The sequence below is a fragment of the Xyrauchen texanus genome, chromosome 28, assembly GCF_025860055.1.
Source record: "Xyrauchen texanus isolate HMW12.3.18 chromosome 28, RBS_HiC_50CHRs, whole genome shotgun sequence".
Classification (NCBI taxonomy): domain Eukaryota; kingdom Metazoa; phylum Chordata; class Actinopteri; order Cypriniformes; family Catostomidae; genus Xyrauchen; species Xyrauchen texanus.
In genome coordinates, this window is record NC_068303.1 from 25,500,335 (window position 1) to 25,561,282 (window position 60,948).

General features: G+C 38.7%; 1 protein-coding gene and 1 pseudogene across 1 annotated transcript; one reads left to right on the plus strand and one right to left on the minus strand.

The window, feature by feature from the left end:
- Positions 1-34,421: 34,421 nt before the first annotated feature.
- Positions 34,422-43,462, plus strand: LOC127622310 (brain and acute leukemia cytoplasmic protein-like; annotated as a pseudogene).
- Positions 43,463-43,610: 148 nt separating this feature from the next.
- On the minus strand, positions 43,611-60,590 carry LOC127622353 (nucleoside diphosphate kinase 6-like). The gene is made up of 5 exons (XM_052096436.1): positions 60,183-60,590; positions 48,539-48,638; positions 47,454-47,493; positions 45,120-45,280; positions 43,611-44,422 (listed from the first exon to the last, which is right to left on the minus strand). Exons 1-5 carry the CDS (start codon positions 60,258-60,260, stop codon positions 44,271-44,273), a joined length of 531 nt encoding a protein of 176 aa, XP_051952396.1. The 5' UTR covers positions 60,261-60,590; the 3' UTR covers positions 43,611-44,270.
- Between the last annotated feature and the right edge of the window lie 358 nt (positions 60,591-60,948).

The window sequence follows — 60,948 nt, forward strand, 5'->3', positions numbered from 1 at the left end:
CTGTTATGCCAATACTGATACCAATCCTGTCATATCTATCCTTGATCATTTAGATATACCACATTCTTTCCTTCTATTATACTCTCAATTATCATTCCATTATTATCCACCTTTGTCTCACCCCATAAAGTACTATTAGCATTAAAATCCCCACACCAAATTACCCTATCCCCATCTAGTCAGTCAATTCCTCGAAGTTCCTTTATGTCTAACCTACGACAAAGGATGTTACACACTACATAATTTCTGTTCTTGACCCAGACCTCAACTACCACATACACCATACTCAACCCTTTTCCTTTCACTCTATTTGGCATCCCATGTTTTATAAACATAATGCATCTGCCCCATTACCTTCTTCCCTATCACTCCTTACCCTTGAACATCCCTTCACCAAATCAAATCAAATCAAATCAAATCACTTTATTGTCACACTACCATGTACACAAGTGCAACAGTAGGTGAAATTCTTGTGTGCAGGTCCGAGCAACATAGCAGTCATGACAGTGACGAGACATACCAATTACAATAAACAACATACTTACACAAAACAATTTACAAATCAAATGTACACATACTTACACAACACAATAATTATATACAATGTACAGTAAACAATACACACAATATACAATACAATAAGTAGGAGTATATGAAATATATATATATATATATATATATATATATATATATATATATATATATATATGAAGTAGTATATTGAGGAGAATATGTTGACAGTCCAGTGTGAAATTATAGATGAATAAAGTGCAGTGCTAATTATTGATCGTGATAGATCAAGTGTTCAACAGTCTGACTGCTTGGGGAAAGAAGCTGTCATGTAGTCGGCTGGTGCGGTACTGATGCTGCGATACCGCCTGCCTGATGGTAGCAGTGAGAACAGCCCATGACTTCGGGTGGCTGGAGTCTCTGATGATCCTCCGAGCTTTTTTCACACACGCCTAGTGTATATGTCCTGGAGGGAGGAAGCTCACCTCCGATGATGTTTCTGGCAGTTCGCACCACCCTTTGCAGGGCTTTGCCGTTGTGGGCGGTGCTATTGCCGTACCAGGCAGTGATGCAGCCAGTCAGGATGCTCTCTACAGTGCTGGTGTAGAACCATGTGAGGATGTGTTGGTTCATTCCAAACTTCCTCAGCCGTCTCAGGAAGAAGAGGCGCTGGTGAGCCTTCTTCACAACGGCCTCAGTGTGGACGGACCATGTGAGTTCTTCAGTGATGTGGACACCGAGGAACTTGAAACTGCTGACTCTCTCTACCGGTGCTCCATTGATGGTGATGGGGCTGTGTTCTCCGTCTTTCCTCCTGAAATCCACCACAAGCTCCTTGGTTTTACTGATGTTGAGGGAGAGGTTGTGCTCCTGACACCAGCGTGTCAGAGTGTGCACCTCCTCTCTGTAGGCTCTTTCATCATTGTCAGTGATCAGACCTACCACCGTCGTATCGTCAGCAAACTTAATGATGGCATTGGAGTTATGTGTTGCCACACAGTCATGTGTGTACAGTGAATACAGGAGTGGGCTGAGAACACAGCCCTGTGGGGCTCCAGTGTTGAGGGTCAGTGATGAGGAGGTGTTGCTGCCCATTCTAACCACCTGACGTCTGCCTGACAGGAAATCCAGGATCCAGCTGCACAGCGAGCCGTTTAAGCCCAGAGCCCGGAGTTTCATATCAAGCTTGGAGGGCACTATGGTGTTGAATTCTGAGCTGTAGTCTACAAACAGCATTCTCACATATGTGTTCCTTTTTTCCAGATGGGAGAGAGCAGTGTGTAGTGTAGATGCAATGGCATCATCAGTGGAGCGGTTGTTGAGGTAGGCAAACTGCAATGGGTCCAAAGAGGGGGGCAGAACAGAGCAGATGTAATCTCTGATTAACCTCTCAAAGCATTTGCTGATGATGGGGATCAGAGCAACAGGACGCCAGTCATTTAAGCAAGTGATTGTGGCTTGCTTTGGTACAGGCACAATGGTTGATGTTTTGAAGCATGTGGGGACTACAGACAGGGAGAGGGACAGATTGAAAATGTCCGTTAAAATACCAGCCAGTTGATTCGCGCACGCTCTGATGACGCGGCCCGGAATGCCGTCTGGACCCGCGGCTTTACAGATGTTCACCCGTCGGAAGGATCGGGTTACATCCACAACAGAGACGGAGAGTGAACCAACCTCTGTAGCGTCAGCCTCGAACGCTCTCTCCGCGAGGGCGGTGGTGTTGTCCTCGAAACGAGCATAAAATGTATTACGTTCGTCCGGGAGAGATGCAGCGGTGTTCACAGGGGAGTCTTTATTCCGTTTGTAGTCCGTGATGGTATTAATTCCCTGCCACATACTTCTAGAGTCAGTGGTGTTGAACTGACCTTCAAGTTTGTGCCTGTACTGGCGTTTGGCTTCACTGATGGTGTTACGGAGGGCATAACTGGCTTGTTTACGCTCCTCCGTGTTAGAAGAATTAAAAGCGGAGGACCACGCATTGAGTGCCGTGCGAACCTCGCCGTTAACCCATGGTTTCTGGTTGGGGTATATCCGTATTGTTTTGGTCGGAACAACATCCTCTACGCACTTCCTGATGAAACACATTACGCTGTCAGCGTAAACCGCGATATCGTCATCAAAGGCGGACCGGAACATCTCCCAGTCCGCGTGATCAAAACAGTCTTGTAGCGCAGAGTCTGATTGGTCCGACCAGCACTGGATCGTTCTGAGGGTGGGTGCTTCCCGTTTCAGCTTCTGCTTGTAAGCGGGCAAAAGCAGAATGGAAGGATGGTCCGATTTGCCAAATGGGGGGCGGGGGAGGGATTTGTAGCCACAAAATCACACCTTGGTTTTAGCCACGATTCTTGAATACAAATTATATCAGGTTTAAATTCCAATGGATTTAGATTAAAATGTATTTAATGAAAGTTTAATAAATGTTCTTTTAATTCCTGTCCAAGCTCAAGCGGATGATCAACAGGTGCTACGGAGCATGATGCCCTAGGGGGTTTCTACTGACATGACCCCAGCCGCCGACCCCGCCATGCCTCACTTCACCCTCACCAAGATGGAACAAGAAGATGACCCAGCTGTGGTTGTGGAGTTATTTGAGTGTACAGCGGAAGCATCGGGATGGCCGGAGACCCAGGGGGCAGTCTGGCTGCTGCCGCTTCAGTCGGAAGAAGCTCAATTGGCAGCCCAACAACTCCCAGTTGCCAAACTCCTGGGATATCAGGACTTTAAACAAGCCATCTTGCAATGGGTCTGCCGGAGTCCTGATCATCTTCAACATTTACGCTCTATGACATTTAGTGAGCTCGGCTGCCCTTTTGCATTCACCCAACAGCTCCATGACATCTGCTGGAGGTGGCTGCTGGCAGAGGATTGTGATGTTGGAGAAATTCATCGGCCGCTTACCTACAGTAACATCTTACTGGGTCAAGTACCACCGCCTGGTGTTGTTGATAGAGGTGATCCAACTGGCTGAGAACCCTTTGGCAGCTGTAAAAAGGTTAAGGATGGGAAAGGAGTAGGTGGGAACTGGCTGAAAAGTCCAAATAATATTTAATTTAAACAAAAAGACACACAACACAAACACACATGGCAGCTGCATGTGGCTCTTTCTCGTCCGAAATGCTAAGTCCCGCTGCACTTATCCCTCTCCTCGTTTGGGGGCTGGGAGTGCCTAGTCACGGCCCAGCCCCACCCTCCTCCTCGTCACACTCCTCCCTCTTTTGCCTCAGGCCGGGGAACCCCACCTGCTGGCAGGCTTTTCCCAACTTCTCTAGGGCTGGGGAGGGGGGTGAAGGGAGGGTAAAACAAATAAAAAAGAGGAGAGGAAAAGGGAAAAGCAGAGTGACAGCGAGAGAGGAATAACCTGGTTCGCCCACGCCCAGATATGCTGTCACCTGGCCCTCAGCCACTCCCCAACCTCTGGCGGATGACAGCTCGCTTCTCCCCCGGTGGATGGTAGTAGGTCCTACGGCCCCGGCAGTCAGTCACGCTCCTCCCCCATTTTCTCTCTTTTCTTTTTATCTCTATTATTTTTTTTCTGGGGGAGCCGGCAGTTGGCTGGTAGTGGCGAGGACTCCGGGTCAGCACATCCCTCCTCCTTCCAGGGATCCAGCACCAATGTAACACAATTCCTCCTTTCAAATGGGGAAAGGAGGAGGCGGGAACTGGCTGAACAGTCAAAGTAATATTTAATAAAACAAAAAGTCACACAACACAAACACACACACGGAAGCAGCGTGTGGCTCACTCTCTCTTGAACTGCCATGTTCCACTGCACATATCCCTTTCCTCATCTGATTAGCCCAATTGGGGGCTCTCTCTATCTCTCTCCAGCCAGACATTGCACCCTCATACCCATATTTTTTTATTATTAAGGATTGGTTGTATGGAGGGACGCAGGATGGTCAGACAAAGGATGATACAACCCAGTTGTTATTACAGAAGAGCCGTCGGGATATGTTATTCCAGACGGTTCATCATAATCTGATCGCATGTCACTTAAGGCAAGAAAAAAACACAAAATGGCCCTCTAATGGCCCGTTTCTAATGGCCAGGCATTCACAGGAAAGTTTGCAGCTTGTGTGTGTCATGGCATGAATGTCAGCTGGTGAATCCACCAGCACCCCAAGAGTGCCATTGTGCCCCCATGTATTGATCGAGGTCCACTTTGAGAGAATTGGTATGGATCGCATCGGGCCATTAGAGCAAATGGCACGTAGGCATCACTTTGTGTCGGTACTGGTGGATTACACAACGTGATACCCAGAAAAAGTGTCTCTGTGCAACATCTCAGCATGTAGTGTTGTGGAGGCACTCTTCAGAATAATCTCCCGAGTGGGGATTCCGAAATAAATCCTCACTGATCAGGGCAAAATGTTTATGTCATGTACACTACGCAAACTGTATGAATTATAGGGGATTAAATTGATTCAGACCAACGTTTACCACCCCCAAAATGGTGGCTTGGTCGAACGTTTTAATGAGACACTAAAGGAAATTCGTGCATGAAAATACTTGAAATTGTGACTATAGCCCCTATTAAGTCAAGTCAAGTCAAATCAATTTGATTTGTATAGCGCCTTTCACAACACACATCGTTTCAAAGCAGCTTTACAGAAGATCAGGCATTAACAGACTGTAATGTCTATCATGTCGATGAATCATCATTGTGTAATTAGATAAAATACAATTGTTAATCATGTTTAAAAATAAGTAATTAAATAATAATTGTATTAATAACCCCAGTGAGAAAGCTGAAAGCGACTGTGGCAAGGAACACAAAACTCCATATGATGTTGTTTAATGGGAGAAAAATAACCTTGGGAGAAACCAGACTCATTGTGGGGGCCAGTTCCCCTCTGACTAACATCATGAATATAATGTAAATATTACTTGTGTATACTTAAAGTCATGGTTTAAAATTATTAAACTAAGTAAATGTTTAGGGTCAGTGTTTAAACATCAATTTTGTTTGAACTGTAAGATTAATGACCAATCTCTTTTAAGTCCTTGTTAATTGGCTGATGAAGGCTTTTGTTGGCAATTGTTAGTCTATGCATTCCATTTCAATATCATAGTCCATCAATAGACCGAGGGGATGCAGGCAGAGATCAGGGATGTGAAACGCAGTTTAACCTGGCTGGTAATTTCGGTGAGGTTCGGTGTGGTCCATCCTAAATCTACGGTTCAGACAATGGCATATGAAGTATCCCATATTATTCGCAGTTCGAGAGGTCCCACAAGCCTCCATGTGTTTTTTCCTATTTTAATTATTGTATGGGTGTCGACCGTGCAACATTCTCGATGTTCTATAGAAAAAATGGGAGGAGGGACTTTCAAACAGCAAAAATAAAATTCAATATGTTCTTAACCCAAGAGCAAAACTCAATGGGGCAATTAGCACATGAGAATTTGCTCCAGGCTCAATAACGTCAAAGTCAGCTGATTTGAAACACTTTTTGAAAGATGGTTTTCTCTCTGGCAAACAACAACAAGATTGTTTTCTCTCTGGCAAACAACCTACTTCATCTGTGCATTCTCTACTGGTCGGCTATTTCGTTATCCGGGAAAATACATCATGTGTGTGAATAAATTTGTTTTGTTTGTTCAATTAGAGACACCTGTCTCTAATTGAAGTGTGCGTTGGAAGAGTGGCATATAAATGGCCACGTCACCGCCAGAGGGGGAGAGAGAGAATGACACAAGTGACCAGTGACTAGCATGTCTTATTAAATGTTTATTGTGAAACTGAAGTTTATATTGAAGTTTATACTTACTGCGAAGCTGAAGTCTCAGAGAAATTTATGTTGACAAAGTTTGCATGACACTAATCTATTTGAACTGAGAAAAGCTCTGAGAAGAGTGCGTGCAGAGTGTTGAAGGGAGAGAAATAAAGAGCCTTACTTGACTGCATCATTGCTCTCCATCTCCTCCATCCATCTCCGAACTTGGAGTTTTACATATACATATCTTATGAGATATGGGTTGAAACAACATGAGTGTGAATAAACTATACCAGAATTCATATGTGGGTGAACTATCCCTTAAAATATGACCCACATTCTGTTTTAGGTGCTTGCTATTATATTTTCTGTAGAAGTTGCCTTACCTCTTACTACTTTGTTTGCATTACTCGTAATTTTTCCTTGTCCATTTATCAAATGTTGGTGCTGACAAACATTAGGAGACCATTACACCTTATGCCTAAATGCATGAACTGGCACACAAAACTACTCTCAATAGCACTGTTCAACATAAAGTATAGCAGGGTAATAGGAGCCATTTTTAGTATTTGTTTTTATAAAGCCTACATTTAGAAAAATTATTACTCTAATCACATACTGTAGGTTTTATAATTGAACAAACTCTTTCACACTACTTTGCATTAATGAAGGTAATTTTTTACTGGTGGCCTTTCCGTAATCAAGGCCATAGTGCTGACAAATGGCAAAATCTTGGTGGTTTCAGATAGCATGTTTGCGGTGATGGGCATGTAGCTGACTTCCTGTCAATTCCACAAAGAGACTACCTACACCCCAGTTTTTGGCGGACTACGTCTGCAGATTATTATATACAAGACAGGGGAAAACGCACATACATACCCTCTGTTCAGTGGCCTCAGTCTGAAGTTGGGCTGCACCATAAATCAAAACAAAATCAAAATCAGGATATGACCTTGTGTGAATATTAAACCGCATAGGGCTGCCATTTTATTAAATAAATATATAAATAGTCTGCTCATGTGGCTCGCTTCAAAGTTTCTGTGCACTGCTCTGTCCTGTCTGTATTGTTTTGGTGCATTATTACAGTGGTTTCATAGCACTTCTGTGCACCACAACTCCATCTTGTGCTCAGTGTAACAGATGTGCTTCGAGTTCAGTTCCATCTGCTTACCATGTTCTTATTTTTAAAGTGCTGCAGATTTGTAATAATTTCCTTTTTGCATTATTCTAAATATGCTTGGCTGCTATCAGTCAGAGTACAATTAAAACCCCATGGTACTGGGTATTTATGGACAGAGAAGGAGGATTATACAGCTACACAGATAATCTTGCAGTTGTCCGCCAAAATAAAATGTTTAGAAACGGTTTAGAACTCTTTGGTTTAACTGGACTGAATAGCTGTGCCCTGTAAAAGATAAGATTTTATTACAGAAATGTATTAATAATGTAAAACAAAAATAATGATGATAAAAATCATTATAATATTACATTAATTTAATATTCAAGTTGACTGGGTTCCAAAACATAATGATTGTAAGATATTTGGTATGCAACATTTAGAAGGGAACTTTAAAGTGCCCTTATTCTTACACCATTATATGTAAGGATATTTGGTATGCTAAAATTTAGGGTCTCGAAATATGTAAGCTATGAACTACATTAAATTGTCCTTATTGTACATTATTAGGTAATGAAATGTATAATGTGTAATGGAATTAGTCGCATTTGACAACCATTATAAATTAGATAAATGACAAATAACTAGATTATTTGTCTTAATAGATTCTCCACCATTAAAATTGTAATACACGTTGTATCCGCTCACAAATTCTACTGTAAGGAATTAGCTTTAATAAGTGAATTATGATTAATTCACTTATTGGAGTGATATTATTCTCATGGCTTTATGTGAATTAATTATGTGAATTAATTATGATTAATTCACTTATTGGAGTGATATTATTCTCATGGCTTATTGAAAATAATATGACATGTATTATTGACATGTCTTTTAGAAACAGGGATGAGATTATTTATCAAAATATACCACAGTCATCTTCGAATACAGACAAACTTTATCACTATTCTAAACATACTTCTAATCTAACACATATATACGTAAGACAGGTTGGTGAAAAGAGTGACAGAATGTGAAATAAATGATCAGTACAGTGAAAAGGATCTTTATGGAGTCTGTTGACAATGGCTTAAGAACCATTTATCCTTCTTTGAGTCTACCTCGATTTGCTATCAGATTACCCAAAGTATTTAACTAATACACCAGTACTTTTAGCGCAATATTGGAGATGTACATGCATGTCTTTGTGGTGTTTCCTTGCATTCTTTGTGTTGCTTGGTTCTTGGCACTTGGTCGAAAGTTCGTTCCATCTGAGCGTGCAGATAGAGAGAAAGCCGCTGGAATGCACCGTATATCCAACAGCAAACGCTTCTTGAAGAGGTGAATGGAACAGCAGTGGAATTAATTCACAACATACCTGTCTCACTCAAGTCACAGGCCATTCTGAGTGAGAGCAGGATGGCAATTGGCAATGACATCACTCAAATGTAAAACATGACATAATACAAAAAGGCATATTTTTCCAATACTCTAATAAGATAATATTAAATTAATTTTATATAATATATAAATCATATTGATATAAAAGAGATATACAATTTCAGTTGGCCTTTACATAAATTCACATATTAATATATCGTCACCTTCCTAAAATAATGTCCTAAGTCATTTTTTGTCAAATTGTTTTTTTTTTTTTTTGCCTAAATCATCTCATGATGCTGGCCACCTCTGGTAAAATTTCTGAAAAACCTGAAAAAATTACTTAGGACATTATTTTAGGAAGGTGACATATCTATATATATATATATATATATATATATATATATATATATATATATATATATATATATATGGTCATGTAGAACTTATAACATTACAGGCTGGATTAAACCAATTGATCACTATATTTGTTATAGTGCATTTTTTTGAGAATTTAAAAGATAGTCTAGGAGATAGTTACATGATTACATTTAACAACAGCAAGGGAAAATTAACTACTCATAAAACAATAAAAATTAATGTAAAATGTATTATACTCTTAATTATGAGAACAGCGGGTCAGGCATACTTTTAAATATCTCTTTGAAAGATGACTCTATTCATGAGTATCACGTTATTTTGTGCATGCATAATAAAATAATATGACATTCATTATTAAGATCATGACCATGATGCATCTAAAATGGGTTACGATATGAGGTTTGTTCAGCGGTCTACTGATTGCATTGAGGTGTCAAATATTGTTTGCTTCTACAAATGTGTTACTGTTGCCACCAAGTGGCATAAGATATTAATTTAATGTCATGGTGCCTACTTCATTATTTTAGCCCAAGTTAAGGTTACTTAAACCTGATTGGTCAAACACAGCATTCTGCAGTGAAAATTTTTTGTATGATTGTATAATGATTTTTGCATAATAATAACGTGAATAATTTTTTTTCCAAAGCCCACTAAAACAGCAGGGTCACTTTGCATAATAGAGGTGGTAGAGCAGATGTTTGGGGCCACATCAGGCCTTAAAGGAATAATTCACACAAAAAATGTAATTTCTCTTTATTTAGTCACCCTTATGCCGGATGTGTATGACTTTCTGTCATCAGCAGAACAGATTTTTAGAAGAATATTTATTTTGGTCCACACAATGCAAGTGGCCAAAATTTTGAAGCTCCAAAAATCACATTAGTCAGCATAAAAGTAGCCTAATCCATGTGACTCCAGTGGTTAAATCCATGTCTTCTGAAGATATAGGATAGGTTGGGTGATAAACAAATCATTATTTAAGTCAATTTTTGCTAGAATTTCTCCTCCCTGCTCAGTCATCTCCACTTTAACTTTCACTTTCTTCTTGTGTGTTTTTGGTGATTCACATTATCTGTGCATATTGCCACCTACTGGGCAGAGAAAAGAATTTCTAGCACAAATGGCCTTAAATATTGATCTGTTTCTCACCCACACCTATCATATCTCTCCTGAAGACATGGATCTAACCACTGGAGTCTTATGGATTACTTTTGTGCTGACTTTATGTGCTTTAAGGAGCGTCAACATTTTGGCATCCATTAACTACAGAGCTGAAATATTCTTCTGAAAATCTTCATTTGTGTTCTGAAGAAAGACAGTCATAGACATCTAGCATGGCATGAGGGTGAGCAAATGATGAGAGAATTTTCGTTTTTGAGTGAACTATTTCTTTAAGTAGCACATGGGGGGCCACATTGTCCTCCTTTTGAGATACAATGTTCCACATTGATTTAGTTCTTGAATCTTTTAAGTCCAGAAATAGTTGTGTTCTCATTCTAATGCATGATGCACAATTTTCTGAAGTTTGTGGAATGTTCTGCCTGAAGTATTGCTCTACAAAGATTGACACTTTTCTATCAGGTATTAGGAAAAAATATGATAAAAGCATAATTATAACTTATTTGTTCATCTCTGCTTTCATGGTCATTTATTATACAAATTAACACTCTCTCTACCTCAGGGGTTGGTATTATAAAAAATTTAAAATAAACTATATTATAAAAAATATTATTATTAAATGTATTAAATAACATTAATACTTTTAAGCTACTCAAGTTATTCAGCCAAAAGTATACCATAGTGAGTGGTTTTCTCATTTCCTTATTATTGTTGATTTATTAATAGACTTTATATGACATAGGCTACTAGACAGTAATTTCTACTGAAGTGAGTCGATACGTTTGTGTGAACAATTAACCGCTAATTAAAACTTTATTAACTAACTTTTTAAACATTTCAATTAGCTATTTGTTTTTCACACTAACTTATCGATTAACTTCAGAAGACATTACTTAATCGACTGGAGTCATGTGGATTAATTTGATGCTGATTAAATGCTTTTTGGACCATCAAAAATTGGTGTCCATTCAATTGTATTCGATGAAGCTAAAAACCTGGGATACTTTCCTAAAAATCTAATATCCTGTTCTGATGAAGAAAGAAGGTCATATTCATCTTGGATGTTCTGAGTAAATTATCAGCAAATTTTCATTTTTGGGTTATCTATTCCTTTAATGCATTCAAAATGTTGGATAACAAACAAATTTGTTTCTCTGTCCTTTCCTCTCTGTTCGAGCTAACCAGATTCGAAGCCTTCCACATTGAAACCTGCTCCCCAATTCCAACTCCACATCTTCTTGCTTAACACTCTTTTCCCTGGAGAAAGTGAAAACAACTTGTCCAAACCTGCCAATGTTTCTGTCTCAACAAATCTTCCACAGAAGTAGAAAGTCCAACAAGTACCAAAGAGTTTCAGCTAAGTTAGACCATGAAAGAAAATAATTAAAATTTTGGATGTTCTTCACAACGACATATGTAAAGTCAGCTTACTCAAACAGTGAGTGTATAAATAGCAGGATTTCCAAGCTGGGAATAAAAAACAAAAAATTACATTTGTCCTGGTTTATGACCAACATGGAAAGCAGTGCATTATTTATAAACATTCATTATCGTAAGAAACCCCTATAAGATTTTAGGGCCCTATAAAATTTAGGGGCAGTGGTGGCTCAGTGGTTGAGGCTCAGGGTTACTGACCAGAAGATTGGGGGTTCAAGCCCCAGCACCACTGTTGGGCCCTTGAGCAAGGCCCTTAACCCTATCTGCTCCAGGGGCGCCGTATCATGGCTGATCCTGCACTCTGACCCCAGCATAGCTGGGATATGTGAAAACTAATCAATTTCACTGTATATATGCAAAAAACTGTGTGTATAATGTGTGACCAAAATAAAAGATTCTATTCTAAGATTAATTGTTTTAAATGATGCTTTGCAAATTAGATGACAGCAGTGATACTGCTGAAGTGGAGAAGAGTCCAATCACCCAAGCCTCACTGAGTAACTTACAAAGGGTGCATTATTTGCCAGCAAAACGTCTAGGTTCTGTTGTATCCTCCGTTCCCAAATGGAGGAGAACGAGATGTGTCGAGTGAAGCGACACTAGGAGACTTTCTTGAAGGCCTCAGTTACCTCTGAACTTGAGAAAAGGCCAATGAGAATTTGGCAGACAGAATTTGCATGTCCCTCCCCCAGACATATGGGTATAAAGGGAGGGAATCATGCCTCTGTACATTCAGGTTTTGCACTGAGGAGCCGAGAATAAGGTTCGGCCATTGCAGTGGCTCAGTTCAGCATCGTGCCAGGGGACAACGTCCCGTCCTCCATCAGGGAACGGAGGTTACAACAGTAACCTAGACGTTCCCCATATGTTGCTCACTACGATGTTGTGTCGAGTGAAGCAACACTAGGGGTCCCTATTCAATCATGCCATGCGCTGAACCGTGTACATGTGCAGCTGATGCAGGAGCGGGCAGGCAGTTGGTGCCAAAGTGACAGGCTGCGTCAGACTGTACGTAAGCTTCCCCAACGCCTAATAAAATCATCATAAACTTTTTAGGTTCCCGGCATCCTGAAGGAGGGGGAACAAAACGAAGTGCCAAGCATGGAAGCAGGCCGCGCCAGCCACGCCTTTTCTCTCTCTATGTTTCTCACATCGGGGGAGGCGTTCTTTTCCAACTCCTATTCTTTCAGGGGAAAAAGACCCCATGGAGACCACCACCTGCCCAGGCTCGGGGGAGGTAAAGATTGACGAAATACGTCACATGGGTTTTCAGGCCACATGTGGAAATGGCACGGAGGTAGATCCTACCTGCTGCGAGGGAGGAGTTACTACAAACCAGGAGGCAGCGTGGACTGCCCAAGGGAGACACGGGTCTGCCCTCAGGCGGACCGTACCATGGAAAATACACACAGGGGGATTAATTCACAAGGGCCCATCCTGTGAAGCACCTATTCCAGTACAGAGTCATTTTAGTACCCGTAGTGGGTCTGGTCGGGGAATTCCTCCACTGAATTCGCATACCAGAGGGCTAGGTAGGAAGAACATATAGGGAGCGTGAATCTAGTGGACTCTCCTGGGGGAAAAGAGCGTACGTGGTCACCTCAGTGGAGGGGAAAGGCGCTATGTGCAAGCGGAAAACACCCGGTCAGACGTTCCACATTCCCGAGATCTACGTGCTCGGACCTGAGAGAACACTGGACAAGTGGTCTCATATGCGTCAACCCGATTGGTGCGGCCGCCGCTGAGGATGTCATATGCACCAGGAGCATCCGGAACCGGCGCAATGGAACCGCTGTGTCTTGTCTGAGCAAACTTAAGCAGTTCAGTGTGCGCTCGTTTGAGAGGCGTGCTGTCATTGAGACTGAGTCTAATTCCATGCTGAGAAAAGAGATGCTCTGAACCGGGAGAGTTTGCTCTTTTCCTTGTCGACCTGAAGCCCTAGACGGCTGAGGTGCCTGAGAAGTCAGAAAAGTGCTTTAGAAATGTAATGTTAATTTTTACAGTATTTTTGTTCAAATATGTAATTTGGTAGAAGCCAGACAAATTAGGCAGATGCTAACATGTTCAGGTTGTGTATTAACATGGTGTTAAACAAAAAAAATAAATTAGAAGCTTCACAAGGTAAAATAAAATATGACACAGACTACATTAAATAAGGGTTACAATTGGGATTGTTTTGGGTAGCCACATAATGTCCAATGTAAAATGTGGGTCCTGAAGCAAAACCACTGCTCTAAACTCTCAGCCAGAGATGGTAAAAGGAGAATAGAAAAGGAGTTCCTCCAGTATTCACAGGGTCTTTATGGACATTAAATAATCTCTGTCTGACAGCTCAATGCAGTGGCATAAAATCCAGGAAGGATGGGGGGTGGTAACCCTCCAATAATCAAAACCAGCCCCCCTCCCCCAGTATATTTATACCATGATAAAGTATACCCCCAGTGTTCAAGCCAAATCTATGCCCTTGGCTCAGTGATGACTCTGCATCTTAAGTCTATCAAGGATAATTTGCTCGTCATCCATGATTGACTCAGCAGAGAGCAGACTGGCCTTTTTATCATTCTTTAATTTTCATTGTGCGATATCTCCTTTTTTCATTCTCAATCTTTCACTCTATCACTATCTGTCCCAATTCACCTTTTTCTGTTATGATAAAAGTCATCCATGTGTGCTAATATAATAATGTAACAAATCTTAGAAGATTTACAGGCAAAGAAGGGGAGAAAAACAAGCTTGTGCTGAAGCTATTGTGCAAGAGAAGGTTGGTTAACTGGAGTGCTGCTGTTGTCAGCCTATGTGTCTGTTCTAGTTTGTTCAAGCATTTATCAGCAAAATAGCCTCAGAACATAGTCACCATGTCTGCAAAACTCCTAAAGAGCTCAGTGGGGAAAAAAAATATAAACTTTTCCTTTTCACTCCCTCCCATTTATTACAAATACTAACTTCCTTTTCACCCCCTCCCATTTATTACAAATACTAACTAGCCATAATACAATTTTGTCATTTGATGAGTATGGATTGTCATTTACAGGTGACGTTAGCTTTTATAAACCATAACTTGTACTTTAAACCATGACTAATACTTCACATAAATAAATAATATTGGAATTATATTCATGCCCCCAGTGAGCCTAGTTTCCCTAGCAGTGTTGTAGTTAAGCAGTGTTGTAGTTAAGACCACATAAACCGAGACCAAGTCAAGACCAAGACCAGAGTGTATTGAGACTGAGACAAGACCAAGACTTTGAGGGGTTGAGAACAAGTCATGACCAAGACCAAGGCAGGGCGACACCGAGTCTAGATCAAGACCAGACCAGTGCGTGTCCCACACTGCATGACACACTTATGATAAAATGTGGAGCATGCAAACCATAGGCACTCCTCAAATTGATCTGAAAGATCCACATTCACATAAAAACACCTACAGAAACAAATGGAGATTCCTCTTCATTCACCTCCACAACGTTGCCATGTTTATATTCTCGCACTGAGAACAGGAACCATTCATAAAACGCTGAATCGATCACATCCAGGAACTATATAGGGACGGAAGGGCATCTTTATAAAGACGGGTCCTGAAAAGGACGTTCAACGCTAGCTGTGTATTGCTCTTATAGAGAAAATAACTCTTTCAGCAGTGCTGTCGAAGCGCCCAGGGGCAAATCTGCACTGCCGTACAGAGAAGAACAAAGCTGCTGATATGCACCATATATCCAACAGCGTAAGCTCTGCAGAGGTGATTGGAACGATAAGTTATCTCAGCTCACTGATCGCACAACCGCTCGGCTCCGAAGAAGAAATCTGAATGGACAGATGCTTCCCTCCTTTTATAGTCGTATGTCCAGGGGAGGGACATGCAAATTCTGTCAGCCAATTTCTCATTGGCCTTTTCTCAAGTTCAGTGGTAACCGAGGCCTTCAAAGAAGTCCCCTAGTGTCACTTCATTCGACACAACTTCGAAGTGAGCGGCAGACGGGGAACTAAAGAATTGTTTGAAATAAGCAAGTTCTGCACAGAAATACTGTATAACTTTCAAGACTAAGAGCTTGACATCTCAAATTACCATTAAGTCTTGCAGAAGTTAATCTGCGGTTATCTGCTCATATTTTAGCTTTGTGCAAGGTAAGAAAATATGCTGATAGTTCTTTTTAGTGAACTGGTGATTTGTGGTGCAATTTAAAACAAATTATGTCCCAGTTATGTCTTATTTGTCCCAGTGGTCTTAGACTCTATACTGACACCTATTGGCCGCAAATGTTTGCCAGAAGTTTGCCGCTCTTCACCGATAGTGGTGAACCTGCAGCAAACCTTTGAGAATAGTGGACAGTTTGCAGCAAATCTCATTTGCATGTAAAATAATAAGTGGCAAATTTGTGTCAAGTTTGCAGAAAGTTTGCCCTGAACTCTCAATTTTTGTAAGGGAAAGCATCCAAATCAATATTATCATGCCAATGACGAACTACAACACTGCAACAAACTTATTTAGTATGTAAACTACTAAACAAAATTCAAATGCTTTTTATTGGCCTTTTGTTTATTAAAGCTTTGTTTCCTAAAAAAATTAAAGAAGCTAAGTAAATGCAGACTTTAATTTTCCTTTCAGACATTACAGCATCATTTTCTATTATAGCATCATTTTCTATAAAGCTGCTTTGAAACAATGTGTGTTGTGAAAAATGATACATAAATAAAAATGACGATATTATTTTCATCCTTGCTTAAGGAGCTAATACTATTAATAATCTGGTACATTCTTGAACTCTGAACCACTCACTGTGGATATTGTGTTCCAGAATAAAGCCACAAAAAGCAGAGAGTGCAAAAACAAGTTGATGCCTGTTAAAAAACAATTTTTACATCAGGACAAAAAAGAACATCCCAGAAATATCGAAAAGGCCCAGCTGGCTATTTGACATCCATGGGCTGCTTCAGTGCATAAAAAAGAATCTGCCAATATGTACGCTTTTATTATGCTAATTTGTATTAGCTCTTTAAGTTAAACGTGCCAAGCCCTTTTACTCAAATCCTTTAGTCAGCACAGGGGTCAGCATTTTTTAAATAAGCTTTTCAAATTTAATTTACTGTAGTAAAAAGAAGCAGGCGAAAGGTCCATCAATGATTGTCATCAAGGTTTAATGAATTCTATTGATTCTTCTTCCCCAGTCAAGGATTCTGTACTCACTGAAACATAACCACAGCTGGCTGATGCTTTAGAGGATTTTAATTTACATTTGCAAAAATGTACAATTTGCCATTCAATTTAATTTATTTATTTATTTATTTTAACTCAAGCTTTCCTTTCACATACAATGGCCTGAAAAAGTATTAAAGACTTGAGACACACTAAAAAAATATTTCTTCATTATTAAAAAATATAAAACAAGAGATAATTATTTTATATAAATGTAGCAATATAGCACAAACACACATTTCATGTAAAACATGATTACAAAAAGATGAATTTGATGAACACCTGTGGTTACTCTGCTAGGACACAGGTGTCCTAGCAGAGTTAATGTTTTTATGTGAATGTTCTGTGGGCTGATGAGTCGAAAGTGTAACTGTTTGGAAGACAGTGGTCCTGTTACATCTGTAATAAATCAAACACAGAATTCCACAAAAAGAACATGATGCCTACTGAGGTCAAATGGTGATGGTGTGGGGATGCTTCAGGGCCAGGGAAACTTGCAATAATTGAGGGAAACATGAATTCTGCTCTCTACCAGAAAATCCTAAAGAAGAATATCTAGTCATCAGTCCTTGAGTTGAAGCTCAAGCGCAACTGGATTATGCAGCAAGACAATGATCAAAAGCATAGGCGTAAGTACACCTCTGAACGGCTCAAATGAAGCAAAAATAAAGTTTTGGAGTGGCCTAGTCAAAGTTCTGACTTGTACCCGATTGAGATGCTGTGGCAGGACCCTAAAAAGGCAGTTCATGCTCGAAAACCCTCCAGTGTGGCTGAACTAAAGCAGTTCTGCAAATAAAAGTTGGCCAAAATTCCACCACAGCATTGTGAAAATGTATCTCCAGTTATCAGAAGTGTTTGGTTGCAGTTGTTGCTGCTAAAGATGGCACAACCAGTTATTAAGTTTAAGGTGGCAGTTTGTTTTTCACATGGGTGATATAGGTGTTGTATATCTTTTTTGCTTCAATAAAAAAATATATAATTTTGTATTTTGTGTTTACTAAGGTTGCCTTTTGTTTTATTTTATATCTGGTTTGAAGATCTAAAACAATGGAGTATGAAAAATGCACAAAAATAGAAGAAATCAGAAAGGGGCAAAAACTTTTTCACAGCATTGATTTTTAAAAATCATCATTTGTGTTCTGCTAAAGAACAAATTTCATACGCATCCGGGATGGCATAAGAGTTAGTAAATGATGAGAGAAATTTCATTTTTCAGTGAACTATACCTTAAAGTGTCCAAATAATTTTAGGGCAATACACATTTAAAAGAGCATCCACAATGCACAACCACCCACACGATAGAATAAAAAAAGTCAGACTGTTTCATTAAAATCAAATGGCATATGCACATTATTGTTTTCTGTAATTAAGTAAGCTTCACATTTTATCCTGTTCTAGTTCCATGGGATTATATGGTTTGGTTCCTCCTCATATATCCTTACTGTATATGTGTGAGCGCCGACTGCATCACGTCTGGCAGTGATGGATGAGGTGGATTTAGCTTCCAGAGCTGTGCAGACTGGGCTTGGCTCGACTGAGCGAAAAATTGTGGGATCAGAAGTGCAGAGGAGGGTGACTCTGCCAGGAGATGCTAGAAAAGTCTTGATGGGAATCTTAGCTGACAAAAAAGGAAAGGATCCCTTCACCTTGACAAAGCATTTACAGAGTGGGCAAATAAAGTTACTCTCAAGGCATATAAATACGGTAAAAGTGATTGTGAGAAAAGTAAGACATTTCTGGCCAAATGATACAGAAAAGAGATATAAAATGTACGAGTGGTGTGGCGTTCTTCTTTTTCATTTAGCTAAATGTTTCCTTTCATGCATTTCAAAGTAATATGCATTACTGCACTAAGCACACTGAATGTGCTTTGAAAAGAAAGGGCTGTATTTGGAGGGATTTCAACAAACATAAAACAGTTAAAATCAATAAGTCAGGAATAAAATACAATAGAGCAAGTCTATGGATTGTTAATATGAGTTTTAAAGGTAAGTTTGAATAGTGATTTTCTTTAACAAATATACTTTGCAAAAAAATAAGTTACTGGAACTACTAGTAATTATTCCTGCATACTATTATTATAGGTCAAAACAAGAAAACAAAAAATATTTTGACCTTCTCAAAGCAATGACTGCACTGCCCCCATCTGGTGAAAAGGATGTAACATCTTAAATTAAAATTCTGTCATCTTTCAGTCACCCTCATGTCTTTCGAAACCCATCTGACTGTCTTTCTTCTGTAAAACACATAAGGAGTATTAATAGCAGAATGTGCAAGCTGCTCTCTTCCATAAATTGAAAGTGCATTGTGACCATCATACAAGATTATTAAGGAATATGGCTCTTTTCCTACAAAAAGCTATCATATGGATTCATAAGACCTGAATAATACACAAGTCATATAGAATGGGTTTTTAATGATTTTATGGTGTTGTTTTGTCATTTTTGGAAATTGACAGCCCATGGTCGCCATCCACTTTCATTGTATTTAATTCATACATTCTGCAAAACATCTCCTTTGGTGTACTTCGGAAGAAAGAAAGTCAAACAGATTTGGAACGATAAAAGGCTAAGTAAATTACAGAATTTTTATTTTTGGGCAAGCTACCCCTTTAAAGGACTAACTGGTATGTTCACTATTTTACTGTCTGTGCAGTGAAATTAAAACCCAATTAAATTTCTTGCTATCAGTTTTTTATGTCCTCTTTAACAGTTGAATGTTATAGTGATTAATAAAGGTTTAACCAATTTCCTTATTGTCATTTATTATTCATTGTTATGATGCATCTAGTTCAGTGTTCAAGCAAATACAGGCATTTGTTTCTTCCGGCATGGGGGAACATGCTAATCAAAGAGCTGAAATACACATATAGACTGCAACACTACAGCTTACTAAAATGATTATCAGACACTTTAATCCTGTAGGTTTCTACTATAAACATGCGCTTAGAAATCCCAAACTCATTTTTGAAATGGTTTTATACACACTATAACAAATCATAGCAATGTGCAAACACGATACACGCTCAGACACTTTTAACCATTATCTACTGAACTCTTTTTTTCTATTTTCATTAGCTCAACAATAATGAATGCTGGTCTGCTTAGCAGAGGTTCCATTAACATAGACTTAAATGTAGAACCATGGCAACTTTAAGATTAACAGCCTTGAAGGTGCACTTAGTCATATTTGCATATTTGAATATATATGAAGATATTTGAAGACTTAGACTGACACCTAGGGGCATGGATGCTGCATCATTCAAAAACAATATATTTCAGTTACCGATGACATTGTAGAAATACACAATTCACAGTCAGCAATGATTAATTTAATCCAAGAGTGAAAGTGTCCAAAATCAGGGCAGTTACAGAGATTAAGCAAGTAGTATTTGACTGGTCATTGGACCCTCTCCATGTATAATAATATGTCTCGGCTACTGATGTTACCTTGGTTCCCTGAAAGGAGGGAACAAGATGCTGTGTCAGTAGCTGATGCTGTGGGAGCTACTCTCAGGGGCAGTGACCTCGAAACCCCATTCCATCACTATGCCCTATGCATGCATCATCGTGGGCATACAAGCTGGATCCCAGTGCCACACCATTAGGATTTTCCAACTGAAGGGAGGAGAGTGCATCTTTCGGTCCACTAACAGTGAGAAATCAGTAGTGCAGTACAGCTAATCAGCATCTCATTCCCTCATTTCAGGGAACCAAGGTTACATCAGTAACCGAGACATTTCCTTTCAAGTCGGCAACGTTGATGCTGTATCACTAGCTGAAGCTGTGCGAGCCATATACCATAACACTGTGCTAACAGGGTAGTAAAAGTCAGTGCTACAATCACCTCTTTGTATTGAAAATATAGGAAGGAAAGTTAAGGAACATCAGACCATACAGTTTGATGCCAAGACAGAGACATTAGCCATACCAGGTTGTGGTAAATTCTCAATACACCTTCTTACTTAGTGAGAAGCAGGGCAGTTGCCTGGCCAAGGGATTTGGTACGATGACACTAGCCAACAGGGTAGTAAAACATTGTTTTTATGCTCTCATCCACTTTAGTAGGAATAGAGAGACTTTTACACATTCTTTGGTACAACACCCAATACAATGACACAAACCAACTGGTCAGTGGTCATTCGATAATCAACCCTCTTCTTAAGTGAAAATCTGGGAAGAGTAGGAAGATGCATACAGGTTATAAAACCTGGAAAAGGTGTTAGGGGAAGCCCATCCTGCAGCCATCATTGGTCTTCCAGTGGCACACCCTTTTCTCATGCTCAGGAGGAGGCCATACTCCTGGTGATATGAGCTTTAATACCATGGGACATTGCATGTCTTGCCAATCGTAAGCGACCCAGAGGGAAATTATTTTCTTGGAGTCAGACAATTTCTTTTAACAGCTTTTAAAGCAAACATAGAGTTGTTCACACACCCTGAATTGAATCGTTTTGTCAACGTACATGCGTAATCATCTCACAGGGCAAAGCATGTGTTGTGTCATTGTCTTATCCAACTCAAAGGGAAGAGAGAATGTGGCCTGCAGGGTAACAACTTGTCCCTGAAGGGTGTTGCCAGCACTTTGGGCACAAAACCCTCCCTGGGATGGAAAATGGCCTTTGACAAGCCTGGTCCAGATCTAAGAAAGAGTCACTGACCAAAAGGGTCTGAAGGTCGCTTACATATTTGACTGTTGCCAAAGCAAGTAGCAGCACAGTCTTCAAAGTGAGCATGCATAAGCTTACCGCCTCTAGTGGCTCAAACGGGGAACCTGTAAGTGTGTACAACACCAGCACTATATCCTAGACCAGGACAGTAGCAGAGTGAAAGGGTCTCAGCCATCTCGCACCACTCAAAATTGGTTGACTAGAGGATGTTTGCCTACAGACAAATAGGTCATGTTAGGCTGCTATGGCAGGGACGAAAACCTTGAGCATCAAACAGTTCTACCACCTCCGGATACCACTGACTGTTGGGACATTTTGGAACAACTATTGTAGTATTACAGTTTCCTTGTCTTCCCTTATACCATAATACTTGATGTAGCAAGCAGATGAGGGGAAATGCATTTTTGCATTGTGCTGGCTGTAGTAGCAGCTATCCTAATTTTGCAAAACGTGTTCTTCACGCACACACATAATCCAATGCCCAGTCGTTATAGATAAGTTTGGATTGTGTTCCCATTTATTGAATTTTACAAATATATACACTATTTAAAGACTTTTACCTTAGATGATTGTGCTGATGGTGATGCCATGCGGTCTGTGTGTGTGGCTGTGATTGTGAGTGGTAAGAACTGTATCGTTCCCGCCACCCAAGCCTCCTAATTACTGCTTTCCCTGTGTCTGAACACGTTTAAATCATCCAGAGCATACTGCCCCCCAGTGGTGACAGCCCAAAATACACATTTTATACATATATCTATACAATGGCTCCTGCACTGGCTATCTGTGGCTATCCACTTATCGATAGAAGACATGAATTACTCCAGACGTGTATTTGACTCGCCAGGTTCAGCATTAACTCGTGAATGCACTCTTCCTTGGCGATTTATTTATGCCACAGATGCAATGATGTCCGAACGGATCAAACGTGTGACCCTTCCACGTCTGATTGAAAGGCTTTAAAAGCCAAGAGGACTGCAAGCAGTTCCAGGTGATTTATGTGACACATACCCTGTACACCTGTCCAGGTGCCAAACACTGGACATATGCCACGGAAAGCTCTCCAGCCTGTTCTGGAAGCATCCATTTTGACAACTTCTGCCCATCTTGGCAAGTGTCACAACTTTCCAATAACAGTGACATGTCACTAGGAAGCGTTGGTGACCATGTTTCCCAGCCTAATGAGTGACACTTGGGCAAAGCCAGCAATAGAAATGTCTCATCCGTAACAATCCTAGCAAGGTAAAGGCAGTGACTTGCTGGAACTGATGCAATGGCAGTCTTCTCCCCTTTGAAACCCTAACTTGCTGACTGGGCACCAACATGGTCTTTTAAAATTGTCCCTGAGGCCCAAATGCTCCAAATGCACTAGCAGTTGATCCTTGTGCTTGCACACCTGTGCCTCTGACTGAGCTAGCAGTAGTCTATCATCAAAGTAGTTCAATATGCGGACGTTGCTTAGTTTCAGTGGAGCGAGCACTGCATCAACAGATTTCATTAATATACGAGAAGCCAGCGACAACCCAAAGTGTAGGGCCTTTAATTGGAATGTAGGTGAATGTAGTTCATTCCCTTGAATCTGTACATGAAAGTATGCATCTCTCTCTTAGTCACCATCTTGAACGGAGACCTCCTGATTGTCTGATCAATGGTCCAAAGTCCAGTATGGGTCAAAACCCACCACTCTTTTTGGTGATATGAAAAAAAACAGCTGTAAAAGCCTTTCTGTTCTTAACCTGTCGTTGCGCTCTCTATCACACCTTTGGTGAGAAGATTCTGCACTTCTGATCTCCTGTGCTGGTACATTGGAGGAAAGGACTGAATTGAAGCAAGATGGCCACTTCATGAACTGAAGCACATCCTGCATCCTCACTGGACTGTGTTTATGACCCAGCTTGAGACCCCTGGAAGACCATGCTATGTACCCAAGTATCGGAGGGGCTGGTCTGAGATCACTGGGGTTTGTGTGCTGCCCATCTTCCCATCTACAGCGCTTCACTTGTTCTAGAGAATTATTTATTGCTAAAGTGCAGCATAATTTAGTTGCTGTGTATGGAAACCACATTTGTTCCCCCACTTGTCAACTCGTGCGCCCCTCATTCCAGCATTTGCCACACAGTCCATCCTGCTGGACCTCATTTTTACACATAACTGTATCAACTAAAATATTCTTGTTACTCCGTTAAATGTCTCTGATCACTACTTTGTTCAATTCAACATGACTCTCCCATCTACATTAAAAAAGACTCTTCCTTTCACCGTAACCTCTGTTCTCTTTCACCCTCTCGTCTTTCCACTGCTGTCTCTGCCTCTCTTCCCACACAAAATGTATTTTCCATGCTTTATGTAAACACTGCCACAGACACACTAAACTCTACTTTAATAACCTGTCTAGACAACATCTGTCCTCTCTCCTCTAGGCCAGCACATAGTACACCACCCAGCCCTTGGCTGTCTGATGTCCTTCAGGAACATCGGACTGATCTCAGGGCAGCTGAGAGGACATGGTGGAAATCTAGAGATCCAGCAGATCTAGGTAAATATCAGTCTCTGCTTGCAACTTTTTCTAATAATGGTAAATCTGCAAAAACCTTATTTTACCAGAACAGGATCAACAACACCACAGACACTCGCAGCTTCTTTAGAACATTCAACACACTGCTTTGCCCTTCCCCGCCACCACCTGACACATCACTGACAGCAGATGTCTTTGCCACATTTTTTTACTAATAAGGTTACAACCATCAGCAATACATTCACAGCACCACACCCCATCAAACAGCTGTCGCCAGTATGCAACTCTTCTGTCTCTACATTCTCTCCTCTGACTGACACAGGGATCTCTAAACTCCTCCTCTCCAACCACCCCACCACCTGTTCCCTTGACCCCATTCCTTCTTACCTTCTCCAGGCCATCTCTCCGTCCATCCTACCTGCACTCACACACATAATCAACACATAATCTCTACTTACAGGCACTTTTCCCATTACATTTATGCAGGCTCGAGTAACCCCACTGCTGAAGAAACCTGCACTTTACCCCACACAAATAGAACACTACAGACCAGTCTCTCTCATCCCATTCATGGCAAAAACACTTGAAAGGGCAGTTTTCAATCAAATCTCTGCCTATCTCTCACAGAACAAACTGCTGGATGACAATCAGTCAGGCTTCAATAGTGGATACTCCACTGAGACTGCCCTGCTGTCTGTCACTGAGTCTCTGAGACAGGTGAAAGCTGAATCCAGATCATCCGTCCTGATTCTGCTGGACCTTTCTGCAGCTTTTCACACAGTCAACCATCGGATTCTGCTCTCCACCCTCTCCTCGCTGGGTATTAGAGGAACTGTGCTTGGGCCACTTCTCTTCTTTATATACACAACATCACTGGGACCCATCATTCACGGCGATGACACACAACTCTGCTCGTCTTTCCAGCCACGACACCACCGTGACTGCTCAAATCTCTGCCTGCCTGGCAGACATCTGGGCGTGGATGAAGGAACACCACCTGCAACTAAATCCAGCCAACCCTGCTGTCGAACACAACATCACCGTACAGTAAAGCCTTCAAAAACTAGAAATCTAGTGGTAACCATTGATTAACAAACTAAATTTCATAGACCACATCTCAAAGTCCACAAGATCATGTAGATTTACACTCTACAACATCAGGATGAAAAGACCCTACCTATCTGAACATGCAACACATCTGCTTGTTCAATCACTTGTCATAACTAGACTGGACTACTGTAATGCTCTCATTGCAGGCCTCCCTGCATGTGCTATAAGACCTCTGCAAATGTTCCAGAATACAGCAGCATGTCTGGTCTTTAATGAACCAAAGAGAGCACATGTTACAACACTCCTTGTCTCTCTCCACTGACTACCGGTTGATGCACGTATCAAATTCAAGGCTCTGATGCTGGCATACAGAACAGTCACTGGGTCTGCTCCAATATACCTCAAATAATTTCTGCAGAGCTACACACCCACTAGAAGCCTGTGGTCGGCTAAGGAACGTCACCTTGTTGTATCAACACAAAGAAGCACCAAAACACTTTCTCTGACTTTCAGCTTCATCATACCGCGTTGGTGAAATTACCTTCCAAACTCCATCCGTGAAGCCGAATCACTCTCTGTCTTCAAAAAACGACTTAAAACGCATCTTTTCCAAGAGCACTTGGACTAGTCACTTAAAAAATTGAATTTCTATATGTTTTGAATACTATGCTGATGCTAGTGGCACTTTTGTACCACTGTCTCCTTAAGATAATTCGCTTAGGTTTTCCTCTTTTGTAAGTTGCTTTGGATAAAAGCGTCTGCCAAATGAATAAATGTAAATGTAAATGTAAAGGGGCGGTCACTCTGCATAACACAGTTGGAAATTTGCCCTTTTCTGTGAGTATGTTTGTGCCTCAAGCAACTGCAACAAGGTTTGCAAACTTTCTTTTTTGCAAAACGTTTGGCACGGAACCAACAAAAACAGACATTTTATATTTTTTGACATTTGACCCTGGCAGAGAACTGCGGGAAGAGCGAGAAAACTGTTGTGAGGATACAGAGAAGTGTTCTAGACCTTTTTCGGAGCCCAAGTCTTAAAGACAGTCCCTGTGCCCATCAGACAAAGAAATATATCACTAACAAGGTGGAAAACACTTGCGATACATTATCGTCTTTAAAAAGATGTTTCAGCAAATGCAGCTCTTTTGGTTTGTTTAACATAGTCAGAACAACACAATCATGTAAACAAACTTGAAACACTGTGTTAAAAGGATACACTTTTCTTGAAGGATCACACAGGGAGAAGGAGTTCCACTCTTTGATTTGGTGCAAATTAGAACAGTGAAGCATTGGTTTAGGGTTCCAGAGCATGAGAGATGTCTGCGTAACCTTGAAAGAGGAAAATTAACACGCAGTATTAAAGTTACCGAATTGAAAGTGCACAGCTTTTATAAGGTGACTGATATGACTGAAGTCTTCATCTCATATGAGTGGTCATGATTTTATACATTTGTTTCAAAATTATTATTAATTTCTTTGGGAGTAAAACTTTTTTTAATGAGGAAAAAATTACTGAGTGCACCTTTAAGATCTTTGAATGGGAATGGGTATGAAAAAACATTGTAATCATTTGAACCGACAAATCGCACACAAAAATTGCAGTGTAATTACTGCTGTGGAACTTTTGATAGGGCATTATGAGACGAAGAGTTCAAGTTTAATGAAAGCAGTTGCAGGGCAATGCATCTGAACAAATGAAAGATCATTTGGCAAGTAGAGTCTGCTGTTAATAAAAATAGGGGAACCCATACCAGTGAATGGCCAGGCTGGAGCCATGTCTAAATGAGTTGAAACCCATTGTATTTGAATGGAACAAATTCATACCTTTATGAGGGCATTTTGTTTTTGTAACCAAATAAAAAAAAGCATGTCATTTATTTGTATAAAATATTTATTTGACTGAATTACTAGAAATAAATTCTAAATCTAAACAATTGTGACTGTGAACTATAAAATCAACATCAAATACAAAAGTAGCTGTAAATAATGCACAAGATATCTCACAATAAATAATTTGCTGAAATACATTTTAAATTAATGGCCAATCTCTATGTTACAATACATTATACTTTTAAGAGTTGATTTGAGTATTTTCAATTGGGCAATGAAAATTGCTTCATAAAAAGTACATATTCAATAATAGATAAAAACATAAAACAGATTTTAAAAACCCAGAGGAAATATCTGGGGCACCACAGAGAATCTATTTATAGTTTTCAAGAAGATTAACCTATGAATGGCTTACTGATAGTTACATATTAAGCTGGGATATAAGAAAGTATTTTAACAATGAAAAGGTAATATAATTTAATTTCTGACTCTGGCACATATTGGCCGTTTTCTTTATTCCATCTGTGGACACATCCCTCTTCCACACTTTTGCCACAAGCTATATTCTAAAGTGGTTTATGATAAATAAGAGCCTATGAATGATCACAGAGAAACAGCAACCATGTTCCTTTGTTCCTCTTGGAACTAGATATTGCTTGGATATTGAAGTGTCAGTACATACTGTGTAAGATTCTATTTATCATGTCAAATCACTCATGTAGGGTCTGCAAATTTCTGGGCTAATTTCGACATTTGATGCTGTCCAAAATCTCTCCATGTAAGTATTTCAGCCAAATCATCCAGAGAACAATGGCTTGTCACTATATTAACCCATTTGTGCCCAAATTTTTCTGAATGGTTTCATGCATATAGTCATGTTAATAGTGTCCTATATGAACACGTTCTGCATTTTTTTTCCCAAGTTTTTTTTTCTTCTTCTTGAAAATCATATTTGAATGTGCGGCAACTTTAGTTGCCAGTGGGCAAATATGTTGTATGCACGCCTTCAATGTCAAATTTGTATAGGAGGAGAACATTTGGCATCTTTCTCAAAATAACTGCTTTCAACAGATCAATCTTTATTCATAAACAAATTTATTATGTGTAAAAGTATAAAGAAATTCACTGCAAACCCAAAAAAGCTGCTTCTATCTTATAATCTCTTGAATTTGAAAATAAATTATTAAAATGTCATAATTATCTTGAATAAATGGGGATTTAAACCGTCATCAACAAACCCATTTACTTAAAGTGGTGGAACATAGTGCAGAACAAAGTGCAGACATTAAGTTGCCCTATCAGGGCATTGTGTATCAAAAAGTTAAATAAATATAATTAATGCATTAATCCCATGGCACTGGAGAAAACTCTGGGCAACCAGCCTTTGGAAGGAGAGGAGATCTCTGTCTCCCTCTTTACATGACTGGTATGAATGAATGAAAGAATGAATTTTCAATGGGTGGGTTTTGAATGAATGAAATAATTAATAAATACATGTTTTGTTTTTGTGTCATGCCACCTAACATAGGCCCCATCCTTCCAACCTGCCACCCCACAGCCACACCTCCCACTTCCCATTACACCTTCATGTACCTCTAATAACACCAGGCATTGACCATAGCACTGTTGAGTGCCCAGCTGTAGCATGGCCACCACCACTTCTTTGATCGGATGCCAATCTGGTAACGGTTTACAAATTGGTCATGCAGGTCAACACCTCCCATATGTGCATTTCAGTCTTTATACTGTAGGTGATTTCATAAAATAATGTAAATGTAAACTCTTTACTTGTCTGAATTTCAACTTTATAATGGAATCATAAGCTACTAGTCATAATGTCATGTCTTGTCCTGTCATATCGTATGTTTTGCTCTTGTTCTTCCCTTCTACTCTCATGCCATCTATTGGCCCTCTTTTGTTACTTCTCTCCTTTTCCCTCGCTCCCCAGCTGTCTCTCGTCTCCCCCTAATTCTTCGTCTAATTCTTCCCCACCTGATTCCGTTTTCCCCGCTGATTAGCGCTCTACTTCTTTCCCTGCTTTCTCTGCCTTCATTGTCTGAGTCTCACTAGAGAACGCTACACGCTGTTTCTGTCTACCGTCAGAATTGTCCCAGTCCTGTCCTGTCCTGTCCTGTCCTGTCCAGTCCAGTCCTGTCCTGTCCTGTCCTGTCCTGTCCTGTATTTGTTCCCGCTCCTCTGCACCCCTCTCTCCGTTAACCACCTGGATTTGTGTTCTATTCAGTTCGCCCCTCGCTGCTAGAGGTCTGGTGCCTACGCTCTCCCCTCTATCCCTGCCAACCCCAGGGGAATCCACAGCCTGTCGGCGTCACACTGCAAGCCCCGGCAGCCGCCTAAGGGAGGCCCGCTAAGGAGCGCTGAGGACTGCTCCCTTCATTCTTCGTCCGCGCTGCGGATTGTTTATGTTAACCTTTTCGCCTCTCAAGGAGAAGACTTTGTGTTTTGTAGTGATCTAATTTTGAACTTCATTAAAGACTGCTTTCTGTTATATCGCTTTTGGGTCCTCACTTACCTCACAACACATAAAAAGTATTAGGATCCTTGACCGATTAGAATGAAACGCATCCAAACTGGATGAAGGGGTCTCAATATTTTGCCCCTTACAGGACATAATATCATAAAAGTTTGAAAAAGATAAACTACAGCAATTAATCCCATGCTTTAAGTTATGTTTAGGTGTAATATTATAAAAGTAAAAAGCACTAAAAAAGACCAATAACCATGATTTATTAACCTATTAAACACAGTAAACCCCATTTCCCAATGATATATGTACTTACAAGGTATTTGCCCACCGGCAACTATTGTTGCCGCTTGGACTTTTGACTAAGTATACAAGACACTATAGATCTCTTGTAATATTTGTTTTGTTTGGGTGATTCTAGAGACCTTGATGATTATGTAGATTTATATATGTAAAAAAAAAAATACTTAGTAGTAACATGAAAATGACCTTTTATTGGGAGGGTTTGACTTTGCCATGCTTCCTGGAAGAAGGGGTAGGAAGTTGACAGCATTATGTGACAGGAAGGAAGTGAACACCAATTGTTTTTTCTTGAAATCCTTAATTTGGTTGTTTTCTTGCAAGTCATTGAGATATAAAACATGGATAGCATCTAGAAAAATACTTACAAAAGGAAAATGACAACTATACACTGCAGCAACTATAGTTGCTGGTGGGCTTAAATGGGTTAACTATTGTGCTTTGCTCAGTTGGTCATCGATTATGTAACATACAAAGACACAAATTCAAGTTAAAATTAATTCTCAGGATGGGCATAATGAACAGAGAGTGAACATTATTTAAATTAATCTGTGGATGAACTCACTGGTGCATTGTAATAAAGGGTTTTCTGTCCTTTTGGTGTTCACCTTTTGATAACACATTTTCTAAAGTGCTCTCACACACAGAAAGATTACATGAAGCATGCCTGAAAATGTCATCTGCAGCACATGACACACTTTTGACAAAGGCTTTGAGGACCGCAGCTCCTTTGATTCTGGCTGCAGTCCTTGAACCACTTTCCCTTTAAAGTATAGCAATTTACATAGAAGTATATATACTTCATCCAGCCATTTGTTTTTGTTGTATGTCAAATTTGATTTTATAAATAACGGCATTTGATGACTAAAATATTTAATGGCTTAAAGGGATAGTTCGCCCAAAAAATCTCTCATCATTTACATGTGACTTCCTTTCTTCTTTTTACATTGTAAGGAACAACAGAGCTGAGATATTCTTCTAAAAATCTTTGTTTGTGTTCTACAAAAGCTATAAAGTCATACACATCTGGGACGGCATGAGCGTGCGTAAATAATGAGAGAATTTTCATATTTGAGTGAACTATCCTTTTAAAAGTTTAATTTAGCTTTTTCATATTTTGCCATTTTAAAAGATTGGGCATATTAGCAGTGTTGGGGAGTAACGGAATACATGTAACAGGATTACTTATTTAAAATACAAAATATAAGTAACTGTATTCCACTACAAATACAACATAAATGATTTAGATTACTGAAGAGATTACATTGCATTTTATTGTCATTTGTTTCGTTTAATGTTTCGTCCTTTCAGATGGAAACATTTATACATATAAATGATGTGATCCAAAGTGCATTTAAACAGCAGTGAAACACTTTCTTATGATGTGTTACATTCATACGAGCAGACAGAGAAGTACGTTTGAAGTAAGTTTGAAGCAGAAGAAATAGAAATAATTTCTAGCCATTTTACATGTTTACATTTACATTTATGCATTTGGCAGATGCTTTTATCCAAAGCGACTTACAGAGCCCTTATTACAGGGACAATCCCCATGGAGCAACCCAGAGTTAAGTGCCTTGCTCAAGGACACAATGGTGGTGGCTGTGGGGATCAAACCAGCGTCCTTCTGATTACCAGATTACCAGTTATGTGCTTAGACCACTACGCCATCAACACACCACAGTAAAACTTTTGATATTAGGGCAACAATCATATTCTTGATAATAAAGTTTTCCTGTAAAAATGTCAAAAAATCCTTAAAACATGATCAGTTTACTTTATCTTGTTTTAGAAACAACACTGCATAACATATTTAGGTTTTTCAGAGAATGTATTTTTAACATGTGAATTTTGTCTTACTGTACTGGAGTATTTATGGTCAGAACAAGTGAAAAAATCTACCAGTGCTGAAGAAGTAATCCAAAGAATTTAGATTACGTTACTGACCTTGAGTAATCTAACGGAATATGTTACATAATTACATTTTACAGCATATATTCTGTAATCTGAAGTGGAATACATTTCCCAACCCTGCATATTAGTATAAGCAATCTAATTGTACCTAAGCTGTAGAATAGAATCAAGCTACCAAAGAAAAATGAGGATGGTTATAGAAAGTTGAATAAAGATTGCACATTAATCTTACCTATCATAAGATCTGTCATAAATCAAATCCAAATTTACAGCACATTTTCAGCTACATTTCAGGAATCACCTTGCAGTAACAGCCAATGCAAACAGCTATTTACAGTATTTTACAGAATGCTTCATTCAGCTAGTATTATTGTTCAGTTACAAATTAAAAATGATTTAATGTCTTCAGTCTCCTCAGTAGGAAAGGTACATAACAAATCTATGACATTAACCCTACAAAAGGCAAGAGAGTAAAATAATAAGCAAAACATTATTTCATGTCACTTTTTATATAATTTGGATTAGATCAAACATATCCAAATTAATTTTTAATATATTTGATATATTTTGGATTTTATGAGTTGTATTTCCCATGATATGTTGCCCTATTAAGGTACAAAAAAGTAAAGGACATCAATACTTCTTTATATTTGATGCAATAAATTATGAGTTTCTGACTACCCCTCTTATTTTTAAAACATATCATACGTGTGTGTGTGTGTGGGGGTAATTACAAAATTAAAAAAAATTTGGTAGTTAAAAATTACAATCTGGTAATTACAAGGGTATTATGCTATAAATATGGTTTATGAGGACATTTCTAGTGTCCCCTTAATTCAAATCGCTTAAAAAAAAACATGCTAAACTATGTTTTATTGAAAATGTAAAAACGCAGAAAGTTTTTTGTGATGGGTAGGTTTAGGGGTTGTGTTAGTGGCTAGAATCTATAGTTAGTACAGTATAAAAATCATTATATCTATGAAGGGTCCTCATAAGGATAGCCGCACCAACTTGAGACGTCAAGTTAATTTTAAGTGCATAAAACAACAGAAATATTACGAATATTAATTGGTCATAAAATCATAAAATGAATATAAAATCAACAAAAATTAATGGCCATAACATCGACAGCAATGAAGTTGCTATGTATATCAGCAGTATGCTGATTTAGAGTGAAAAATGCAAAAGATTGAAAAAAGAATGATTAGTGTGATCAATAAATGAACACTTTACTGCCGATGCATTCATTTTTTCTCCCCAATTTGGAATTTCCAATTCCCAATTTACTCTAAGTCCTCGTGGTGGTGTAGTGACTCACCTCAATCCGGGTGGCGGAGGACAAATCTCAGTGGTCTCCGCATCTGACACTGTCAATTTATCATGTGGTTTGTTGAGCGCGTTAACGTAGCGCAGGTGGAGGCTTCATGCTACTCTCGATCCGCGCACGACTCACCACACGCCCCGCCGAAAGCGAGAACCACATTATTGTGATCACGAGGAGGTTACCCCATGTGACTCTACCCTCCCTAGCACCCAGGCCAATTTGGTTGCTTAGGAGACCTGGCCGGTCACTCAGAAAAACATATTTTCTTCTTAATTTTAATTTTCCGCATCTTAAGACAATGTTCACAATTAATATTAGCAGTGTCGTTGTTTGTTTGTTTTTATAGTAGATTTTGATATATCATATGTAGAAAAGTACTAATATAGAACAGCCTGAACCAGGAGAGGGCATATGAGGATACTAGAAGAGTGGACTTTGTGTGACCCAGGAGAGGGCATATGAGGATACTAGAAGAGTGGACTTTGTGTGACCCAGGAGAGGGCATGTGAGGTTACTAGAAGAGTGGACATTGTGTGACCCAGGAGAGGGCATGTGAGGTTACTAGAAGAGTGGACTTTGTGTGACCCAGGAGAGGGCATATGAGGTTACTAGAAATGTGGACATTGTGTGACCCAGGAGAGGGCATATGAGGTAACTAAAAGTGCCTATGCTGCAAGAAACACACTGTGCACTCAGCTGTAGTAGAGGCAATGATACAAGAAAGCACAGGGACGCACAGCAAAGTTAAATATTAACACAACCAATAATCAAAGTGACCATATTATGCTCAGATTGTTATATTTTATCAAAATGTATACTTTATAAATTCATTTAAAAGGTTATTTTAAAAAAAATGAACTATAATCCAGGTTTCCGCCATTAAAAAGACATCAGACAAAAAAGATTGAGGAGGCGTAGACATGAGGTAATGCTAGAAAACAAACTGTGTAAAAAATGAGGGTTTTGACCAAGAGTCAGATCTCAGCTGACATCTCGGGTTTGTTGGTTTGCTCATTAAACTCTAACCTTTGACACCTGGAACTCCTGACTTTGAGAGTTTTCTTACAGAGAGTGAGGAAAAGTTTTCCACATTCCACAACATTTTTACTGGAGAAAAGTATAATTAACATATAATTAATTATCAAAAAGTTGGCATGTCCTGCACCACAGGTGGCCATATTTGGTTTTAGGTGAGGCTGACTTAACAAGCACAGACAATTTTAACCAAGTCATGTGACCCACATACTCAAAACAGACCCTACTATGATAAATTATGTTGATAATTCATTGTTTTCAGTGTTGAAAAGACAAACATTGAATCATATTGCTATTGTGGTGCACGTTGCCTGTTTTAGGGTTAAGATTGCTCCGGTTAACAAAGAAAGGTCTTTTTTTTTTATCATGCATCACGTGCATTTAGAAGGCAATTAGTCGAGATCCAGAAAGAAAAAGGATCCGAAGATTGTGTACAACGTATTACGCACACGGCTGTTTAGATTGCTGCACCTGTCATCCTCATCATTCACAGAGATAGAACTGGATAGAAAAAAGACAGAGAATGAGAACGGATGATGGGGGTGTGTCGTCACTCAATGTTTGGTTTTCTCGTCGCTGTATAGCTCCTCTGCGAATCTTGGAAATTATTTCTTCAAAAAAGCAGGATAATGGTGAGTGCGAGACATGCTATATTCACGCTATATTCAGAAAACTGCTCGACTCTTTTTCCATCATTTAACGTCAGTGCGTCTTTATCGCGTAAAATGCCACAAGCTTTTTTGAATGACTGAACACATTGCTCTAACTGTACGCTAGCGTAATGAATGTGTCTGTACATTATATTATCATTCCTCAATAGCTGAACGTGAACAGTTTGCGCTCACTAACACTGTAAATATCGTACGAGATGCGTTGAATTAACGCTACAAATCCTTACGTCGAGCTGTAGCCTATCAATCGATTACATCACGACTGAATGTAAGGATTTACAGTTTATTGTACATAACTTGAGGTAAGAATCAATTGTAAGTATAATCTGTAGGCACCTTATTTTAAACTCTAGTTGTTTGCGTCACGTGTGGATTAAGAGTGTTTCGCCGTAAAACAACAGAAATATTACGAACATTAATTGGTCATAAAATCATAAAATGAATATAAAATCAACAAAAATTAATGGCCATAACATCGACAGCAATGAAGTTGCTATGTATATCAGCAGTATGCTGATTTAGAGTGAAAAATGCAGAAGATTGAAAAAAGAATGATTAGTGTGATCAATAAATGAACACTTTACTGCCGATGCATTCATTTTTTCTCCCCAATTTGGAATTTCCAATTCCCAATTTACTCTAAGTCCTCGTGGTGGTGTAGTGACTCACCTCAATCTGGGTGGCGGAGGACAAATCTCAGTGGTCTCCGCATCTGACACTGTCAATTTATCATGTGGTTTGTTGAGCGCGTTAACGTAGCGCAGGTGGAGGCTTCATGCTACTCTCAATCCGCGCACGACTCACCACACGCCCCGCCGAAAGCGAGAACCACATTATTGTGACCACGAGCAGGTTACCCCATGTGACTCTACCCTCCCTAGCACCCAGGCCAATTTGGTTGCTTAGGAGACCTGGCCGGTCACTCAGTAAAACATATTTTCTTCTTTATTTTAATTTTCCGCATCTTAAGACAATGTTCACAATTAATATTAGCAGTGTCGTTGTTTGTTTGTTTTATAGTAGATTTTGATATATCATATGTAGAAAAGCACTAATATAGAACAGCCTGAACCAAGAGAGGGCATATGAGGATACTAGAAGAGTGGACTTTGTGTGACCCAGGAGAGGGCATATGAGGATACTAGAAGAGTGGACTTTGTGTGACCCAGGAGAGGGCATGTGAGGTTACTAGAAGAGTGGACTTTGTGTGACCCAGGAGAGGGCATGTGAGGTTACTAGAAGAGTGGACTTTGTGTGACCCAGGAGAGGGCATGTGAGGTTACTAGAAGAGTGGACTTTGTGTGACCCAGGAGAGGGCATATGAGGATACTAGAAGAGTGGACTTTGTGTGACCCAGGAGAGGGCATGTGAGGTTACTAGAAGAGTGGACTTTGTGTGATCCAGGAGAGGGCATCTGAGGATACTAGAAGAGTGGACTTTGTGTGACCCAGGAGAGGGCATGTGAGGTTACTAGAAGAGTGGACTTTGTGTGACCCAGGAGAGGGCATATGAGGATACTAGAAGAGTGGACTTTGTGTGACCCAGGAGAGGGCATGTGAGGTTACTAGAAGAGTGGACTTTGTGTGACCCAGGAGAGGGCATGTGAGGTTACTAGAAGAGTGGACTTTGTGTGACCCAGGAGAGGGCATGTGAGGATACTAGAAGAGTGGACTTTGTGTGACCCAGGAGAGGGCATGTGAGGTTACTAGAAGAGTGGACTTTGTGTGACCCAGGAGAGGGCATCTGAGGATACTAGAAGAGTGGACTTTGTGTGACCCAGGAGAGGGCATGTGAGGATACTAGAAGAGTGGACTTTGTGTGACCCAGGAGAGGGCATGTGAGGTTACTAGAAGAGTGGACTTTGTGTGACCCAGGAGAGGGCATGTGAGGATACTAGAAGAGTGGACTTTGTGTGACCCAGGAGAGGTCATATGAGGATACTAGAAGAGTGGACTTTGTGTGACCCAGGAGAGGGCATATGAGGATACTAGAAGAGTGGACTTTGTGTGACCCAGGAGAGGGCATGTGAGGATACTAGAAGAGTGGACTTTGTGTGACCCAGGAGAGGGCATGTGAGGATACTAGAAGAGTGGACTTTGTGTGACCCAGGAGAGGGCATGTGAGGTTACTAGAAGAGTGGACTTTGTGTGACCCAGGAGAGGGCATCTGAGGATACTAGAAGAGTGGACTTTGTGTGACCCAGGAGAGGGCATATGAGGATACTAGAAGAGTGGACTTTGTGTGACCCAGGAGAGGGCATGTGAGGTTACTAGAAGAGTGGACTTTGTGTGACCCAGGAGAGGGCATGTGAGGATACTAGAAGAGTGGACTTTGTGTGACCCAGGAGAGGTCATATGAGGATACTAGAAGAGTGGACTTTGTGTGACCCAGGAGAGGGCATATGAGGATACTAGAAGAGTGGACTTTGTGTGACCCAGGAGAGGGCATGTGAGGTTACTAGAAGAGTGGACTTTGTGTGACCCAGGAGAGGGCATGTGAGGATACTAGAAGAGTGGACTTTGTGTGACCCAGGAGAGGGCATGTGAGGTTACTAGAAGAGTGGACTTTGTGTGACCCAGGAGAGGGCATATGAGGTAACTAAAAGTGCCTATGCTGCAAGAAACACACTGTGCACTCAGCTGTAGTAGAGGCAATGATACAAGAAAGCACAGGGACGCACAGCAAAGTTAAATATTAACACAACCAATAATCAAAGTGACCATATTATGCTCAGATTGTTATATTTTATCTAAATGTATACTTTATAAATTCATTTAAAAGGTTATTTAAAAAAAAAATGAACTAGAATCCAGGTTTCCGCCATTAAAAAGACATCAGACAAAAAAGATTGAGGAGGCGTAGACATGAGGTAATGCTAGAAAACAAACTGTGTAAAAAATGAGGGTTTTGACCAAGAGTCAGATCTCAGCTGACATCTCGGGTTTGTTGGTTTGCTCATTAAACTCTAACCTTTGACACCTGGAACTCCTGACTTTGAGAGTTTTCTTACAGAGAGTGAGGAAAAGTTTTCCACATTCCACAACATTTTTACTGGAGAAAAGTATAATTAACATATAATTAATTATCAAAAAGTTGGCATGTCCTGCACCACAGGTGGCCATATTTGGTTTTAGGTGAGGCTGACTTAACAAGCACAGACAATTTTAACCAAGTCACGTGACCCACATACTCAAAACAGACCCTACTATGATAAATTATGTTGATAATTCATTGTTTTCAGTGTTGAAAAGACAAACATTGAATCATATTGCTATTGTGGTGCACGTTGCCTGTTTTAGGGTTAAGATTGCTCCGGTTAACAAAGAAAGGTCTTTTTTTTTTATCATGCATCACGTGCATTTAGAAGGCAATTAGTCGAGATCCAGAAAGAAAAAGGATCCGAAGATTGTGTACAACGTATTACGCACACGGCTGTTTAGATTGCTGCACCTGTCATCCTCATCATTCACAGAGATAGAACTGGATAGAAAAAAGACAGAGAATGAGAACGGATGATGGGGGTGTGTCGTCACTCAATGTTTGGTTTTCTCGTCGCTGTATAGCTCCTCTGCGAATCTTGGAAATTATTTCTTCAAAAAAGCAGGATAATGGTGAGTGCGAGACATGCTATATTCACGCTATATTCAGAAAACTGCTCGACTCCTTTTCCATCATTTAACGTCAGTGCGTCTTTATCGCGTAAAATGCCACAAGCTTTTTGAATGACTGAACACATTGCTCTAACTGTACGCTAGCTAGCGTAATGAATGTGTCTGTACATTATATTATCATTCCTCAATAGCTGAACGTGAACTGTTTGCGCTCACTAACACTGTAAATATCGCACGAGATGCGTTGAATTAACGCTACAAATCCTTACGTCGAGCTGTAGCCTATCAATCGATTACATCACGACTGAATGTAAGGATTTACAGTTTATTGTACATAACTTGAGGTAAGAATCAATTGTAAGTATAATCTGTAGGCACCTTATTTTAAACTCTAGTTGTTTGCGTCACATGTGGATTAAGAGTGTTTCGACCTGAGAGAAATTAAAAACGGATCAGTTATTATTCCACCATCCATTTCGTTTATGAACAATATGTTTGGTTCTTAAGTGGTTTTATGCGGCAATTCAAAAGCGAATAACAACATTAAGAGACAAAAATATTTAATTGATAGGATACTTAATAAGTTCCAGTAATTATAAGCATCCTGCAGGGCCGTTTCAATTGTCAGATATTGTATTATGTCTCTTCCACAGAATCGGCCCCAGATTCAATCTCCATGTTTGACTGATCTGACACTTGACCATTGGAAGACTACAAATCCTTAACACGACTACAAAATGATTTTAAGATATGACCTGTTGATACACAATAGTGATAGCATGTATGACTAGAAAGAAGATGTAACACGATATAAGAAAAACATTTAGTCAACTGCTAGACAACGACCGTTTTCTTCTTCTAATGGACCTGGATTCCAAGGCTGTGTAGATTGGGATTTGTCTTTGAAGTCATGGGTTGTGGCGGCTCTAGGACAGATGTGTTGGAGCCAAGATACAAGGAGAGCTGGACCAAGGAGACAGAGTCCACTTGGCTGACCAGCACAGATACTGACATACCTCTATCCTCCATCCAGAGCATTTCCTCAGAAAACTCTTCCGAGGTGGGCTTTCCATCACAGAAAACTGCCAGCCCGGGTGAGAATGGAGATTTACAGTTTTTAAAAGCCATTGAAATGACACAAATCAGTCCTTTGACTTCGCATATAATTATTTAAACACCTCCTCATTTGGCGTTAGTCCTCGAATCCCAGTTTAACTCCCAAAGCCTGTCAAAAGGATATTTACCTTCCCAGAAGACAGAAGTGTTGTGAGCCTGCTCTCTGTGAGCAGTTCATTTCAGTAGGCCTCTTGTTGTCATGGAGATGGTTAAATCCCTTCCATACTTTAGTTCAACAATTTCAGTTATGCTGGACACTATAAGTGCCTCCTTATCTCTTCATGCTGAATTGTTACACTTCGGGCAAGGCAGCTCTGTTATTAGGCCTACATGATAATATGTTAAATTGATCGCAGATTATCTACACAGTTAGAAAAGAAGGTCTTGACTATGAAGAGTCATTTCACAGCACATGATTTGTTTCAAGATTTCCGCTCTTTTAGCAAGATGTACAGTTAGTGTGTTGATGTCAATAGTAAGGTTTTCCTTTAATTGTAACTAGTGGTTTTATGTAATCCCAGCCATTTAAGTGTGGAGTATTTATGAAATTATCACCATTACATACATTTCTTAGATAATCAACTACTTTAATTTCACTTTCTCGCTCTTGAAGATATCTTTGATGATGGCCTGCCTTCTCCAGCTCAGGCATATCTGAAAGTGTGTTCTGCCATGTCTGAGGTGGGCCTGAAGGACATTACATCTGGAACCACACCAGCAATACTCTCATCCCAAGAGCAGGAGGTGTTGTGCTCTTCTGGTACCACGGTGCAGAGGAGAAGTGTGTTGCGAACTGAAGAAATAGTAAGTGTCTTCAATAAAATGTATTGGTTTTATTTGGTGAACATAGCATGTCTGAACAAGCCACTGTCATTTAAATGAAATATGCTGTATATTTTGTCACTTAAAGCTGAAGTGTTATTTTTTCTGTGTTAAAGTACTTTATCTTATTCAAGCCTAATAATATAATAATAGATAATAATAGACAACTGTAAGTAAGCCAATTGTAGGTTCATTTTCTCAAAAACTGTAAACACTGTGTCTTTGTGGCACTTTAAAAATTCCTCTGTTTGTTTTGAGAGACCCATCCATACTAGTCTCAGCTTCAGGCGGCACGCCCAAGGACTGCGCGCAGTCTGTGCACTAACAGTCTGATGCACTTAGCACACAAAACTGGAAACCGCTTCTTGAACCACTGATTGGCTGGTTTGATGGACTTTCGTAAGTAAAAACACACAGGACATTTTATCAGTACGCCTGGAAACAAATGTGTTCACAAGGTTGTGCGTTGATAGAGTGAGTGCTTATTTCAGGGTGAAATAATCACTGTATTTGTCCAAGTTTGCTAGGTTAGTGACAAAATCATTTAAAGATATTAAGAGTTTTGTTTAAGGTACGGAGCAGAAAGTGAAGCAAATGTCCATTAGCAGAGCTGCATATTTGGCTTTGTTTACTTAGTTATGTCTGTAAAATTCTCTTTGATGTGGTTTTCTATGCTGTACTTATACTCTCTATATATTTTCCAAAATTTTTCTGTTGCAATCGCTCGCGGAGACCCGCACACCATTATATAAATTATATCTTTCCCCATGACGGTCTGTTATTAAGGAATTATATGATATCTCTGATAACCCCACCCCTAAGCGGCTCGTGGTGACTTAACCAATTGTGATTGTTTACTTTACATGTCAGTTAGAGGGCTTTTCTTGACTAAATAGGCAGTTCTTGACCAATTGAAGCTGCTATAGATCCAGCCGCTTCAATTGCCATTTTAGTCAAAGGTGTGGCTACACAAGACTACTTCCATACTGACACAATGCCACTGTCTCAACCATTGGCAATAGTTGGGGGCAGGGCTATCTGTTTGTTCGATCAACAGCAGATGGGGATTACACATTCAGAAAACTGTTTGAAAACAAACATTTATTTTTGCAATTTTGTTCGGTGGAGCAGAAAATACACAATTCAACTTTAAACAGATAGTTCACACCATTTAAAAAAAATAAATGTTTACAATATGAGCATGAGTATATTACATAATTTTTATTTTTGGTTGAACTATTTCTTTAATAAGATGTCAAAACAATTTGGCAACAATTATGTTTGATCATGTCCAAATCATTCAATGTCTTCTTCATTAGACCAAATAGCAGGACAACAGGATGTCCACCAAGCAGGTGACCATCACTGTGACTCAAAGCATCCGGCAGGTGGACAAGAGTGGTAAGCTCAAGGAGACCTCCCAAACCACCTTTGAGGTAATGAAACCAATGGAGGCTCTGATGGATGCAGCGGTTGACTCAGTGCCACAATGAGATGGTTACACAAGATCTCATGAAAACTGTTTGTTTGCCAGAAACAGATTGTATCCTGTATTTCTTAAAAGCTTTGGTTAAGATGTTACGGACCAAAGAAGTAAAAATCAGGGATGACCTGAATGAAGAAGTACATCAGTGCTGTGATTAACGGTATCAAGGGTCAATGCATTATCTGCTTCATCCGTAAGTTACAGGAGACATTAGATTGTTTAAATAATATTTATTTTTATGTACCCCTTTCATCTAAAATGTCTTTGTTGTAATGTTGTTTGTTTCATCTTTTATTTGTATTTTTCATCTACAAAATGAACCTTAGTAAATTAACCTACTGTACAGACACTCAAGCACATGATAGATCAGGATAGAAAATCACCTGAAGGCCTATTCATTAATCTGGTGTAAATTGTAACAAATATATTTAAATACTTTGAAAAAATACCACCAACACAAGTGTTTACCTCCTTAAAAAATCAGGTTGATTCAAGTTGATTTAATGCTTTACTGGTTGATTTATTTTATTTTGCCTTCTAAACATTGTGATATTGTATTATAAACAGGGCTCTTTTGTAGGCCCTACATCCCTTACACTAATCTTATCCCCCCACTACAGTTGCCTTGCAAGAGTTATTTGTTTTTCTTTTTATTATGGGATACAAGTGCTTCAAAAACTTACACTAATGGTGTGTTCAGACCAGAGGCGTCGAGAGCGTCAAATCGACCAGAAGTCATTCATTTTCTATGGCAGCCAGTGTCTGGCGGCAAGAAGCGGCGCGGCCGTGGGCGGCGTATCTTGGGCGGTGTGGGCGTCAGAGAAAATGTCAAGTGCGGGCAACATTATGGTAATGAGCTCCGCTCTAGCGAAGACTACAGAACACACCAGTGTAAACAGTTCCCACCCAACATTAGCTCCGAAGGCAAAATGGAGGAGAAACTGATTTTTGCCGTGGCGGGTTTTCCTGTAATATATGATCTGTCCCTGTTTGCTTACAGGGATATACATATATATATATATATATATATATAAAACAATGCATGGACAGAAAGTTGTCTGAAACTGTTGGTGTGCCAGGTGAGTTGGTGAAGTGGATATTATGGATTATATAATAATATATTAAAAGATTTCATGAGGATATACACTACTTGTGATATGTCGGCAAAAATATACAGGTCGACGTGTCTGGATTTGGCCCCTTTAAATATAGTTCACAAAGCCAAGTATTCTGAACGAATATTGCCGCCTATTTCAACTACGTCAGAGCGTCCAAGAATCTTCGATAGCTTTGTTGGCAGGGCAGCCAGAGCAAATTTTGACGCTCTTGTCGCCTCTGGTCTGAACGCACGGTAAGTACAGAAAGTTGACATAATGTTTTAACTTTAATACAACTGTGTCGGATCAAGTGGTATGCCAAAATGATTAGGAGGAAAACATCTGCTTAAAACATAATTACAGTTTCCACAAGGTAGCATATAAGTGTAGGAAGCTCTGTTGTGTTATTCCAATACTGTTGTCACCAAAAATCACTGCTTTACTGACTGGAAAAATGCTGTTTAATTCAGAACTATTAAATATTTATTGAGGCTGTTTCTCAGAGTCTGGCCCCTCCTTTTCTATATTACTCCAGTCTCAAAATTAGTATGATGCAATTGTCAGTACATATTAAAATGACTTTTGGGGTTGACATAAAAGTGCATGTTGAATATTTAAAACCACCCATTGTTGAAAGTGTTCATTGTTCAAAGACTCTTTACAATAAGGTTCCATTCATTAATATTAGTTATTGTTTAATGTATCATGAAGAAACAATAACAATATATTTGTATAGTGTTTATTAATCTTAGTAAATGTAAGTTAATACAAATACAATTGTTCATTGTTAGTTCATGATAGTTCATAGTGCATTAACTTAAGTTAACTAATAAAAATGTTGATTTAAAAAATGTATTAGTATAGGTTGAAACTATTAACCAAGATTAATAAATGCTGTAAAAGTATTGTTTGTTGTTATTTCATGTTAACTACATGTTAACAAATGGAACCTTTTTGTAAAGTGTTACCTTTTCCCATGTTACACAAAACCTGTTGCTTTGATTGCGATGATACTTTTATTGCCACATTTGTTAATTGAATGTATAATATTAATAGTTAATCCATTTTTATTTTTAATTTTATTGTTCTAAATTCCCAAATTATGACTGAGACACTCATCACCATGTAAAGTGGTTTGTGTGATTATAGCCAACCTATTCTGTTTTTATGTATGGACAGTATGTCATGACAGGGACATTGCATGAACTGAAATAAAATGCAAAAGAATGTGTCTGAATTATGTAGAGAAAAAACATGTATTAACCTCTCATGCAAAGCTAGAGCATATTTATAATACAGACAAATGAAAGGCATACTAATAAATATAATTGTATTTATTGGCAGAGGGGCAGTGTTGATGTTTGATAGTGTATGCTCTCACAAGGGAGTAACAAACCCAAATAATTAACATGCAGAAAACTGGTAAAATTGTGAGGCATGTTAATGTAACATTGATATCTAAAGATCCACTAGCCCATAAATCACTGCAGGTTTGTTCATCTTGTTTCTTGTAGAGTATGAACTTTGCTCTGCTCATTATATTCAATAAGTCCTAACCTAAAAACTGGCTCCTCCCTCTCCATCCACTCATCAGCAGCGAATTCTGGGAAGAAAAAGGCAATCTCTTTCTTGGCTGACTCAATGGAATCTGTAAGAGAGAGTGTTAAAGAGAGTGCATGGGCATTTAAATATATATATATATATATATATATATATATATATATATATATATATATAAGTCTTAAAGATACATTTTGAATTTTCATAATTAAGAGTATAGAGGGACAGAAATGAAAAGAACATAGTTAGGGGCCGTTCAGACTGAATGTGTACAGTAGAATGCAGTTGTCTCAAGATGTTTTTATCAGTTCTTTTTTAACTTCAAAAGGTGTCTAAAAAACATGAGACATGGCACAACAGTCAAAGTTGTCCATCTAGCTCATGCTTACATAGGGACACATTTTTAAATATTTGGTGTGAACTGCCCCCTACTCATTAATCAGCATTTTGTAAGTACAAATATTAGTATAACATGAAAAACTTAAATGATATTTACTTTTACATAAAAATAGTCTCCTATTGATATATTGCATCTGTTTACATACAATAAACACTGACCTTTCAAAAGCTTATTTATGTGTATATTTCATTTAAACAGGATGCATAAAGTGTGTGTGATTATGTTGTTAAAATGCTTTACGAGTTTGTAAATATACACTAAATGGGCATTCATAAAGACTTTGGTAGAGACTTCCAAACATTATTCCAACTATTTAATAATGTAATTGTCCTAGTCTGTTCAGCCAGATCTGAAAAATCCACATTAATGGAGATCATTGTTATACCTGAACCATGGGTGGTGTTTCTGGTATCAGTGAGCCCATACTGGCCACGGAGGGTGTTTGGTGAAGTGAAATGTGCTCTAAACACTTTTGTGGGGCCCATCATCCCTCTCCAGTAGGTGATAGCATCTTCCCTGGCCAGGATGTAAGCTCTCATTGGGCCACTGTTGTGGAGATACGACTACATGTGAATATCACGACACAGAGGAAGCTATAAAAACATAATGTCTCCACTAGATGCAGAACATCAAGGTAGTAGTTAATAGTTCATCCAAACTACAGTCTTAATTTATTCACACTCATGTCACTCCAAACACAATCTTTCTTCCGTAGAACACAAATGGAAATGTTTGGGCAGAATGTATCTTTTACATGAGGTGAGTAAATTACAGAATTTTCATTTTTGGATGAACTAACCCTAAGAACCATCTGCAAGCATGTCTTTGTGTTCAAATGCTACTAAGTACTATACATATAATCTAGTTAAAAAAAACTTAATAAGGCATTGCCAAATGATATTAAAGGCTGGAATAATTAGTTACTTATTTTAAATTAATCTTAAATAGATTCAAATAAGCACAGGTCATTTCAGGCACTACACTAATGTTTCATCTTCCACAGACAAAGACAGCCTGATAATAGGGTGCCATGGCAACATCGGTCTTAACTGGACCACCGGCTACATTTACAACGAGCACTGATGTCCCCTCTCCAAAGATGAGAGATTATATATCTGCATTATTTATTCCCTTAAAGGGAGGCGTATGTAGTGGTAATAGCAGGGCCTAACCTCCACATTGAGGGGTTTCAATATTAAGATTAGTGTTCAATCAAGCTTTTTTACCGGTCATGCTAGATAAGATTTCACGCACGAGGGCATCTGGTTTTGTTTTTACAAATATACAGTTTATTCACTTTCCTGCAACAATAAAAACATGCAGCTTAAATATGTATTCATTGTATTGAGCCAAGAGGTCAGTGTGTGAAGTTTGGATCTTCTATAGGTCACACGTCTTATCATCATCTGGATTCGCAGGTCAGAGTTCACTAAACTTGAACATTTATTAGCAACGGAATGTGAAATTTCTTCACACAAGTTTGCATTTCCGATATCCCATGTTCAGATGCATTTGAATGGGAGTGAATGGAGGGCGAAGTTTAGTGTGACCGCACCTTCACACATGATTACACTTCATACGCAGACAATGTGTATGGTCATGTAAACGCCTTACACAGATTTTCTTTATCAGGGGGTAAGGAAATAAATGGTTTAAGCATAACCTGATCGACACAAGTAGACTTTGCGTTGCAAGTAAACACCTTTGCTGCCATTCTTACCGCCTTGTCGAATGTGAGCAAGTGCAAAGGCAGGGTCTCAGCCCCACTATTCATCATCATTATTTTTTGGAAACCCAGTCAACTTGAATATTATATAATTGTAAAATTATAATATTACAATGATTGTTCTTATTATAATTACAATACAATAGTAATATATTTCTGTAATATTATGTAGTATTAATGTAATAAAATTATATAAAACATGCACAGAAATTGCTGTGTGGTTCAGTTAAACCAATGAGTTCTTAACCGTCAAGTTTTTATTTTGGCAACATCTGCATGAACATTATGTGTGTATCGGTGTTCAAATTCTCAACAGCTAAATGATGTGCTTCTTATTTTCACATCACATTAACACAGTGCGAGTTGAATCAGTGTAATATTCTATGATTCAATATCCTAATATTTGCTCTTCATGATCTATTACAATGAGTTAGAAGAGAATCAGCTCAAATTAATGCAGCAGTACATATACACCAATGAGCCAAAACAGTATGACCACTCACAGCTGAATCAAATAACATTGATCATCTCGTAACAAGACCACATATCAAAGTCTGGGTAGATTAGATGGTAAGCGAACAATCAGTTCTTGCACTCAACGTTTTGAATGCAGGAGAAATTGGCAGGAGTAAAGACCTGAGCGACTTTGACAAGGGCCAAATTGCTATGCCCAGACGATTGGTCAGAGCATCTCTAAAACGGCAAGCCTTGTGGGGTGCTCTCGTCAGCAGTGGTGAGTACGTACTGACAGTGGTCCAAGGAGGGACCAACCACAAACTGGATAATTAATGATTAGTATGAATAATTATTTTTTAAAAGTACAAATATTCCTTGCATCCTCTCAATTAATATGATGTTATAAAAGCTGCATGCATAATAATTGTAAAAGTATAGAACCTTAGCATAGAACTTATACTTGCAATGAAGGCACTTTGTGGGGCAGCAATTATATTGTGAAAAGAATGGAGGAATATTGATGGATGAAACATTTACCTTGACATGAATTCAACCAGTCTTTGATAGAAATAACACCCTGAAAATAAAAACAAAGAAGATAAACTGCTAAATTTTTGTTTTGATTTTTACATTGTATCCACTAGAAATAATCCAACAAGGGTGATTTTGCGGTTTATGCGACAGCCTTTTGCTGGCAGAGTCTTGGCAGAGATTTGAATAGATAACGCCCACATATCTATGCATGACAGCTGTTTTGTTTTTCCCTGGAGGCAAGTATATGATAAGCTTAGACTGAATAACATGTTCTCTCCACATGCTGTCTCAACATTATATCTAAAGTTTGTGAGAAGCCTTTGCTATGACTCATCCTGTTTAAAATCACGCATCACACAGACACACACCCACAAATGTACTTAACCATTTCCCCTCAATCTATAACAAAACCATTTCCATTCATATCATACCATGTTTTAAACCATAGGTCTCAACAATTTCTCTATAAGTGTCTCTATATTAATATCTACTCAATATATATATATATATACACACACACAGTACTGGGCAAATGTGTTAGGCACTTCAGATGTTTCAAAAAAACATTTGTTATTTATAAAAACACATTGGATATTTATATCTTCAGCTTTAGTGTGACATAGGAAAAATGCATTTTAGACTCCCAAACATTACTTTTGCAAATAGAAAAGTTTAGAATAGAAGAACAGGGAGCCCTGCAACAGATGTCATGGCCCCACAGAGACCCCCACTGAACATTGAGTCAGTCTGAGATAACATAAAGAGACAGAAGCAGTTGAGACAGCCTAAATAGATAGAAGAACTGTGGCGAATTCTCCAAGAAGCTTGGAACATCCTATCAGCCAACAACACCTGTGACCAGGTGTACCTAGGAGAATTGGGGCTCTTTCAAAGGCAAAGGTGGGCATACCAAATATTGATTTAGCTTTTTTTATGTTTACTGGACTTTGTATTGATGTTATCTATTTATGGCATTATTTTTAAAGACATTCTAACTATGCAACATTTTTCACAAGTGCCTAAAACTTTTGCATAATACTGATATATATGAATATACTGTGTTTTTTGTTGAGAATATCCTTTTCTACCTGCATGTTCAGCATAAAAGTTTTCTGAATCTTCTCTTCTCCACACCAGATCATTCTTTCTGATAATAAAGAAGTTTTCTAGAATCTTCTGATGAAGTGTCTGAAATGATAAGCAACAACAAATACAAGTGTTTCAATGTCCAAATGGCCCTATAAATCATGACCTTGTTGTTTCTGTGATCAATAGTGGCTGCCTGTAGATCTTTTCATTTCATCTATCTATCATTTCCATCAATGCAGAAATGGCACAAGAAAAAAGTTAATTAGAGTTAGCCTATAATGTTCCCAAAAGAAAACGAGTAAAGGCTGAGTGATGAATGCAAAACTCACTCTAATGAAGACACAACATTTTAGACATTTCCATTTTGAATCCACTGGTGTAAATTACAGCAGTCTGTGCTCCAGTTTTCAAACCGGGCAGCACAAGGAAATTGGTGCTAATTAAATGCACTTTTATCTCTTTGAATCTACAGACAAGGGAAGGAGAAAGACACCAACTCGTTTTAATAGTGCAGACAAATTATTTTGAAGCTCTCACCCAGCTAGAAATGTTACGTTCCCAGGACGTTCTCAGAACGTCCCCACTGGTGTTAAGGACGTCGCCTAGTAACGTTCCAGGAACGTTCGGAGACGGTCATGATGTGGAGTTCTTTAAAGGTTCGGAGGACGTTATTTTGCGGACCTTCACGGAACATTCGGGACGTTCTTGGAACGTTTAGGGGACCATGTTTTATTTAGAAATGTTACGTTCCCAGGACGTCCCCACTGGTGTCAAGGACGTCGCCTAGTAACGTTCCAGGAACGTTCGGAGACGGTCATGATGTGGAGTTCTTTAAAGGTTCGGAGGACGTTATTTTGCGGACGTTCGCGGACCGTTTAAGGGACCATGTTTTATTTGGAAATGTGATGTTCCCAGAACGTTCTAAGACCGTCCCCAGTGTTGTCAAGGAGGGAACCAAACTAGAATGTAACTGCAGAAACTCTTTCACACTTGTTCTTGCAGAACCTTAATCAGGAATATGCATGCACGTTTAACACATTCAAAGATAAAATAAAAAGCAGGGATCCGTCATTTATTTATTTATTTAATGTGAAGAAAAACAGATTATAAATTAATATTAATGTGGTCATGCATAAGCTTATAGAAACTAAATCAAACACAGTAAATAAAATTAGGAAACGGCAATAACAACAAGACAAAGATTTATATTCATTTTATGTTCTGTAAATGCTGAACAACAAGTAACAAGAATAACTATTAAATATATTAAATTAAATAACTATTAAATATATACAGTGTGTGTGTGTGCGCGCGCGTCAGTCACTGTCTCCATCCTCAGGAGGTGCCCGAAGTTCTTCTTCCGCTGCCTGAAAAAAATCAAACATTATAGGCTATTTACCAATCACTTCAACGACTTTTTAATCACTTTTAACTTCACTTTGGTGTATAAGTACTAAGTAAATAAGTGAAGGGATAAATCAAAGCAGTTATGTTATTCTAGAGAATAGAGAGAGAGAGAGAGCTCATTGAATAAAACAACTTACAGGTGTCGCGACCACCTTGGTACGGTGAGGTGCATGTTTGAGGGTTTCCCTATACATGTATCGATTTCCTTTTCCGTGTTTTTCGGAAATTGTTTGGCACAAGCACCTAGAAGAGAAAAAAAGATAACAAAATAAATGTTTGAAAGTTTCTAATGCAGGGCTTCAGACTATGCTGGAAAGTATTTACAAGAACAATAATTCACTCCACCGAACAAAAATGGAAAAAAGCAGCACGTAAACATTTGAAATGGGCCATTATTATGACGTTATTGTGATACATGATTACATTTTAAAATATGTAGACTAGGCTATTATAGTTATTATTATAGTTTGGATTTTTTTAATATAGTATATATATAATAGCCTATCCCATGAGTCCTAATAAATGCAATTTCAACTATTTCTGAAGTGCTTTTATAAAGAACACCGCTTTCTCACATAACGCAGTGAAGCAGCCCCTGCACGAGAGAATAATTGATTCTCGAGCCATCGATATCAACAGATTCTGCACCATCGCCACGGACAGCACCTGGTAACGTCGCACGAAAGAAGATATATAGGGCCTAGTAACGGCGTGATGTGGAAATAAAATTGCTATATGAGACAAAATTGCCCTGCTCCCTCCAAAATGGATAAAAATGCATACAAGGTGGATAAAACAATCTAAATAAATCTATGACGATTATCACTATTGAAATAAAATGTGAAGTTATACATGGCATGCAAAATATTACTTTTTATTTCAGCGTTGAGCATTATAAACAATCAGACACGAATCTGCAATAACCAATCATATGAGTTTAGATAAGAGTGAAGAAAAAAAACTGCTAGTTCGCGGGAGTTTTTGCCGCGTTCACGCGAGTGCCGCTCACCTCAGACAGAGACAGACAGACACAATCTGGATTTCACTGAATTCACTTGAGGAAAACTGTAGAAGATATTAACTTAGAATCCTGTTGTTTTTTCATGCTACTAAAATAACGACTTGATTTTGTAATCGGAAAAACGAATTAACTAATTCATAAATGGTTCTTGTGATAGCCTACAATAATTATAGATATAATATTCTTTTAATCAACATTATTCATTATTACAATAACACGAGCAAAAATCGCAGTAATGGTGTTTTCAGTTATTTGTCAAAAATTGCTATAATTTCAGATTCAACCTTTCTGGGATTGCTGTGGTAGATCAGTTTTTTCGTGCGTTTTCGTGAAATTAAATATAAGCATAGGCTATATGGTGTAGCCTAAAGTAGGTCTGGCATTTCAGTTATTGGTTTATAAATATAATATATATATTCCGCCTTAGTGGGTCGTATTACTGGCATACAAATAAAGAGAAGAAAGCAGTAAACATTTGAAATGGGCCGTTATTGAGGCATCAGTATAGGGATGTGCATCACAGAACCGCGCGATTCTTGCTCTTGAATAGGGAGTGCATCACAGAACAGAATGGTTTAAAGTAAAATCACTTTTCTATGATGTGATAAATGAGCAGGGCTCGGTTCCCCAAAACGTTCTTATCGCTAAGTAGTTCTTAACCTATTCCTTATCCTCTCTCTTAACATTATGGCACGATTCCCAACACGTTCGTACGCTAAATTACGGAGCCCGGGAAGTCACCTGTGGGAGAAAAAAAAAAACAATCCGTGGCGACGGTTTTGCAATCAGTCCGCTCGATTTATAAACCGTACTCACGAATTCTCAAACTGTTCCCTCGGTTTAACAAATCGTGCCCAAGGATTAATAAACCGTACCCACGAGTTCCTAATCCACGCTCTCAGATTTGTAAACCGTGCCTTCAGTTTTTGCAATCTATACCCACAATTTCATAAACCGTGCCCATGCTTTCGCAATCCGTGTACAATCCACGGGTTTATCTTGATTTAATCTGTATTTGATCATTTTATTAGTTCATTAACTAATTATGTTAACTCAACTAATTTAATGTAAAGAGATGGATACTAATTAGGCTACTAAGTAAATAATGTCAACTAAATAAAAGTAGTTGCGAATGATGTATTATTCTTTTCTGTATGAGCAGAAATTATGGAGTATTTTAAGTTGTTAGGGATACCCGGTTCGTCTACCCGTCATATTGTGTGAACATATTACTGACAATTTGATAATTTAATTAATAGTCTATATTTTACTGATAACTTAAACTGTTAAAATAAATGTTACTGGAATAATTTGAGGAATGTTTCATTTGCATAGAACGTGTTTGTCTTTCTTAACGCCGTAATGCACCTTCGCGTGAAGTGCATCGATTCCTGAGCAATCGATGCCAACTAATTCAGCACCTTCACTTGGGACAGCGCCTTTGTAACGTTGAACATAAGAGGCAGCGTGTTAAGAAGCTTCCTAAGGGACACTTCGGGGAACACACTTAGGAACATAAACAACTTTGGTAAGATATATCTTTCGAGGCTTCTTAGCGCGCTAAGAGTGAGCGTTATCGGGGAACCGGGCCCTATCTTATTTTTTCTGTTTAGAAATCAAAAACGAGAAAACAAATTATCCGAAGGTACACGGACAGTACAGACATTTTTCTGTTTATCATTTGTTCTTTAAAAAGTTGCATGATGAAGTGAGAAGAAGAGAGAAGTTTTGAAAAGCATACTTAAAACAATATGGTGGAGGGCTGTCCCTATGAAGGTCAGTTTTCCTTTTCGGCCTTTCAGGCTGTAATTTGACCAGGCCTCATTGGTAGCTATTTTTCTAAGGATTCTCCTCACAGCGTCTCCAATGTTGCTGCCTCCCATCAGGCTCAAAAACTGTATCTATGCAACATATAAAGATAAATATTAAAAAGCAAATGTTAGTGTTGCAATGGCACGCGGAGCAGGGTTAATCGCTGGCACACAAGCAAATGCGAAAGGTGTATGTATTTCATTCAGATAAATTAGCCTACATGCACACAGATCTACATTTCGAACTTAAAAATGGCACTTTGTGACAAAAAGGTTGCCGACCCCTGTGCTACATCCAACATCAACATACCATCCTTTTTTTTTCTTCTGGGCCCTCAAGTTTTAATATTAAAGCTTGCAGCTCCTGCACTGTTTTGCAGGGCCTCTCAATGGTCTCCTGTGGTGGTGTTGTGATGGTTGCCGAACCAGGACGATTCTGTTGAATAGCCTGGACCAGACGCTCAATTGAATTTGAAATATCTGTCGACATTCTCTCTATTGCGAGGAGCATCCGCTGCTCAGATTGCTCGATGAGATGCTGGAAATCTGAAAAATTGAGATGGGTGAGATGATGATGGGGGGGTTTGGTCATCTTGACATTTAATTATTTGCTTAGTATTCAGGCATATGTGTGGTACTTCAAGAAATTAAATATAGACATTGGCATGACTGTGTTGCCAGATGCAATATCTATGGTCTAATTTGGATAGTAAGTCAAGTCATCTTCATTTATATAGCGCTTTTAACAATGTAGATTGTTTCAAAGCAGCTTTACAGAGATAAACGTATAATTTAAGGTAACCGCGATTGAGATTAGACAGTAATAAAAATAAAAAAATCCAGCCATAAACTTAATTTACTGAAGATAAAAAAAAAAAAAAAACATTTATCTTAACAGATGAATAGAAGACCAACATTAAACATACATACCATGGAAAGTATTATTAGCTGAAAGATTTGGCAGGGATGGCTCATCTTCCTCAGGTGCGTGAGCAGTGACTGTGATGTCAGTAGGTGGTTTGTCTAAGAACAGACATTGAAAGCATGGGATAAACTCATAGTTCAGGGGAGTTGAGTACAAGGAATTGTAACTTACACAAAATGCCATGACAAAAAATACCAACCTACAACTCACACAATATAAGACACTCCAACCGAATTCAAAACATTTTTAAAATAGGATTTTCATTAGAAATCTGTTTGTATTTCACACAAAATAGCCTGTTCCCGTCAGCTGGCAATGCACTTAGTTTGCCTGTTCACTAATTGACACACCACCATCAAATCAACACAACACAAGAAATGACACCAAAAGTTAAATCTGTTACTCACAACTCGGAGGCTTTGGGAGGCTTGATGGCTTTTGAGAGGATGTGGACATTTTTCTCCTTTTTTCGGTAGGAATCTCACATTCTCCTAGTAATTCAGGATGAATATAGTTTAGTTTTATACAGTATATCTCTGTAATCATGCATGGTATATGACATGATTTTTATACATAAACAGCGCGTGTGTTTACCTTCACTCTCTGTGCAGTATTTTGAAGGTACTTTTTTTTTCCGCACTTTTAGCACCTCTTCTTCTGTGTCCACATTTGAACTTTCTACAGCTTTTTTGGCTCGCTCTCTGGCTGTCTTATAGTTGTCTAAGGACAGAGTAAATTTGTGTTGTCTTTTTAGTTTTTGTAATCATTTTACTATGTAAAGGCAGTGTACCTCCATATGACTATATATTTATTTAGTTTTCTCACCAGTCTCGGAGAGTATTCTTATTTTATGTCGCTTCCAGAGCTCCTTATCTGGCCTTTGGGAGGCCTTTGCCATGGCATCAGCGTTTCTACGGGGCCAGTAGCAAATCAGAACCTAAAACATTTCATGGAAAAGTTAATCACATCTTATTTTTTTACGGTATTAATTATGTGTGTGTGTAAGTGTGTATGACTGCACGTGCATGTACCCTTACCCCATTCACCTCCTCTACCCATAATGCAGGCACCACAGCAATTGCATTTTCTTGTTCAAAAATAACTATGTAAAATCCAACCTACATTACAAACAGAAGAACATAAACGCCTTAGAAAAGAGGGCCAATAAATATGAAATCTAATTTAAGACATTAAAGCAATGACAGAAAAAAAGAATACTAATGTACATATTTCCATATTTCCTTAATCAAGGTCATGAAGGAGAGAAAAGACAACTTTGCGGCCATGCCCGTCCTCAAGGATCATTGCCCTTCCTTGCAAGTTTGTCTTGTCCAGAATCTCCATCTTTGATGGACCACATACATAGGCTCCATAGATCATTGAGTCACATGGCTCGTAAAGGTATGACGTTAAGTGCGAGAAGACTCTACATAAGAGCTTTCCGGAGTTGGTCCTCTCCAGAACTTCACAGCAGGATGTTGGGCTAACAATGTAAACATTATTAGGATGTTTCAATTGTATTGGTCTCTCTTCACTTGTTTGTATAGGAATCTGTGAACGTTCTTGGAGCCGTTTTGCTGCTTGGACTAGAACATGGTTTCCTGATCTAACCATCTTCTTCAGCTGGTGCAGGTAGCTCTCAAACGCAAAGGCACTGCATTTGTCTAATGATCCATATGTGGTGGCATCAGAAGTGAGGTGAAGCAGTGAGTGCACATTGTACACTAGGAATTCTTTCCCATATATGTGCCGGCCTTGTTCTACAAAATATGTGAGGAGCTCATGGGCATACACACTGTAGGTTAATGTTAAATGTGGAGACACTAGTATACACAAAGCCACACTAAAGGCCATGAAATGACTGTACAGGGTTTCTGGCAGGATTCCTCGGAGAACAACTTTGCCAGTGTAGAGCATAAACTGCCTGAATTCAGTGGCCTTCCACCTCTCCAATTCCTCCAGACTGCGTGGCTTCCTGGCAAAAAGATGGGGTATGTCACTTCTCAAATTCCTTAGCCTCTGATTGACCTCCCTCAGCTGAGCCGGCGATAGCCGATGCCCCGACTTGCCCCGTGACCATAGTAGGAGCATTTTTCTCATCACTCCCAGGCAGCACTGGTGCATGTAGTCAGCAGGGAAAGACTTGATCATGTCAATTTGGAGATTGCTGAAAGGGGACACAGCATTTTCTTGATGATGTTCTGGCTGGTGTTGCTCTCTAAATGAGACATCATTCCTCAAAGTGAGGTCATGCACTTGTTGGTACGTGATGCGCCCCTCCCAGTTGCCTTTTTGGGTGCATTTGTCACAGCCATAGTAACCTGAGAATTGTTTGATGCACTTCAGCATGGCTTTTGCTGGTGCATCACAGGTAATGCATCTCAATCTTACATTGAGTGTTGTTTCTCCCCATACAAAGCCATTCATTAGAATCATTTTCAGTTCATCTGATATGACTTTAATGAAGTCCAGTGATTTGGGCTTGGCCTCAGTAAGGGCAATGGTCAAAGGAAATATGCTTGCTGGTTTTAGATGTACTGTGCAGAGTACATAACAATTATAATTGCAAAGAGTAGCTATAGTGACAAAATCCTAAGAAAGTTTTTAGAAATGTGGGTGTTTACTCTTAAAATTAAATAAAAATCCTAGTAAAGTAATTCAGAAAGAGGTTAAAAGAGGTCTTAAGGTCAAAATTGTTAGGAGTAAGGACTTTTAAGAGGCTTAAGAGTTTTTTTTAACAGGAGAAAATGACAGAAGACACAGAGGGAGAAGAAATGTTTTGCACACAATGGATGACAGTGAGTTGATAAGACGCTATAAATTAGATCTAAATGTAACTGGGAGCCAGTGTAAAGATCTGAGGACTGGTGTGATATGTTCATATTTTCTGGTTCCTCAATATGGCAGCAGCGTTCTGTATGAGCTGCAACTGTTTTATGGTCTTTTGGGGAAGTGTTGTATTTCTATTCCACTGTAATACCTAGATACACAAGTGTGTTTCCTCTATATGCATTAAACAGAGGCGTAGTTGAATAGGGCATATACATACTCAGTCCAACACACACACACACAGTGTGTGCGCACAACAGATAAACAGGATATCTGACAAGGAAGAGCAGAAAGGTTTTACTTAATTTCTTTACCAGAGGCAGATGAAATACAATATAATGATACCTTGCGCTATTTTACTAAATTACAAACAAATATATTTTACCCTGTGGTGCTCCTCATTTGTGTTCTTCATGACCGGACACCTGAAAATGAAACTTAAGCAAAATCAATGTAATATACTTTAGTTCAATAATAGTTTTGTTTTGTATTTTGAGAGCATTTTACATCAATTCATATTTATGAAATAATTATGGTCCATTTTTGCCATTGAAAATAATAATAATTTTTTTTAAATCTAATTTCATTTTTCAATTATTGCAGTATTTCAGATTAACATAGACCTTTAAGACCTTTAATAGGGCCTTTTAAATCCATTGTTTTTGAAGGCAGACTAGCGCCACCTGTTGAGAGAAAATAAAATAAAACATGTAATTTCATGGTGTAACCACTAGATCCCGTGCATACCATTCCGATGAAGCTATGTTTTAAAAAATTCAAAATACAAAACTTTTCGGTCAAAAGTGACCGAAGACCACCAGGGGTAATGTGGTCTTTCATTCACTGCAATACAAGTTTACAAGTATGACGTCCTGCTTTTGAGAAACCTGGAAATGTGAAGTCAAAATACTGGCAAAGTGGGACAATGGGTAAAGTGGGTAAAGTGGGACAGTTAAGCTTCTTAATTTCTATCTTTACATGTAAATTATTCCATTACTAAAAATCAACATTGAGCTCATCATAAGCAAGTATGTGATAAAAAAAAATAGGTTATATGGCTATGACATCACTTCCGGGGTGTGGCACATCATATTCAACAACCTTACAGTGAACCGTGATGGTAAAGTAAAATGACATAGCATTCTGAGGTGAATAATGTTAAGATTATAAAAATTAAAACACTCATGGATCATTTGTAATTGTTATATATTTTGTTATAGGATGTAATGGTGAATCGGATCTTTTAAAAATCACATTCATATGAATCTTTTTGTCTCTAACCTACAACTGGGTTATATTGGTCACATGGTATACATTGGCTGCCAGTGTATAAAGAGCAAACTAGCACAGGTCAGTTCTTTTCACTTTTCAGTGTCCCCTCATAAATGTACATCTCTTAGAAAATTACAACCTTAGTGATACTAATGTTGTGTTTTCTTTTAAACACCTAGGCAGGTTTGATGCATGTAGTCAATTGGAAATTGCTTTATCCACTGGAAGCCTCAATGGTGCAAAGTGAGGTTATCCACCACTAGGTCGGTCCAACACCTATGTGTCCTTCTGTGTGCATTTATCACAACAATAGTAGCTACTTGTTTACTACTGGCAAATAACCTTAGGAGCTAATCCATTTTCACATCCATCCATTCAGCCAAAACCTAGATGTATTTTTATGTTTTTAATCCAGTCTCTACTTTTGCAAGTGTTCATCTATTCCTCAGTTTATCATTTTGCTGATTTGGGAGGAGGCTGCATTACATGAAGGACACAGATGGGTGACAGGTGAATGATGCACAATAATGTTTCCCTGTATTCAGCAGTTGGGGTTGGTGTCCCGAGGAACACATCTGGAATACAACAGAGTCAGTTTTTATTTTATTGTTCCTGTTGAAATAAAACCTCCCTCCCATTTGTTATTGTTTTAATAAAACTGTTAAACTCTGTAGTGAAATTGTAGTGTTGTTTTGTTCAGTCTTGCCAAATAGATTTCGGCCCAACAGTGTATGTAATTGTAAACCATAAAAAATGAAAAATCTTTAAAATTTATATCATTTCTATATTATAATTTATAATATAGGTATAACATACCTGATTCAAGTCATCAGTTGAGTAGTAAATTACTTAAAGACCTGAAACATTCCAGGAAAATGGTAAGGAAACCCTATAAATATTAAATATGAGCGCCCTCTACTGCCTGTTAATGGTAAGTGATATTAAAATAATAACCTGCAGGGAACGTTCCCAGAACGTTCTCTTTAGGTTATAAAAAGAAAACCTACAGAGAACGTTCCTAGAACATTCTTATTTGGTTCCCCAAAAATAACCAAATGAGAACCGTTAGGGGAACGTTCTGTGTTTACTGGGCAGTTGTATACACATGCTTCTACACACATTTGTGAAAGAATAGGTCACTTTCAGGAGCTCAGTGAATTCAAGAGTGGTACCGTGATAGGTTTCCACCTGTGTGATAAGTGCATTTGTGAAATTTCCTCACTAAATATTCCACAGTCAACTGTTAGTGGTTTTAAAACAAAGATTATAAATTATAAATATACTGTATATAATTGTTTTAATGATTGTACAGATATGTTTACAAGTGTATTGTTTATGATGTTCATCTGTATAATTTACAGATGCACAATTTATATGTATTACATAATTCAAACTCCATAAAACTCCATAAAACTACATTTTCCAATGTAAATCTGTGGTAAAAAATTGAACTGCATCACTTATGCATCGCTTATTTTCACATTGAATGCCTTGAGCTATGACATTGTATTGTTTTTTGTCTATTTGTTAATAAGGGATTTATGGACACATCAAGGTTTTTAGATTTGTAGAGTAAAAGTCATAGTTTTTATTTTGAAGTAAAAAAGATTATCCTACCCACACAATTAGCAGAGAGGACCTAATAAATTGGCTAGCATGTTAACTAGTGTTATTATTTTTAAGTTTAATACTTATTGTATTATTATTTAATATTTTCATGAATTAGATGTACATTTAATACATCTTTGCTTATATTAATTCATTTGTCATGTAATGTTGTTGTGTGACCATCTATGGAACGTTCCCCTAAAGTCACATTGGGGACGTTATTATATGACCAACAGAGGACCGTATGGGAACGTTCTGTTAACGTCCCGAATGTCCTCTTTGTAACGTTGTTGTGTGACCATAGAATAACCAGTATGGAACGTCCCCCTAAAGTCACATTGGGAACGTTATTATATGACCAACAGAGGACCGTATGGGAACGTTCTGTTAACGTCCCAAATGTCCTCTTTGTAACGTTTGCTATGTGACCATAAAATACCCCAAATAGAACGTCCCCCTAAAGTCATATAAAGAACCTTGAACTGCAGCACTTTCATAACCAAAAGAGGACGTTCTATGAACGTTCCTAATGTTCTGTAAAGGTTCGGAACTTTCGTTACCTTTAGAGAACTTTTAGGGAACGTTGCACAAGGTCGCGAGAACGTCCCCTCCTACGTGGGCAGCCTTCACAAATTAGTGGGACATTTTTTTTATTATTATTTGATGCTTGTTCAGGGAACTTTCAGACGGATAATTATATATCTGGCCAATATATGCTATTTGATCTTAATATTTCAGAAACATGACATTAAAACTCCATATTATCTCACCTCCAAAATGAGAGGGTGAGCCACAGCATCTGGTTTAATGACCGCAAGGGTGAGCTGCAGCGCCTTCGCACATCGCATGTCTGTTTTCAACGCTGGTCGCGGGTGTAGAAGTAGAGCGGATTATTGATGTTATATTCTCCGCTTATTTTGTCTCCAGTGCTATTTGATTATTTTGAAACCAGAAACCAGCATGTCTAAAACATACGAGTCATCATGAACATTTGAGAGCATCAATGATGCAAAAGGGCAATTTTATCGATACAGAGTACGAAAAATAATGTAATGACATCCGATATACCGTCTGCGGTTTACATTTGCTTTCAACTCGTTTATCAGGTAAAATATATAACTAAACTCGGTTTATAACCCGTCCGTGCTCCGCGCTGTCAGTTGAGTTGTGAGGGCGCAGCCATCTTGTTCTGTTGTAAACATTAGGGATGGGTGGATCGATACTAAAGTATCGATAATTCCGATACTGATGTGGTATCAAGAATATCGATACTCACATAGAAATATCGATTCAGATTTATATATATATATATATATATATATATATATATATATATATATATATATATATATATATAATCTGAATCGATATCGATATAACATGAATATTAATACTTCTCATAAGCTTTGAAATGAAAAAAAAGAATAATATGAGCGAATTGCATGGCACCAGAGCCTTTTTTGCTTCCGCTCATCTTGACACTTAGAAATGCTAAAATACCCCAGCAGATAGCATTCACCCTTTTAGTCATAGTGC

What these genes read in the sequence shown, in the direction of transcription:
- LOC127622353 (XM_052096436.1), bottom strand. Translation starts at nt 60,260, where the DNA reads ATGCGATGTGCGAAGGCGCTGCAGCTCACCCTTGCGGTCATTAAACCA. An exon ending in CTCACCCTCTCATTTTGGAG is followed by an intron (nt 48,639 to 60,182) that starts GTGAGATAATAT and finishes TTATCATTTCAG; the next exon opens with ACACTTCATCAGAAGATTCT. An exon ending in CTTTTATGCTGAACATGCAG is followed by an intron (nt 47,494 to 48,538) that starts GTAGAAAAGGAT and finishes TTTTATTTTCAG; the next exon opens with GGTGTTATTTCTATCAAAGA.